Raw genomic sequence first — 72,089 nt, 5'->3', positions numbered from 1 at the left:
CAACGAAAATCAATTCTAGCCGCCGCAGAGTCCAGAACCACCAGATCCAATCTAGACACCATTACGGAGGGGTTCACCACTTCCATTGGTGCCTCTCCGATGATGCTTGAGTAGTCTCTTGTAAACCTCCGGGTCCGTAGTTAGTAGCTAGATGGCTTCCTCTCTCTCGTTTGATTCTCAATACAATGGTCTCTTGGAGATCCATATGATGTAATTCTTTTGCGGTGTGTTTGTTGGGATCCGATAAATTTGAGTTTATGATCAGATCTATCTCTTTTTATCCATGAAAGTTATTTGAGTTTCTTTGATCTCTTATATGCATGATTGATTATAGCCTCGTGTTTCTTCTCCGATATTTGGGTTTTGTTTGGCCAACTTGATCTATTTATATTGCAATGGGAAGAGGTGCTTTGTGATGGTTTCGATCTTATGGTGCTTGATCCTAGTGACAGAAGGGGAACCGACACGTATGTATCGTTGCCACTAAGGATAACAAGATGGGGTCTATTTCTACATAAATAGATCTTGTCTACATCATATCATCGTTCTTATTGCATTACTCCGTTTCTCCATGAACTTAATACACTAGATGCATGCTGGATAGCGGTCGATGTGTGGAGTAATAGTAGTAGATGCAGGCAGGAGTCGGTCTACTAATCTTGGACGTGATGCCTATGTAATGATCATTGTCTGGATATCGTCATGATTATTTGAAGTTCTATCAATTGCCCAACAGTAATTTGTTCACCCACCGTTTGCTATTTTTCTCGAGAGAAGCCACTAGTGAAACCTACGGCCCCCGGGTCTCTTCTTTAATATATTTGCCTTTGCGATCTATTTTCCTTTGCTTTTATTTTCAGATCTATTGAACCAAAAAATACAAAAATACCTTGTTGAAATTTATTTTATTTGGCGTTCGATCTATCAATTATTACAACTCTCTCACGTCCGTTTGCCAATTTCTGGCGCCGTTACCCGAAAGGGATTGACAACCCATTTTACACGTCGGGTTGCGAGTATTTGTTATTTGTGTGTAGGTGTTGTTTTACATAGTGTTGCTTGGTTCTCCTACTGGTTTGATAACCTTGGTCTCATCACTGAGGGAAATACCTACCGTTGTTGTGTTGCATCATCCCTTCCTCTTTGGGGAAATACCGACGTAGTTCTAGCAGACATCACTATCCTACAAAACTCTGCACTTGGAGGCCCAATAGAGTCTACAAGAATAAAGTTGCATAGTGGACATCAGTACCTACCAACTTTCAACTATCCAGGGGGTGTTTTTATAAATAATTTAGGACTGGACATAAGGCACCAAGACGTGATCCGGAACATGGAGTTTGTTGGTTTTTTAATTTTTGAAAATGCAAAAAGAACTTAAAAGGAATGAGACTTGGCATGGTACCCTCACAGGGCACCTATAGGCTGTGGTACAAATTTTGAGGAAGTGTCACAAAAGTTGTGAGATACACCGCTTAGAAACTGGAACATCTCCAAGGAAAAATCATGGTTTCCAGAGGGAACGGGCTCGATTTGAAGGCGACGTGGTCACCATGATGAAAACAGGGCACAAAGCAAGTAAATAAAAGACCAAGTTAAAGGGAGAGGAAGGGGTAATCGCCCCGTTTCAGCTCTGGCCATTGCATGCCATGCTAGGTAGTCTCAAGTCATTGAAAGCATACATGGTCCACGTCTCTTATTAGTTGATTTGTTTGTTCATGGCAAGAAACAAGGAAGGAGGTGGGAGTTAATGCACCGCTCTAAGAATTTTGGGATTATTTGGTTTTCATAATGTGCCTAATGCATAGGTACGGAGGGAGTGCTAACTATCGTTGCTTCATGTGCTGGCCTTAAGTTTCCTTGTTCTACACTCTAGTCACACTATTACATGATTCATGTAAAAGTTTGGCATTTTGGGGATCTGTTTAGTATACTTAAGTCATTAAGTGTATTTCTAGGCATTTAATAGGATAATTAAATTTTGATCCGCAAAATAGGGTTGAAAAATCATATTTTTATTCTTCAGCGAGTGTTTAGGCCTTATACAAGAAAAGGAAGGGAATCGGAAACATCAGGGTGCCAGGACTCGAACCCGGCCATGGAGGTTATTAGTTTTCTAATTCCGAAAAATGCATTGAATTCTGAAAAACATGAAACCTGACATGGTGTTTCTATAGGATCCCTAGAGGATGTGGTCAAAATTTATAAGGCTTCATAGAAGTTATGACATATACCTCTGGGAAATCGAACCATCCCCGAGAAACAGACATGGTTTTGAAAAGAAATGAGTCGGATTTGAAGACAAGATGTTTATTGCGTTCTCGTTTGACCTTGAGTTCAAGAGTCTAATGATGAGATGAAAACTACAAAGCATAAGAGCATCTACAACCGCGGACACCAAAAACCTAGGCCCTAAAACCCCCACGGACGTGCCAAGGCGCGTCCGCGAGCAGTGACTGGGCAGACCTCAAATTTCCTTCTCTCCATCTGAATACCTCATTTTTCAAACCTTAAATCCATACAAAGCATGAAAAATAAAAACCTACGTACTACTAGATCAACTAAACCTAGACTACACTACTCTTTGATGTCGTCGGAGATGTCGACGATCTCAGTGTTGGGCTCTAGGTACATGGCTAGCAGCCGCAACTCCGGCTCCCGTGGCTCTTGCCGCTCCTCCTCCGCCTCCGCCTCCAGATCGTCGAAAAGCTCGTCGATCTCCACACTCCACTGGATGAGAAAGCGTCGGTTGGCTTCCACCTTCGCCTCCAACTGAATGGAGGCGAGGATGGCCGCCTGCTATGCCGCCTAGGACAACTCGTACTCCATCGGCGCCTCAAACATCCTGAAGCCCGAAGCAAGGGCATCGAATCCACGTCAGCCTCCTTTGCCACGTCCTCTTGTGCATCCTCCAAGGTCGTGTCGGCCTCCTCCTCCTTCTGCTCCTCCCCCTCCGCCTCCGCATCGGCCTCCTCCCCCCTCCCTCTAACCAGTTCGGAGGCAAGCCGGCTGCGATCCGCGCTTCATGCCTATCCCAGATCTCCTTGAGCTATTGGAGGCGCCGCTCTGGCATTAGCACGGCGTAGGTGATCACCCCTCTGTCGGGCTATGGCTCTCGGCGGATGGAGAAAGGGAGGGAAGTGGATGTGGCCCGGGCTGGCAGCACGGAGAGGGAGGGGCGCTACTAGGGAAAAGCCTAGCAGTAGCGCAGGGTGCCGTGCTACTAATACGACGCTATAGCTAAAGGTTAGCAGTAGCGTTGGTCTACACATGCTACTACTATACTTACTTAGTAGTAGCGCATTTTGTAGAAAGCACTGCTGGTAAATACTAGTAGTGCGCCTCTATGCCCGCGCTACTACTATTATTGCATATTCTAATTTTTTTTCATTTTATATCGTATTCATACATCATTATACAAGTTTTCATACAGTAGCAATTTAGAGATTGTTTTTACATCATAATGAGTTATTACATCACTGGGTGAAAGAACTGTGGGTTAGTTTCTAGTGGATGGATCCATCCACTTGAAACTAATCTGCGGTTCTTTCACCCAATGATATAATAAATCATCGTCATCATATCATTAACAACTTATCATCATAATACATCATTGTCATATAACAACTCCTCATGATCATCATTTTCGTTAATGAGACATCATATAGCAAGTTGGTCACTAGTCATAATCACAACTCCTCATCATCATCAACTCTAACACATTGTAGAACATAATAACACATTGTACCTAGGACCTACCCCTCTCTCATAGGACCTACTACCCTCTCTTAGGTAAAATAGCATAAAACAAGATAGGCCATGACTCTCCATTATGGAGAATGGGGATTATCATGTCTCCAATTCTTGCACTTAGCACAATGTTGCTTCCAAGTAGCTCCCTACGATTGACCATACATTTTTTCCAATCTTTGGTTGTCATGTCTCCATCGGTTTTAGAAATCCGGTATGAATAGCAGTGATGCGTAGGATGACCTGGCCGTAAGCTCATAACATCAAGATGACCTTTCGGAAGCATCAGATGAGGCACACAATCCTTTGGGATTTTCTGTTGAAAAACGTAGTAATAACTTCATAGTTAGCAATGTAGTTTAGTTTTAGAAGAATTTATGCAAAAGATGCATGGATGTCGTAATAGTAAAAAATCTTAGCATGCCATCTCCATGGATGTTACCATAGTTCAACACGTGCACTAGTGGCACGTATTGACCATAATGTGCAGGAGTTTGATAATAGATACTGTAATTCTCAAGATCATTAATAAATGAGATCAGATGATTTTTCTCCTGATAAGTTAATTCTAAGCCATCGGTGTAGTAGGTTATGTCTACCATCTTCCGCACATTCTTTGAAGAATGAAAATAAGCTATCAATGGAAATAAGCTGTCGACTATTTTGAAATAAACAATATAAATTACTTAATAACTATGTTTGAGAAACTCACATAGCGGTAGAATTGGAAGCGTATCAACAAGGACCCAAATGTCCATATTGTCTTTGTCGATGTCAGGATCACCAAGATCCAAGGTGACAAGCATACACTCATGAAAATCATACGTCTTGCAAAGTGCTTCCCAATTCGTGCAACCAAAATGGGATACGCTATCAGAATTGTATAGATTTACAACAATGTCCATACCATGATGGGTCCTTAGGTGAATTATCTTTGTTTCCATATTTTCATGATCTTTAAAATTCATCCTCTCCAAGACATAGCGTCTTGCATGGCATGGGATAAGCTAGTCAAATTGTAAAAGACAAAAATGGCACGTTGAAGAAGCAGAAGTCGTGCTTAATTACGAAAAAACACTTGTCATCGTTGTGTACCGTTTTAACATCGAAGATCTCCTGAAGCTTAATGCTGAAGCGCCGACCTTCTACCAGGTGAGGCCTATCGCACAGACCCCGGTCGTCGCCGCACAAGTCGCACTCCGCCGGGAGACTTTCGTCATCCGACGACGACATTGACGACATTTCCTATGTTCATAATTTAAAGATTAAACTTGTATAATTAAATATATGTACTACAAAAACTAAATTAGATCATTATTATTCATCACGGGTTGACTATCGGTTTGTCGGGATTCTCCTTCCCCGGCAGACTTAAAGTCAACTCGAAATGTCATTTAATTCTCTTTCTAGCAAATCCGGGGCACTCGATATTTTCTTCATATTCTAGCACAAGTCATGCTTAAATTCACGGAAAAATCCGGCATGACCTTTGCTAAAATAGGACATATCAAGCGCCTGAAATTTGCCGGAATGGTAATGAATCAACACTCCAGCAAAACATAGGCCACTCGGATTTTCCTTGCGATACAAAGATGTCCCTTCTCTCATATATCCGAATGAATTATCATAAGCATTCGCACATGAGCATAAACTGGTGCTCATTGCATTTCAATGGTTCAATATTGACAAAAAAATTCAATATATCGTATAACCCGAACATTTCATTTGGTTAAGAAGCACAACTAAATACCCTACTTCTACTCTATTCAACACCGAGGAGTAGAGAAGGAGGAAGTGGACTTTTAGCTCACTGACTCGGGTGTAGAGGAAGTAGCTAGAGGTAGCTTGGATGACGATCACTCCAAGGAGACACGACTCTACAAAGCCTGCATATTCCACCGAGTGAAAATTTTAGATCATCAAATCTCATATAGCATTCTTTGATGACAAAGTGATAATGACATAAAAATAATTAAATTTTCCAATACATTTCTATATTGAAAAACAAAATTACAAAAAAAATCTATACCTATTCACTAGTTTTCTATCCTATTCAAAAAACTTCTTTATATTCAAAAAACCTATTCACTAGTTTTATATTACTAAAATTTTCTATACAATTTTTTATATTACTAAAATTACAAACTATTTCTATACCTAATTATATTACTAAAATTTTCTATTACTAAAACTATTTCTATACCTAATTACAAACTTGTAGAGGAAGGGAGGAGGGAGGATGGCAGGAGGGAGGGAGGGAGGAGAGAGGGAGGAGGCCGAGATGGCGGCATATGGAGGGGGGGAAGGAGGGAGGAGGGGCGGCGTATGGAGGTGGGGCAGTGACTGGAGGGGGAGAAGGGAGGAGGGAGAAGGGCCGCCGGAGGGAGGAGAGAGGAAGGAGGAGGTGGTGGTGGGAGGAGGGAGGAGAGAGGAGGGCGGACGGAGGAAGGAGGTCTTGCAGTGTTCATGGTTGAAGCATATATAGATTTGCAGAGGTCGGGTTATCCTCTTAATTATTCAAAAAAGAAGAAGAGGAAGCCAGCGCCCATCAGATCTGGCCTCTTTAGATCCACCCAGGCAGTTAGCAACCCATCAGATCCGCCCCCATTGTCGCCGACGTGCCCCACCATGTCGAAGCCAGCCACTATAGCTTGAGGAGTAGGGGAGCGGATATGGCTAGGGTTGTCGTCACCGTCCGACTTAAATAGCCGGAATTAGGCCCTCGGACAGCGAGCCGAAGCAATGCCACGCGGCGTTCACACGCCTCAAAGAAGACGCCCGTCGAAATATTGGGTTTCAGAGTGATTTTGTGTGCGACCCCAACATCATCCAATGTAGTGGACACGCCTGAGCATGCCTAGGTCATCACATATTCGCCCCGAATATGAGCTGGATACGAGGGATGCCGGTCAGGCCGGGTATTTAAGGCCAGTTTGAGAAACCCGAGTGGGTTGGGTTTTGTTTTACCAGACCGTCCGTCGGGGCGTTTGATAACGGTTTGAAGTGTCCGGTTGTAGATGCTCTAAACTTGCTGGACTTTCCCATATGCATAATAGTGCTCTGATCATTAGTAACCAACCCATCAAGTTTCTTGCAATCAACGTGCAAGGGAATAGGAGTGGTAGGGGAGTACCATTTGCGCGGCTTAGGCGCACTGTGCATCTGAGATTTGGCCACCATGGGGTTGGCAGCGTCTGCGTGACAGAAAACAACACTGCCTCAAAAAGCAAATTAACGTACCCTGTCACAGCGAACGAGCTGGTGCGGTGCGTGGTCCTGGATCCCTAGGCCAGGCCGCCGCTGAACCCCCTACTCCTTACACATCTGATCATCTTAAGTGTCAAGCACACACACATATACAGTCACACACAGTAGCTACTACTCTATACTACCAGTACTACTAGTGAGAGGTACCCTTTGTCCTCACGCATGCACTAGTACTCAACCCAATGCAATGGGCAGATGAGGATCCATTAACTCAAGTTTGTCCAAAGGCCCCGGCCAAACCCAATGCAAGTTTGCCCAAAAGTCATCATGTTGCCATTTCTGTGCACTTTCTTCCAAGCACCCTGCAAATGACCTCCATATGCAGATCAAATCCAGGTTAGAGAATTTTTTTTGCATGTACTCCCTCCGGTCCTTTTTAGTTCGCATATATGATTTGTCTAAAGTCAAGTCTCGTAAAGTTTGATCAACTTTATAGAAAAAAATATCAATATTCATAATATGAAATCAGTATCAATAGATGTGTCATGACTTAAATTTTCATATTGTATAACTTTAGCATAGTAGATGTTGATATTTTTTCATATAAATAAGGTCAAACTTTATGAAGTTTGACTTCAGACAATTCTTATATGGAGAGTAAAAAGGACCGGAGGGAGTATGATATATGTTGATTGTGTTGTGTGTTGATAAAGGCGCTGATTTACATTCTCTTAAAAGTTGCAAGTTTGTTAGGAAAAATATGATGTGACCATTCGCTGGGTTTCCCTAGGCCCATAATGGCTAAACATGTTTGATGTATAGAGCATGCACAATGCACTTGCCTAGATCATGCTCATAGAATGATTTTTTGCCAACAATGGGCTAGCTCTCGTGGTAATTGAAGTATTTGCAGGCTCTCTTCGGCGGGTTTTTTCTCTCCGAGCTACCCAGATCGGGGTTGTCGATGTCTTCTGGTGCACTGGTCTAAACTGATGACTTCCGAGTCAATGCTTCTACAAGCTCCTGGATTTAAACAAGTTTGCTCTATCAAGACGAAGGTCCAAAGGCGACCACAAGCTTTGCTCACGGCGTGTCGTCGTTGGATGCAGGTGGAAGAGGACTTAGGCACCCCCAAGAATTTGGATCTGTTTTTTTTTTCTATAACGATGAGTTTATAAAAGACATGTGATCTTGATGTATGGCCTTAAGCCTTTATGCATAAAAAACAAATGATTGGTGCTTGCAAAAGTGTTGGAGGTCCTTCGACTTTGCTTTGGCGATTGAGTGCAATTAAACACTTTGATAACCTCCACCTTTCAACACTTATATTATGCATAAGGGCCTTGCATTGTTCATGGTTGAAGCATATATAGATTTGCAGAGGTCAGGTTATCCTCTTATTCGAAAAAGAAGAAGAGGAAGCCAGCGCCCATCAGATCTGGCCTCTTTGGATCCACCCAGGCAGTCAGCAACCCATCGGATCCGCCCCCATTGTCGCCGACGTGCCCCCCCATGTCGAAGCCAGCCACTATAGCTTGAGAAGTATAGATTTTTTTTCTCTTTTGTTATGATTGGTGTGGGAATATCTAGATTTGGGGGATTGCTAATGTGAAAAACAAATGTGATATGTTGCTGAAGCCACCCTATTTTGCACCCCAAAAATACAAAATATAAACGATAATGTTACCCAGCTGACGTTCGTTGGGAGAGGGGTGGCAAGAGAACGCCATTTGATGACAGTTTCAGTTGTGAAGAAAAATCGAACGACGGCAGTTTTAAAACAAGAAATGCCTTCTCTGAACGTTGGTGTCTTGCTCTTGGAAACTGCATATAGGAGCGGGATGGGGGGAGGGTTGCGGGCGGCGTCGATATTGACCCCAGCTTGAAACTCCAAAAGTCAACCCTAATTGGCTATAGGCAGTAGCATATACTATGGAGTTAGTGCTGCACTGCCGACAACCCTAATTAGCTTAGCTAGGCCGGCCCGTGCTGCACTGCATGAGATCGACCAATTGACTTTTTCCCGGCTGGCTGGCGGGCGGACGGGCGGCGCTGGCAGCTGGCCGGCCGGCAATCCACGCAGAGACCGTACAAGCTGATAGCTGAGCTGAGCTTCCAAGGGGCTGTTGGCATTAACTCGTCGCTGCGTCTGCGTGCGACTGCGAGAGCAATTGCTTTCCAGTTCGGGCGCTACATCGCCGCTAGCCTTTGGCCGTCCTAGGCGCCTCTGCCTCTGCCCCTGCACTCCCCTTGCTCGCTCCCGTGACTGTCCTCCGCCCAGGGACACCATGGCCTGAAAACATGGCCACCTTCGGGAAAAACGGATTGCACCCAAGTGTGCTGCCAATCTGCCATCACATGGACTGCACGCACGCATGGCAAGGGAACCAGTGACGCTGCAAGATGATACGTTGCGCCCACGCTCGTGTACTGAGATGTTTATCTTCGGACTTCAATGAAACACACGTGAAATATCAGGAACGAAACAGACGCAGCATGTCGTGCAGGCTGTGGCTGTTCCGTCACTTTATTGTTCAGATCCAATAACGTCCTAATTTGTAGGACTTCATTTTTTTTTAAAAAGAAAAAGTGAAGAGTGTGGCAACGTAATCAAATGTTGGTATGTACTACTATCTCTGTAAACTAATATAAGACGTTTTAGATCACTATTGTAGAGTGATCTAAAACGTCTTATATTACTTTACATAGGGAGTATTTTAGTTTAAATTGTCCAAATTAAATCTAGAACGTTTCAGAGTTAAATTGGGATATGAGACGAGGCAATGAAAATACGTTTGCTATAGGCTTCCCATGTCCACATTCGCAAAAAGAAAAAAAACTCATGTCCAAACTGGTTTGCTTTAGTTTTCTTGGGATACTTTTTTTAAACCCGCACCATATATCAATGGACAAATGTTTATATACACATTGTATAAGATAGATCTCGCACATGAGTGAACATCACCGAGCAACATACCATAAACTTTAACTCTCCTTGCAATAAAGAAACTTATCCCTAGAACAAGGTTTAGCAATCTCATGCATCACCTTATTCACGTTCCTCTCAATCTTGAAGAAGGTGGAATTTTCTAACTAATTGATAACCTCACCCCCCCCCCCCCCCCCCCCACCCCCCACCCCCAAAAAAACATGTTTCTACTCAAGTCAAGAAGAGCGTACGTCTTTAGAAAAACTTGTGAACAAGAAGACAATTAGTTCAGTTCTCCAAATAACAAAAAACAGAACCAGGGCCCAGTTCGATTCGCCCGTTCACGCAGGAAAAAAATGGTTGGTTCATTCAGTTCTTCTGTAGAACCTTCGTTCTGTTCTTCGACAGGTCAGTTCCATGTTTCTATTATTTACATTTGGAGCATTTGAGAAAATGTTCCAATAGTTTTAAAACTATATTGAGAAAATGTTGGTGACATGTCAAAATTGGTTCACGCAAAAACTAAATTTGTACATATCATTCAAAAAAAATGTCCGTGACATTTTAGAAATGTTTGCACATTAAGAGTATGTTCACGATTATATTAAGAAATTTATGAAATGTAAAAAATAAAATAAAAATCGTTCGCATAGTTTTGGAAGAATGAATTGTACCATCAACAAATGTTCATGAATTAAAAAATGTTGGTAACACTTAAAAATATTGCATACTTTTAAAAATGTTCATGGTATTATGAAAGTTCAATGTGCATTTAAAAAATTTACTGTTTATTTTAAATTATTCAATGTGCATTTCATAAAATATCCACCATGTATTCAGATAAAAATGTTTAACTAGCTTGGTAGGGTATAGGTCGCACGAATGCAAGCATGAAATTAAAAAAATATAGGTAGCACATTTAAAATGTTTGCACATTTTGAAAACATGTTCCTGGCATTTATGAAAAAGTTCAATGTGTATTTTAAAAATGTTCACCATGTATTTAAAAATGTTCTATGTGCATCTGATAAAATATTCAACATGTATTTCGATAAAAATGATTAACTAACTAGCTCGGGTATGGGGTAGCTTAGCTAGGCCGCACACACACACGCATGAAATTACAAAAATGTAGGTAACACTTTTAAAATGGTTGCACATTTTGAAAACATGTTCTTGGCATATATGAAAAAGTTCAATGTGTATTAAAAAATGTTCACCGTGTATTTATAAAATTTTCAACATGTAATTGGGTAAAAATGTTAGTGTATTTGGAAAATGTTCAATGTATTTAAAAAATTCTTATACCTGTGTATGAAAAATCTTCAACTTGCATGTAAAAAATTCAACATGGATTTAAAAAAGGGGGAAATAAAAGCAAATAGGAAAATAAGGAAAAAAACTGGAAAAAGGATTAAAAAACTTAGAAAAATAGACAATGAAAAATCCGGTCAAAACCTTCCTAAACTGATGGAATGTTCCGGAACCGCTCCAAGGAAGCTTTCGAAAACCAGGGATGAGAGGTTTGTATGTAAGTCTCGCAGTAAGCTGGACATAGTTCTTGTGAGTCAGGCGGACGAGCCGACTGCTACTAGCTTGCAGCTCGCCTTGCATTGCGTGAGCGCCGAATAGGATTATTGCGAGTAGATAGTGCGTCGCCTGAAAGAGTTACCCTTAGTCGACCGGCCTAAACGCACGGTTTTGGGAAGGTTATATACACCAGTTTAATTTTTTTTGAGTAATTTTGGTTTTTGTCTTTCTGGTGGTTTTCAGCGGTTTCTTTTTCTTTCACATTCCTTCTAGGTTTTCATTTTTTATTTTCGTTGATTTCTCATTTGAGAAAAATGTTCTCTACTTTTAAAAAAAGTTTTGAAGAAATGTTCGTGGCATGGCAACATTTGTTCTGATAATTCCAAAAAAAATGTTCATGACATTTTAAAAATGTTCAAACATTTAATAATAAGTTCACATTTTTTTAAATGCCCATGAAATGTAAAAAAAAAAAGTTTATAACAATGTTTTCTACCATCAACAAATGGGCATGAAACTAAAAAAATGTTGATAACAATTAAAACAATTGCATATTTTTTTAAATGTCCATTGTATTATGAAAAGTTCAATGTGCATTTTTAAAAATAGCCGTTTATTTAAAAAAATTCAATGTGCATTTCATAAAATATTCACCATGTATTCAGATAAAAATGTTAACTAGCTAGGTAGGGTATAGGTGGCACGCACGCAAGCATGAAATTAAAAAAAAATCTAGGTAACACTTTTAAAATGTTTGCATGTTTTGAAAACATGTTCCTGGCATTTCTGAAAAAGTTCAATTTGTATTTTAAAAATGCTCGCCGTGTATTTAAAAACTTTCTATATGCATCTGTTAAAATATTCGACATGTATTTACATAAAAATGATTAACTAGCTAAGTAGGGTATAGGGTCGCTTTCCTAGGCCGCACGTACGCACGCATGAAATTGGAAAAAAATGTAGGTAACAATATTAAAATGTTTGCACATTTTGAAACCATGTTCTTGGCATACATGAAAAAGTTCAATGTGTATTTAAAATATGTTTGTGGTTTATTTATAAAATTTTCAACATGTATTTGGATAAAAAATATAGGGTATTTGGGAAATGTTCAACGTGTATTTAAAAAAATCTTATACCTGTGTATGAAAAATCTTCAACTTGCATGTAAAAAAATCGACATGGATTTTAAAAGGGAAAAAATAAAAAAATAGGGAAATAAGGAAAATAAAATTGGAAAAAAGGATTAAAATACTTAGAAAATAGACAAAGAAAGATCCGGTCAAAACCTTCTGAAATAGGCGGAACGTTCCAGAACCGCTCCAAGGATTCTTTTGAAAACCAGAGATGAGAGAAGTGTATGTAAGTCTCGCAATAAGCAAGACATAGTTCTTGCGAGTCAGGCGGACGAGCCGACTGCTACTAGCCCGCAGCTCGCTTTGCATTTCATGAGCGCCGAATAGGCTTATTGCGACGTAGAAGATAGTGTGTCGCCTCAAGGGGTTACCCTTAGTGGACAGGCCTAAACGTATGTTCTGAGTAACAATGTTCTGAGTAATTTTAGTTTTTTATTTTCCTATCGGTTTTCTGTGGTTTCCTTTTCTTTCACTTTTCTTCTAGGTTTTTCATTCTCGATTTTCATTGATTTTTCATTTGAGAAAAATGTTCCTATACATTTTAATATTGTTTTGAAGAAATGTTCGTGGCATGGCAACATTTGTTCAGATAATTCAAAAAAATGTCCGTGACATATTAAAATGTTCACACATTTAATAATATGTTCATGATTTTTTAAATTCCGTTGAAATGTAAAAAAATGTTTATAATAATTTATTGACGTTATTTTAAAAAAAACATTGTACCATATAATTCTTTATGAAATTAAAAACTGTTTTAACGCTTCAAAAAAGTTTAACGGCGGATTAAGCCCCCGGGTTCACCATTGCGCCATTTTTACATAAAGGTCCCTGTAGTTTTTAGGAATCAACCCGCCGTCCCTATTTAAGTGGATCTGAAAAAACGTTTTGGTTTTGTAAACTAACCCCTGCATTTGTAGAAATTGCGTCCACACTCCTTTGTGCATCTTATCCAGTAGCAGGAGATGGTGGAAGGGGAAAGACTTCGGCTGGGCTCCTCGGCGAGCACGGCTGCGCCCGCCTCCACTCCCTTTCCAGCCGTGGCAGAGGACGAGAAGGTGAGGGACGGCGCTCGCGGCCCGCCTCCACTCCCTTTCCAGCCGTGTCGGAGGACGAGAAGGTGAGGGGCGGCGCCCGCGGCCCTGGTCTAGGACGAGGTGAGCGGCTCGGCTGGAGGGCGTCAGGGCGGGCATGTTGTCACTCGAGCGGGCGGACGAACGAGAGGCAGATGGTGGCGGCAGGTCCGGCCGGAACAACAACGTCGGCTAGAGTTGGAGTCCCGCGAGGAGGGGTCTGCAGGCGGCGGAGCCGGCGCATCGGTGTTCGCTCTTGCAGAGCCGCTCGGCGCCATGGCTGCTCCGACAACGAGAACGGAGAGAGGTGAAGTGAGGGAGAACAGAGAAGGAGGGAGGAGGCGCGTCGGAGGTCCTGCCGGCGGCGGCTCGGCTTGCAGGCGCGCGGGGGTAAGCAGGTGGCTCTGGATCGAGCCCTTGCTTGCTCCTGAGTATTTTTTTTACCCCGGCTGCACGACCAGCAGGCGCGCAGGCACAGCTGGCTTGGGATCGAGCCCTTGCTTGCTCGGGAGATTTTTCTTTTTTTGACCCCTTTCTCGATGTTTTTGTATATCTGGAGGTTTGAAGCTTTGAGCCCTTGCTCGGTCGTGAGGGGGAGCACCCAAAAGCACATATACGTACTGGGCCACACAAAATTTCTTTCATGGGAAGGCATGCGAGTGCGTCTCTAGGAACAAGCGAAGCTACCTCACGGAGACCATTCGTTTAGTTATTCAATAGTCCCATATCGTTTATTTATACTTCATCCGACCACGTTACATATGCCTATGATTTCAAGTCAATAAGCACCTTAAGAATCAACAAAAGTCCGAGGTGTTGGACCCGGTTTGCTCATAGAAAAGAAAAATAAGAAAAGGAGTAAATTCTTGAGCCCAAGAAGGAAACGAGTTAAGAAGGATTGAAGGAAAGGAGTGAATTCTGCTCTTATCTGAGGGCAAGAAAGGGGGGAAATCTGCCCAAGAAGGAAAGGAATTAAAATATGGAATAAATTTCCCCTTGAAGGAAATAGAAAGTTCCGATGTCCTAGCCCAGGAAGAAAAGAAACTAAAATCAAAAGAAGAAAATGTTTAGAAGGAAAGAAATTATTCGCTGTTATGAATGTGCACGGTGAACCTCTTGCAATAAAGGTTTGATTTTTGGCTCCTGTCTGTATTATTTTTTTGACAAAGTAAGGAGTACATGAATTACAAGCATGTGCAAACGTGGGTCTAAAGTTTTTTTTCTCGATTTTCCACCTTCTTAAATTTGACCGTGGTAGCTACAACATGGCATGCTAGAATATAATGACCAATCTCACTACCTTGAGAACGGTCCTGTTTATCGTAAAATAGATATACATGTCACCACCTTCGACATGATACGCACATATACAAAGATAAAAAGTGACAACACGGATGCCCCACTGGAGATGTGCGAGAGGCTGTTTATCCCGTTGCAACGCACGGGCAATTTCTATATCTATATCTATATCTATACCTACTATTAAAGTGAGGTGATATTCTTAGTTTCACGTCAATGCAGACGCCAATGAGTAATCAGATCCATTCCACTCCACTTCTTCAGATAGCAGTCGATCCTGGATCGTCCTCGCTTTCAAACTCCGTAAATGAATGAAACTCCTTCCCTGGTCCATTGCTCGGGTGTGATACAAAACACGGATTGAGTCTCCGGGTTCACCGTCGCAGCATTTTTACATAAAGGTCCTTGTAGTTTTAGGAATCAACCCGCCGTCTCTATTTAAGTGGATCTGAAAAAACGTTTCGGTTTTGTAAACTAACCCCTGCATTTGTAAAAGTGACAACACGGATGGCCCACTGGAGATGTGTGAGAGGTTGTTTATCCCGTTGCAACGCACGGGCAATCTCTATATCTATATCTATATCTATATCTATACGAGTAGGGCGTTTTGGTGACCGAGCACCATGGAGCCCTTTATTTTTGAAAAATTCAAAATTCAAACTTTTTGACTTCAAAAAATTCTGAAAATAAATATGCAACTATACACGGATGAAATGTATGTGCATGTAAAAATTCAAGATGAAATACTTCGAAATGCGACCTACACAAAAAAGACAAATTTCTGAACTTTGAGGATGAATAGCAACATGTGTTAAAAAGCCTCAGATTTGTCTTTTTTGCACAGCCTTCATTTCAACGTATTTCGTCCTAAAAATTTACACACATGTGTGTTATGCCTCCATGTATATCTGTAATTTTTTTTCAGATTTTTTTGAATTGTAAAAATATGAATTTTCATGAATTTTGTGTTTTTCAAAAACCGGCCTCCATGGAGGCCGAGCTCCAAAAGGCATTTTCGTATCTATACCTACTATTAAAGTGAGGTGATATTCTTAGTTTCGCCCCGCTTCGTTTGGTCCCGCTTTAATTAATTTCACGTACGGTATTTGGTTGATCAGGAGAAAAATAAAATTGCCGATGGGAGGGTTCGATCTCATAACCTGTCAACCGGGCACGCACAGTTTGTCCAACTGACCCAGCTAGAGATATGAGTAGATTTTCTTTCTCCCGTTGCAACGCACGGGCCTTTTTGCTAGTCCTAAAAAAACGATAGCAGTTTTGAGCAGGTGGCTCCATGTCAGCCGGTATCGTCAACGTGGCGTCCACATCACCTTTCCTTCTTCTCCGTGCCGTCGTTCTCCTGCGTGTCTGCCTCCTCCCATCCTCTTCGCCCCGGCTCCATCGCCGGCCATGGCACATGGAGTCAGCGGCGAGGCGTGTCCTTGTCCCCAGCGGAGACCACTTCAGGGACGCGGTGCAGTCGCGGGACGCGTCTCCACCGAGAAGCCTGAGCGCTGAGCTCTACCGTAAGTAACAACGGATCACAACGCATTCCCTTGGGTTGCTTACCCTTCGATCCTGAGCACCCTGTCTATTTTAATCACAAAATCTCGGTTCTCGATGCTTCAAACTGAGCGTAGGATCAGCAGGCAGAGGGTTCTGAATTCTGATGGATCAGTGTCGCCCGGAACGCGTTCGACAGAATGCCCCAACCAAAACGTGGGTATCTATCCACCGGCCTGCCGGGAAATTGCGGTGACGAAAGAGCCTGCTGCCCACCGACAACGACACTGTGATGTACTGGCCAAATCTTGTCGATGGAAGAAGACCAATGCATTCATCCCACCGGCACATGCTCGGTAATGTAGCGGCAATTCAATAGTGTCCCCTTGAATATTTTCTTCCTCTTCATTGTTTTGAAAGTTTTCTTTGTTCCAGTTGTCTGGGGAAATACCCTTTGGCTCCTGCATGTAGATACACCCTATATGGGGATTTTTTTTTAAAATAATTAAACAAAAAGTCAAAATAGTTTAAAAGTATTTTTAGATTAAACTTGACTTACTTGCACACTAGTATATAATTTTTCACCACTATAAACAAGATACTTGCTAGATTAGTACGTGCCACATCCTCAACCATAGCCTTAAATCTTTATTGGTTTCCGTCTAAAGTGGTATTTTCCTGGACACTCAAGGCCACATCAGCTGGAAAACGACGCTGCGTACAGTCGTAAATAGCAACCAAGGACAAGAGCAAGAGACGCTAGCTAGATCTAAACTATTGACCATTTTGGCAGCGAATCTTCTTGCAAAAGTATAAAAGGTTAGATCAGTACGTGCCCCATCATCGACCACAGCCTTAGTCTTTTGTTGCTTTTCGCCTAAAGTGGTATTTTCCCGGACACTCAACGGAAGACCAATAGAACATTCATCCCACGTGGGCTCAGTAATCTACTGGCAATGCACTGGCATTTCCTTCAATATTTCTTCCTCCCCATTGGGTTCATCGCATTATTTGTTTCAGTTGTTTGTGGACTTGTTATAAACAATACAGTACTAAATTAGTAGGTGCCCCGTCATCAACCGTTGCCTTAATCTTTTACTAGTTTGCATCTAAAGTGGTATATTCCCAGATACTCGAGGCCACATCAGCTTGAAAACAATGCTATGGTTGTAAAATGTAAATAGCAACCAAGACAAAAGCAAGAGACGCTAAGATAGATGTAAACTATTGACAGTTTCGATGGTGAATCTTCTTGGAAAGATAAAAGATTCCATCTTTTCAGGTCTTGAAAGGGACAAGGACGGCGCTTAGTGGGTCTGCTACAAACAATAGTAATATTCAAGCTTCCTGTAAGGTTACTTTAGAAATATATGCACACTGCACACCACAGGATTGGTTTGGAAGTGTCCACTAACCAAAGATATAAACGTTCCGTGGCCCTCATAGCATACTCATGAGTCATCACCCAACAACTCCATTACTCAAGCAAAGGTTTGTATAGCCAGCTCCATCTAGGCAACCATGTTAGAGGGTGTAATCTGGTTGCTAATCCTGAAGCTTGGGGATGCCCTGGCAAATGAAGCAGCTGTTCTAGGGAGGTCGTTTCTCGTCGAAGCATCTGCTCTGCAAGGCCTGTTTGGTGAGATACGGAAAATGAAGGAGGAGCTGGAGAGCATGCAGGCCTTCTTCCGAACTGTCGAGCGGTTCAAGGATGCAGACGAGACAACGGTTGCATTCGTGAAGCAGATCAGGGGCCTTGCCTTTAACATCGAGGATGTTATTGACGAGTTCACCTTCAAGCTGGGGGAGGACCATGAGGGGATGTTTCTGCTTAAAGCAATTAGGAGGGTCAGACAGATCAAGACATGGTACCGGCTAGCCAACAATTTGCGTGATATCAAAGCCAACCTCAAGAGTGCTGCAGAGAGAAGGCGCAGGTATGACCTCAAGGGTGTTGAGAGGGATGCAAAACTGACAAGAATAGGCAGCTTAAGCATTAGACCTGCAGAGTCTGTACATTTTAAAAGGGCAGATGATCTTGTGGGGATTGCGGAGAACAGAGACTTGCTGAAGAAATGGATGAAAGATGAGGAGCAGCGACACATGATCATCACTGTTTGGGGCATGGGAGGTGTTGGTAAGACAACACTTGTTGCGCATGTCTACAACGCCATCAAGACTGACTTTGACACCTGTGCTTGGATCACCGTGTCTCATAGCTATGAGGCTAATGATCTGCTAAGACAGATTGTTGAAGAGTTCCGGAAGAATGACAGGAAGAAGGAATTTCCGAAGGATGTTGATGTCACAGATTACAGAAGCCTAGTGGAGACAATCCGCCGTTACCTAGAGAAGAAAAGGTATGTTCTTGTCCTAGATGATGTTTGGAGTGTGAATGTTTGGTTTGACAGCAAAGATGCATTTTTTGGTGGCAAACTTGGTCGGATAATTTTCACATCAAGGATATATGAGGTCGCACTGCTTGCTTCTGAAGCCCAGATGATTAACCTGCAACCCTTGCAAAATCACTATGCATGGGATCTGTTCTGTAAAGAGGCATTTTGGAAGAATGAAAACAGAGACTGTCCACCAGAATTGCAATATTGGGCAAACAAGTTTGTGGAGAAATGCAATGGCTTGCCGATCGCTATTGTGTGCATTGGGCGTCTTCTGTCATTCAAGAGCGCAACTTTTCTGGAGTGGGAGAATGTATACAAAACTCTTGAGCTTCAATTTACAAACAATTGCATCCTGGATATGAACATAATCCTGAAGGTTAGTTTGGAAGACTTGCCACACAACATGAAGAACTGCTTTCTTTACTGCTGCATGTTCCCAGAGAATCATGTGATGCAAAGGAAGTGGCTGGGACGGCTTTGGGTCGCAGAAGGATTTATTGAGGCTAGTGAGCATAAAACACTGGAGGAGGTCGCAGAGGATTACCTGACCGAACTCATCAATCGGTGTCTGCTGGTGGAGGTTAAGAGGAATGAATCAGGATATGTTGATGATTTCCAGATGCATGACATCCTTCGTGTGTTGGCCCTCTCCAAGGCACGCGAAGAGAATTTTTGCATAGTCCTCGATTACTCAAGGACTAATCTTATTGGGAAAGCACGCCGTTTATCAATCCAAAGAGGGGATATTGCACACCTTGCAGAGTCTGTGCCACATCTCCGCTCCTTGCTTATTTTCCAGAATTCGCTGACTTTTGGCTCACTCCGTTCATTCTCAAGGTCTGTTCAGTTAATGTCTGTCTTGAACCTGCAAGATAGTTCAATTGAGTCTCTGCCAAATGAGGTGTTTGACTTGTTCAACCTGCGTTATCTGGGCCTTAGACGGACTAAAATTGCTAATATCTCACGGCTGATTGGAAGGCTACAGAATCTGCTTGTGTTGGATGCTTGGAAAAGCCAAATCACCAACCTTCCAGTGGAAATCACAAGGCTCACTAAGTTGACCCATCTTATTGTCACCGTGAAGCCACAGATACCGGCTATGCAGTTCGTTCCTTCTATTGGCGTGCCAGCACCTATTGGCATGTGGTCTTTGGCAAGCCTGCAGACATTATTGCTGGTGGAATCCAGCTCTGAAATGGTCCGTTACCTTGGAGCTCTGGTTCGGTTGAGATCATTCCGCATCAGTAGAGTCCAAGGTCGCCATTGTGAAAAGCTCTTCATGGCCATCACCAATATGGTCCATCTCACCCGGCTCGGTATCCATGCGGATGATGACCAGGAGGTTCTGCAGCTCGACGCACTCAACCCACCTCCGTTACTCCAGAAGCTTTTCCTGCTAGGGACGTTAGAGAAAGAGTCACTGCCCCGGTTCTTCTTATCGATCAGCAAACTGAAAAGCCTCACCATCCTACGGCTCGTCTGGTCAAAGCTCGAGGAGGACATGTTCTGCTACCTCGAGGAGCTGCAGCAGCTGGTGAAGCTTCAGCTTTATGATGCATTTGATGGCAACAGGATGCACTTCCGAGCAACGTCGTTTCAGAAGCTTCGGGTGCTGAAGATCTGGGGAGCTCCACGTCTCAGCCACATGACGATAAGAAGTGGGGCGATGCCCAGCTTGGTTGATCTGAAGCTCCTGCTCTGTCCGGAGTTGAAGTCGTTGCCGTGCGGGATCGAACACGTGACCACGCTTGAAGAGCTGACCTTGGATTCTACAGCGGAAGAGCTTGTGGACAGGGTTCGCCGGAAGAAAGAGGACAACATATCTCATGTTCAGAGAGTTTACGTCGGTTTCGTCAGGAACCGCGAGCTCGCTGCAGAGAGGATTCAGTAGTAGATGCAGCTCCATCTAGGCCAGTTATTGTTTTTTCTCTACTCTAAGTCAGCTGATGTAACTTGAATCCTTCTGTTTCTATCCACACCGTGGCCTTATTTTTGTGCACTTTGAAGTCTTCTTGTATCAATGTAACGTGTTGTGCTGTCATACATATGATTGAACCAAAGTTATATCATTCTCAATCCTAGGCTTCCTTCTCTTACAGACTGTTCCTTTGTATTTTAGTCTTAGCAAGATAATCAGTTGTCATTCATGTGGGATAAATGGCTTATTCAATCATCTCAGCAGAACTGTGCTATATCATAACAGGAAATAGCCCTCAGCAAAAAAAAAACAACAGGAAATAGAAATGCTATTTGCGATGTGTATGCCCCTATTAGGAGTTTCTCTATGCATTTCCATTATTTAGATTCAGTAGAATGATTTCTTCCATAATTGTGTATGTTAAGGTGTTGTGCTGTTTTCAGTGGTTGAGCTCTACTCATCCTGAGAAAATTATTCTGTAACATAGTTCTTTAATCCAAAGTGTGAGGAACTTGGTCTGTCCCGTGGGAGCTTCCCTTTTTGAATACCTAGAATTATGTTGTTCTTCCCCCACTCCAACATGGTTTGCTTATGTCTGAACTTTTTCTTTAGAAGGGCGTCTAAGCAGTATGTAGATTCAAATGACATGTGGATTCATGGGCAGAAGTATATCACTGTAGTTTGGGCTTTAGAGGGAGATGCTCTGGTTGCCGTAGATTTGTGTATAACTTATTTCCCTACCAATATACACAACATGATTTTCTGCAACAATGTTGCTTCTGTCAACGTTGGTTCCCAACACTGGATAACTACGGTTTGGAACAAGGCCAGACAGCACGAAGTTTAACTTGTAGCCTCAACCGCTGTCGGTGTTAATTATGAGAGATATTAGCAGGCAATAGGTTATCCGAAACTGAAGATGCACCCAACTGCATACAGTTCCTTACATCTTTGAGCCATAGTAGAGCTGCTAGCCTATTGTTCGGACTGAATTTCACACCAACGTTGGGTATCTCATCATAGATCAGTGTTTGAGAAGCTAAAAAAAATCATGATCCTGGTTTAGTTCTACTAGCATTTAGCATGAGAAAAGGAAAATAGAAGAAGGATTCAATAGAGCTACCCTGCAAGTAACTTAGACACATAAAGCATATTTCAATAATCAAATTAGGTAGGCCTCCTGCCTGCCGCCCTGCCCCTCGTCTCTGCCATCTTATCTCGCTCTCCAGATCCACCAAGTTATTACCATCCTCTTGCTAGGTAAGGTTGTGCTGCTCTGGTCATCTACTGCTTGTATTTTTACTGGCTGGTTGGTTATATTGCCCGGAGTGATAATGATGGTCATAGTCTGCAGTTACAAGGATTTATTAAGGTCAATTTCTGCTGCTACTGCCTACTACCCCCTATGTTCCTTTCTGTACACATGGACAGTATATACTTTGTTAACAAACAGTCTGACTGACTGCTGATTTGCTTGACTTACAAAACCATGTTGCTAACATGCTGGATTGAGGATACGGTTGTTCGAATCTTTGGAATTTTTGAAAAGCCACTTAATACGCTATCAACTGTTGTTGCTCTAGTGCTATTGCACAGTCTACTAGGATGATTTTACATTACATTTTTCTGACATGGAGCAAAGAAAATAGCTCTGATAATAAACAAATGCTTCGTTGTGCAGAGGTATTTTTTTTAGTAATTCTTGGAATTTAGCATGATGCGTTCCTGCAAATTGTTGCTCGACGTATCTGAATAGTACTGATGCACTTCTAATTAGAGATGTTTTTCCTGATGCTGTATGAATCTATATTGTTCTGCTTCCTGATCGCATACTGTCAAGTATGTCCGTTTGCTGTTACTGGACTATGCTTTGCGGTGCAGTCTGAATTTTTGTCAGTAGGTTTACCTCAAGCATGAACTAATGTTTCCTGTACGTGTACAGTTTTTTAGAATGGAAAAACAATTACACTGATTGATTTTTCAAACTCTCTACAACTTGCTGTGGTGCTATTATCGCAGAACACCATGGTTCTGCTTTTATTTGATACAGTTCTAAAGCAACATAGCTCTGAGAACAATTACTAGCCGATACATAAATTTATTATTATGCAACACTGTACTGTATTTCTCCAGCTGAGGCTTCTCTTTCTGGTCCTTGCTCCCCTATAAACTTGAGGTATGCATCTCTGATTGCATGTATCTCCGCCGCTGCATTTCTCGTCAGTGCTCGGTCTCGGGGCTGTTGCTTTGAGCAAGATATGCCAAGTCTGAAGACTGAAACCAAACACTCCTGCATTCCAGTAATTGTAGTTTCATCTTGTTGTCCGCTGTGGAGCCACATCGTTGGGTCAGCTATCTCCAGAGTTCTATCTGGAACAGCATCGTCGGCAAACTTATGCAGATCCAATGAATCTCCGAACGTGCCTTCTGTTGGGCTCCTTCCCGTAAACATCTCAAGCAGCAATATGCCAAGGCTATAAATATCACCGGTTGTTGAGACCGTAGAGCCTTCTCCGTACTCTGCAATTATGCAAAACTTTGTGGCTAGCATGCCATCGAGTGAAAAGTAAAATATAAAATTAGAAGAGTTTAAGTTACCTGGAGCAACATAGCCTATGGAACCTCTAATTCCAGTTGAGCTATATGAAGTTTGCATCCCCTCACTTGTATTTTCTTGAAGGATCCTTGATATGCCAAAGTCTCCAACTCGTGCGCTCATGTCTTCAGCAAGAAGAATGTTGCTTGGCTTAAGATCGCAATGGATTACCAATGGCTGACAGTAGTTGTGCAGATATTCTACTGCGTCCACAATATCGACAGCAATGCCAAGCCTCTGGGCAAGGCTAAGCGTGTTGTTTGTAGTGGGCTCTTGAGATTTTGGATGAAGCCAACTATCCAAGTTACCATTGGGCATGAACTCAAAAACCAATGCCTTGAACTCTTGACCTTGGTGGTTGACACTCGAACAAGAAGTAACGATCTTGATGAGACAACGGTGTCGTATCCTTCTCATGGCCTCACATTCAGCCTCAAAACTCTTGGAATACCTAGATTGACCAAGGTTAAACACCTTGACAGCCAATGTTCTGTCTTCAGTGTCCAGAACACACTTATAAACCGCACCATAACTTCCTCTCCCAAGCAAGTTGACTTCTGAAAATCCATTAGTTCCTCTCAGTAATGCACGATAGGGAATTCTCTTGTAATGGTCATCATCAACTGAATTTTGTGCTGATGTCTTCTGGCTTGGTTTGAGCTTCTTGCGAAATATCCAAGCAAGAAGAATAACTGAAAGTGAGAACAAGATTGCTCCAGTTGTTGCTAAAGAAATCACAAGAGACTTCGGCGCATTTTTCTTGTTCTTGCTTATGGAGCATGGAGCCAAATGAAGTTGAGGTGTACCACCACACAAGTTGACATTCCCAGCCACTGCTAAGTAAGTGATGTTTCTGAAAACACCTTCATTTGGAACCCCACCTTGCAAATTATTGAAGGATACATCCAGTTTGGATAATGCTGTCAAATTCTCTAGAACTACTGGGATTGACCCTGACAAATTGTTGTGCGCTAGGTACAGTCCCTGCAGGTTGCCAATGCTACCAAGGGCCTCAGGAATATTACCAGAGAACTTATTCATGGTCAGGTTCAGTATACCGAGCCCCTTTATATCTGCCAGTGACGGAGGTATGCTTCCCTCTAGCGAATTGTTGTCTAAGAATAGCCATTCCAACACTACGCAATTCTGTATACTGTCAGGTATCTTGCCAGACAACTGATTTCCTGATAGAACCAGATGGTTAAGATTTGACAAACTACCAACTTCATAAGAAAGGGGTCCAGAAAGGGAGTTGTATGACAAGTCCAGATAGTAAGAAAGGCCAGGTAATTTGAAGATCTCTCTGGGTATTGAGCCGTTAAGACGGTTCATTGAGAAATCCAGTTCAAAGAGGTTTTTCAGCTGCCCCAGGCTTGCCGGAATTGGCCCCTCCAAGTTGCCAAGGTATGCTTTAAGCTTATTCAACTGTGACAGGTTTCCTAGCGATGGCGGTATGAGGCCAGACAAGCTATTATTATACAATGATAGCACGTTCAAGTTCTGTAGCTTGCCGATGCTCTTTGGAATCACTCCGGACATGTAAGTGTTTGCTATCACCAGTATTTTCAGACCAACCAAGTTGCCGATATCTGCAGGTATGCTCCCAGAGATCCTATTATCCTGCAAGTATAGCCGCTGGAGAGTGGTTGTGAGGTTCACAACTGAACCCGGTAGCTGTCCCCCAAAAGAATTGTTGCTGAGTACCAATACCTGCAGCAGGCTGCAGTTTGACAAAGAAGCGACGAACTCCCACCCCTTACTATCATTAGCTTGGAGCCTATTGTCAGACACGTGCAGGTATTGAAGCACTCCGAGCCTCCCTAATGCGGGAGGCACATGCCCGCTAAATCCATTTCCCCAGGCAATAAGCGACATGAGATGAGACATATTGGATAGTGATGAAGGGAGGACTCCAGTGAATTGGTTAGAAGGTAAGCTTAGAACTTTCAGCTTGGGGAGCTTGCTTCCGATATTGTTTGGGAGGCCTCCGTGAAGCGTATTGAACGCCACCACAAAGAATTCCAACGACGACCAGTTGTAGAGAGAAGGTGGAATCATACCAGAGAGGCTGTTTTGGGCGAGACTGAATTTCCGCATGCTCTGGAAGAAGCTTCCGAACCTCGACGGGATCGAGCCGGTGAGCTGGTTGCTGCCTAGATCAAGGTACCATAGATGGGACAGATTGGCCAGTGACGCAGGAACAGGGCCCGTGAACATGTTGCTGCTCAGCGAGATCACTGCCAGAGACGCCAGCTTCTCCCCGAGCTCAGGCGGGATGCGCCCGCCAAGCTTGTTGTTGTCCAGCACCACCTCGGTCATGCTGACGCAGGAGCTCAGGTTCACCGGGAACGTGCCGGAGAAGGAGTTGCCGTCCAAGTGGAGCCTCTGCAGGCGGTGGAGGCGGCCGAGGCTCGCCGGGATGCCACCGCGGAGCGAGTTGGAGTTCAGGTTGAGCGTCCGCAGGAACGTGAGGTTCCCGATGGCCGGGGAGAGCGCTCCGGCGAGCCCGGCGCCGTCCAGTCTGAGCGCAACCACCCGCGCCGGCCTCCGGCGGCTGCACGTCACGCCTTCCCAGCCGCAGAAACCGGCGCTGCTGTTCCAGGAGGCCAGCGAGCCGCCGGCGTCGCTGACCTCCGCTTTGAAAGCAAGCAACGCGGCCTCATCGCCACTCGCGGTCGCCATGGCGGCCAGGAATGAGCATACCAGCAAACCCATGCCCCCCTTCGCCATTGCCATGCTCCCCTCTTGGTTTGGTTGGCAAGTACAGTAGTAGCAGAAGCAGCCTCGTTGCTCCGTTACTATAATGCAGCATGCCCTTCTGGTCTTCGCGTGATTGACTGTCCTGAGTGCTGCGCTAACTGTATGTAATGTATGCAGGCTTTGTCCTCTTTTGACGACTTGGGAACGACTGATCCCAAAAGGAACTTGGGTCAGCAGTCAGCAGCGTCCAGGTTTTCTCTAACTGGATGCAAGAATATGGAGATTGAGTCGCACCATCCCAAAAGGCATCACCACTATGGTTATCTGATCCGAGAAAATTCTATTGCAGTAGCTAGCTAGCTCATCGGTCAGAGTTGGACACAAGTTGTTCGGTGCTTTAACTTGACAGTGACAAGATTTTCCATGTGTTTGACGAATGTGGCCAGAGAAAACTGAGCCAGGGAGGAGAAAGTTGATTATGCTTCTTTTTTTTTAATGCGGAACCCAGATGATCATATTTTTCAGATAAACTTCAGCAACTGCACAGGCTCCAGCCATATCTACCGCTGAAACTTTTGGGGTTTCTTATTTTAAACACCATAATTTTCAGATAAACAGCATCCTCCTTCTTGCCCTAGACTGAAGCTACGGCGATCCATCAGTAGAACATTGAAATTCATTGCTCAGAGTTGCTCAATGTAACCGGCCCATCAGAGAATTGCCATTCTTTTAGCACAAGGCTGGCTGACAGTTAACTGTATTCAAGCATTATATGGCCGACATGAATTATGCACTTGTGGCAATGCTGATCGACGCCGGAGGAATTATGCACTTGTAACTGGCAAACAAACTACCAGTTCTCTGTTTCCTCCATTAGCACTTATTTTGCTTCATTCACAGCTTGCTTGTCCAGGTTTAATGTAAGTCTCACTCTGAATTATATTGTTCTTCCTCCACTCCAACATTGTGTTCACTTATGTGTGAACCTTTTTCTTTTCTTCTGCGAGGACAACTATGTCTGAACTTCAGTGACAGAAGATCATGCTAGAATGGCAGAAGGGTGCTTCAACCTGAATGCATGTGGATTCATTGGACCATTCATGGTCAGTCAGAAGAATGTTCCTTCTCTGAACATTGGTTCCCAGCGCAGGAAGGTTAACCTGAAACTTCAATAGGTTATTTTTAGAAAACACTCCAGCTTTTTCGTATTGTACTCTCCCATTTTGTATAAATACAGGATAATCAGAAACGGAAGATGCGTACAGTTCTTTAACATCTTCGAGCTGTATCACAGCAAAGCTGTTAGCTTATTGTTCGGATTGAATTTTGCATCATCATTGAGTATCTTATCATAAATCAAGTGTTTTTTTTTGAGGGAAATGCCATATCATAAATCAAGTGTTTTTTTTAGGGAAATGCCATATCATAAATCAAGTGTTTGAGAAGGTTGAAAGAACAAAAATAATGATTCTGGTTTATCTGTACTAGCATTTCACATGAGAAAAGGGAACATTCTCAGTAATCCAGTTTGAGCGATGAAACGCTTTGCATAACGTGAGCCCGTAAGAAGTAGGAGAAGTTGCGCCAAGGAGAAAGTGGATTCTTCTGGGTTTTTTAATGCAAAAAATAACCCAGATAGCCATATTTTCAGATAATTTTTAGCAGTTGCCCATGCTCCAGCCATATCTATCACTGAAAATTTTGGAAAATTTTGAAACAAAAATCCAAAGGGGTCCAATTTTATAAAGAGTCACCAGTCAAGGATTTGGTTACCAGTACCAAAAAAAAAAAGAGGGGACATGTTGATCTAGTAACCGTCGGTAACCAGGAAATACCATTTTCTTATTGCTAAAATCTTCAGACTTCAAAATAATGTGTGGCATTTTTGTCAAAAAATAAGGAAATCTTGGCAAATTCGTCAAGTCCATTACCAAAACCATGGTAGCATTGTATACCCGTGTGCAAAATGGCGAGCCTTTGGTAAGCTGCAAATACTGATGCTTCAGCACTAGAGATACCACAAGTCATGTACACTCTTTCTGAAAATTTACAACCCATTTTCAAGGATTTTTGTACAACTTTAAGGGCGTCGGGGCGTGATGATTTCGCCGTGATTTCCTACCCATCTACTTACTTACAAGCAACCGCTGATAAATTATATAATTATATAGTTCTGCGAAAAATGATTAGCACTTTCGCCATCTTGTCTGTGGAGTGTATTTGTTGATCTAATTACTAGCAGGAGGTCCTTGCAGGACCGGAGGATGTCCTGAGGACTTCAGAACCAAGGTCACGTATCTTTTGCAGCATCAAGGCCTTCTCCCGCTCCAGCTGCTGTATGTACAAATCCTGCTCGTCCTGGACGCTCTCCACCTCCGTCAGGGCCAACGACAGCGCCTCCGCATCGCCGCCGTCGTCCACCAAGCCCGAGCATTTCTTCAGGCTGTCTCTCATCTGCAGAGTTTCAAAGGATGTTCATCACACGGGACATATAAGCAGTGATGGATGTCACAGAGGAGAATTAATGTTGGCAGGAGTGAACGGCAAGCATGGATTTATGCATTGGCTCACCTGTGCTGATATCTTGTGTCCTTTGCCGAGGGCGGACGCATCTGTCAGCAGGCTGGTTTTCTTTTCCGAGTTCGCGACTCTCCGGGTGATCTTCACATGGATTTCTCCGCTCCGCACTCCTTGCAGCGGTATCCATTTGTCGGCGGGTTGATTCGGAGAAAGCATGCTGTATTCAACGGTGCAGTTGCCTATGCTGGCGGTTGGAAGGACCGCGTTATGGTCCTTGACATGCAGGATCATGGGCTCTCCGGTTTCCGCAAACTCAAATGTCTGGTTCCAGTTTGGAGCCAGCGTCTTGTAAATGACCTGCATAGAAAGAATTATTCAGCTCAAATTGGTTCCCGCACCTAGCATCTGCAAGTAAAAGACTTTGACTTATTCTGGAGCCTCAGATATCTATACTCCTATATAGTATAGGAGTAGCAAGTCATATGAACCGTTGGATCTTCCTAATCGGACGGCTCAAATTAAATGGCTTGTGTTACCGGTATACGTGGCTGCATATGAACCGCTGGATATGTCAATCTAATGGCCTACATTGCAGGGATTCGCTGGGCCATTTCTCTGTGCTGCCAGTCTGCCACTCTCAGATGTAGTAGTACTTTCTAGGATGTGCATGTGACTCTCCTTGCGTTCTTTGTAGCCAAGTCACTATCCAGAAATTTCCATTTCCAGCAGACTCCGGTGATGCATGCAGGTGTAGAGTAGAGTGGCACGAGAAGTACTAGCAGTAGCAACTAGCAAGTACGCATCATGACGAGAGAGAGAGAGAGAAAGCATGTGATGGTGTAGCCTGGGTAAAGGCACACAAGCTAAAACAGATTAAAAAAAGTGGCAAACGGTGAAAATGTAATATATGTACATTTAAATAGCTTTTACTTTCTCTTATAAATTTATTTTACAAATATTTATTACCCTTGTTTTCTTAGTTTTTATCAATAATTCTGTGAAAAAACTCTGATCTGCAAAACAGACAGAATTAATGTTTAAATTATTATTTTATTTCTAACGATAAATAACTTGCAAACAATACTCTCTCCGTTGCTCAATCTAATATTTCCTCTGCCATAGTAAGTATCGCAGTTTTGAACTGAAGTTAAACTTAAACTTTATTAAGACAAATTTGAGGACGAACCTGGTATCCTTTTTCTTATGGTATTCTATATTGTGTAAATTCGGTATTACACATATATATTTAGTAAATCATGCAAAGTTTTATAATTAATAATTAATTAGTTCAAATCATGATACTACTTAACTTCTTTTGTGAAATACTCCCTTTGTCCCAGAATATAAGAACGTTTTTGACACTATGCTACTGTTAAAAACGTTCTTATATTTTGGGACGGAGGGAGTATGATACTACTTAAAATTACCCACATGTATGTGTGTTAATAACTATCTCTACACGTGCATGGCACGTGCCATTTACTAGTAGAAATGGTGGCAAAGACATGATTGCAAGAGTTAGCATTATACTCCCTGACGTTCTCACGTGAGCTCTTCCACTATGCTCACTGCTAAGCACAGACTGCTATGCTTACAGGATTTGGATAATCATTATTAATGACACACTATCAAATAATTATTCATGGCAGGTACTGCTACATTAGTGTGTGTGCACAGTTTATGCCTTCACCATGGTACTGAGCTTATTTTCTCTGTTTTAAAACTGCTCGGAAATTCAGTATGACTCGCGCTGTATCTACTGGGACAGATTCCATGTAAGAGAAATGTAATGGAACTCTTGACTGATGAAAAATGTCAATAGAACTAATCACCAGACCTTGGTTCGCTTCTTCTTGTTCCCATATTGCACCCTGACATAAGGATCACTAGTTCCTCTAAGATCAGCAGCAACAAGATCCCTGGCTTCAATTATTACTAGCTCGATCCAGCCAGCTTCAACTTTACTGCTTGATCTCTGTAAAAAAAAGAAGCACAATTCACACCCAAGAGGCACAAATAAGTTGACAAAATGGAGACTATGAGGTTACCTGACTTTAACAGAAATCAAGGATACACACACAACTAGCAGTGGAGGGTTTCATGGGTACTACTAAGATAACTGTACAGAACATCACAATTTAATAGTTCTAGTAGGATCCTTAGCAAAATGTACTGGTGGTTGGTGCTCTTTCACAATCAAGAAATTCAATGCTTAGGAATGCACACCTTCAGACTGTCGTTGTGATCATTTGGTATTGCCTCTATTTCGAGCCTGATCTCTCCTGAATCTACTTTTTCAAGTGGTACCCACACATCTCGGCTAGCACCATCTAGAAGTCCCTCCAGATTTACTCTTGCGCTGCCAATGCTATCATCACTGAATGTATCTAAATTATAGCATTTGACCTTCAGATATTCACCACCACCAATCTCATCAAATTCAAACTTGTCATTCCAAACTGGTTGGGCCGTACGGGAGAGTGTCTTTGTTCTGTATAGAGCCTAGTGAAATAATCTGATATTAGAATACAAAATTATCTAAGCTGAATATATTATTTTTGTTAGTGAAACCAAATTTGAGCAAGGTAGCAAAACCTTTCCATACTGGAGTTTCACATAAGGATCGCATTTCCCAGATTTACTGTTTACTGCAAGGGCCCTACCCTCCACTACTTTGACTCTGAGCTTCCTTCCTGTCCTTGACTGAAGCTTCGGTGATCCATCAATGGAACATTGGAATTCATTGCTCAGAGAGTTACTCAATGTAACCGACCCATCAGAGAATTGCCATTCTTTTAGCACAAGACTGACAGTTAACTGCAAACAAAAGGATTTGGAACGGTTTGCAGTGCAATCAATAAATATAAAGCAGTTCAAATATGTAACTATATACATATAGTAAGGATAACCTCCAACACATATGGCATAATTGGCAAAGCAGACAGACTAATATACTTTCTTTAGTTAGCTTATATGAAAATTAGCCAGCAGATATGAATCCATGTATTAGAAGTTACAATCTTATATCAGGTCTAAAAACAAATAGGCCATATATTATGTGAAAAGAACTGATGATGGACAGATAGTTACTAAAGAATAAACGAAAATAAATAGGCTAGTTACCTCGCCTGTGATATCCTCCTCAAATGGAACCACCATTCCAACTTCTTTCCCACAATGCTCAGCATGCCTTGCAACCACACCATCATTATGTCCTATAGCCCAGAATATTGTCGAACCATCTAAAACATACTTGACCTGTTCAAATCGATTCCTTAGTGTCCTTGTTATGCAGGAAGAACCTCAAACGTCTAAAGTGATGAAAAACATGGTGAAAGAAGAAACTTGACACCCTACCTTTATCTCGCAGCTTGTCAGGTAATTATACTTGACACCATCGGAATCCAGTTCATACAGAAGAAACTTGACAACACCTGTCTCTCCATGCAGTACCATGTTAAATGTGCTATTCCATGTAGGATTTGGACCCTCACAAGTAGTTGTTTTTCTCGTCAAAGTGCCGACTTCTACCTCAATAAATGTATGTGCCCTCCTGTTAAGAGGAATCCCAGGTGTAGTGTTTCCACTTGAGCTTTGGTTGTTCCCTAACTCATTAGTTCTGCTCTTTCTGCCAAGATTACTAGCTGAAACAACAGTAACAGAAAGAACACCACCAACTGCTTGTTTCTTCAGATCTACTGGTGGCAAAGAAAAGCAGAGACGGCGAGGCTCAACCATTGTCTTGGCTATTGTTTCAGTCAAAAGCTTTACCTGAATGGATTTAAGAAGCATGCATTAGATATGTCAACTGAATTTGGCTTCTAAATGTCAGTACACAATGGCCGCCGCCATTACCCTAAGAAGATGCAAAGATATCAAGGACTGAATTAAATGGTCCACACAGACCCACCAGCCATGTTGAGACACCCGGTAACTCCATACCAGGAACTGTTTGGCTTCCACCACTTCCAAATGCTACACCTATCCTGACTTCTGGAGTAGATTCAAAAGAATAGAGGACAGCTTCGCCATCAAGAATGGGACTCAGTAGAAGCTGCAACAATGTGATTTGAATCAGAGATAGTAGCAGAACTCAATCCTGCACAGCGCAGTACGCTGATGCAGCTCGGGAGAGTCGATTGTTATCAATTCAGATCTGTTAATAAACATAGAATGTCCCCCCCCCCCCTGCCAATTGCAAATTAGTTGGACCAAGTCTATAGAAAATTATAGTCCCTCCTTCCCACAAAATGGATCCCGTAAGTTTTTTCTTAAGTCAACAAACTCCAAACTTAAAAAAGTCCGACATAAGACAAAACTTTAAGGACTTAATCTTTTAGGAAGGAGGGAGTATAAACATCTACAACACCAAATTAGTTCATCATATCCATCATAAAATATATTTCCATAATATATACTTGATTTGTAGATATTAGCACATTTTCCCATAGACTTAGTCAAATCTAGAGTTTGAACTAGGACAAAACTAGAACTTCAATTAATTTGGAACAGAGGGAGTAGTCAAGACAAAAAAATGTAACGGTATAACCATTGGGGCAAAGAAAATCAATGTACGGAAAATTCACTAAGCCTCGCAAAAAAGTGCTTCCTGTGAAATAACACAAGACACCATGTCCTTGCTGTGACACGCTTGTAATCTAAACTGCATGCTAACGCTTTTTTCCTTTGTCAACCACTCATAATTAAATGGCTCTTGCAAAACACATTTTTCGTAGTCAGTCTCTTGACATTATTAAAAAAAGTTTGAAACATGTCACTTTCAAATTAGATATAATGGTTAGATAGAGTATAACCAATGGAGAGAGCACAGAAGACATACATCTCCCTTGATGTGGATGCTGTTTATAACAATGCGAGCAGTGCCCATCAGAGGTTTTGCTAATTTCGCCATAAACATCACACTCATCTCTTTGCTGTGCCAATCAAAACCCAAGGACATGACTTGCTGCATATTCAAAAATAAACAAATTATAGTGTTAAGTTGTGTCTTAAATAAACTATATGGATTGTACAAGTCTTTCAGATAGCACACAATACAGAATATGGACAACTACCTGTTCACCTGAAGTCATCCAGCGCATACCCTGCTCTCCCAAGGTAGGTGGGCAAGAACCGAGTGAGAATTCCTGTAATTCTATTTTATCCTGGGGATGTAAGACCAAAGTTTTAGCACTGCAACCACAATAGCAAACAAAGAAGGAAAATGAATTAAGGGGAACTTACAATCAGTTTTGGTTTTCGATTCTTTAAGCGTCTCTGCAAAGTTGTAGACTCAGGTCAGCTACTTATAAACAAAAAACTGTAGAAACCAGTAAGCAACATATCTTGCAATGCATATTGACTACCTCAAATTAACAGAACCAAAGGGAATTTTGTAATTAAATTTGATTTGTAGACAATCAACTTCCATGGATCAAAGCATATAGTACAATCTAATTTGATTTGCCAAAACCTTTTGAACTACCGACTGCTAAGTTGCATCCAAGCAAAAAAATATAATATCAAGATATGGTGCAGAAGCTGACCTCGACGGTAGATTGAAACTTCTTTGATAGTTTCGGTTCCATGTAGTTTGGCCAAACTTCAATCAAAAGTTTGTTCAACCACTCGCAAGGCTCTATCGGTGTGGTAGGCTACAACAGAGGTAAAATGAGTATTGACTGTATATCCATAAATAAACAGAAACATAAATAAAGCAAGGGAACGTCACATACTGTTGTGTTCAGTATAAGGTGCTTCCATCTTTTGTTCAAATCTTCTACAGCCATCTTTCGTTTAAACCTCCCATACTGCATCAGTGATATAAAAGTGTAAGGACTAAGAAGACAAACAAACCATCAGGGGCCCAGATAAAATGCTGTTTGTGCTGTCAATCTCACATTCCAAATCATCATTAACACTTAACGAAATAAAACATATCAGAATGTCTGAATAAATAAAAAGGTATAGTTCACACTCTGTTTCTCTTTCAGAAAGTACAAAAGTATCATGTGAACGCCCAAGACCAGACACTATATCCCTACGAATCTATTCATGATCTGAACAAAACACAGGGGAAAGAAACAACAGCTACCTGAATGGTCGCCCAGACGGCGGCCGCGAGGGGCACCCAGTTGGAGAAGGGCACGACCCAGCGCTCGACGAACCACGCGAAGAGGCCGAGCGGGATGAGGAAGGGGAGCAGGGGCTGCTCCACCATGACCTGGTTAAAGAAGTCGAGCGCATCCTTGGCGTGCAGCTTCTTGAGCCCCTTCTTCGGCATCTCTGCTGCCCCCTTGGCCCTGCGGCTTCAGGAACAAGCCACTCCACTCTTGTAGGATTCCACACAACACAAGCACACACACCTTGGCGCGGTGACTGACAGACAGAGATGGCTTTGTGTGGTGCTTTACGCCTTTGTTTCCACTGGTCTCTGTCTTGCTCCTACGCCCATCTCATCTTTTTGCACGCACCACACACAACTTTCTCAGGCACACTACCTGTCGTCCGTCCACCTGCAATTCAGCACGAGTTAATGCCTGGCCGCATCATGAAGAGGCACCACCGTGAGATGATTAGGTCCTAGAACTGCTATTGGCTACTAGTATTGCTCCCACTTGTGGGATCTTTCAGTTCCACCTGTCCTTTCTCTCCCGATCCCCCATCTACTAGTGTATAGAGAGAATAATACAGTCCCTGAATTGAAATTCGTGCCTCGTACCGGCAATTATCATGGAGAAATTGACCTACTGCTATTTGGCTATGGGCTATGGCAATTGCTCTGCTCCCCCCACTTGTGAGATCTTTCAGTTTCACCCGTCCTTTTCCCCTTGTAGAATAAATAAAATTCATGGCGCGTGCTAGGCAATTATGATGGGGAAATTGACCCAGATGAGCCTGCCTACCCAGGTCAATGGCCGAATCACGAGCCGTCTAGAACCGCGGAAAAGTAGAGGGGAGGGGGGAAGTCTATGGCACAGTGTCTTGGTCAGAATTGGGCAGCATCGCAATCTGGCGCTGGGGAGTCGGGAATTGGGTGCGAATCGTCGGCGGGGAGACTTGCATGAATGCGAGGAGGAGGAGGAGCGAAAGAGAAGAGAAGGAACCAACCTGGCGCCGGCCGCCGGACGCCGCGCCGTGGACCGACTGCCGGCCGGCCGGCAGGCAACCGCCCCCCCCCCGAACACGCGGCTTCCTCCTCCGATTGAAAGGAAACCTCGGCCGATGTCCCGGGCGGAGCCGCCGGGGCAATAATAAGGATCGCCGGGCCCGGCGGCGAGTATGGCAAGTTTCGGGGCCGGTTGGGGTCGGGATCGATCGGGTTCCCTTGCTTTCCTTTGGATTGGAGCGCTGGCTCGCTCGCTGTCCGTGGGTTGGGTTGGGTTGGTATTTTGGAAGCTTCGGGTGGGGGGAGCGGAGGAGGAGCGGAATGCGTCCGTCAAATTTGGGAGGCTCCTCTCCTCTGCACCGCTCTGCCTTGGTGCGGGAGGGAAATGAAGAGAAGAGGGGCAGTTGAATCAACCGCACCGCACTCCGCTCCGCTGCGGAGTCTGAGTCTGACAGGCAGCACGAGGGAGGGCGCGTCCAGTTTCGCTTTCGTGCACACCCCGAAAGGACGACGACGACGACGACGGTGTGCGTCGCGCTCGGATCGGAAACCGCCAGAACATAATGACGAGATTCCGTTTGGGCTGGGCGGGTCGGGTGGGCGGCGGTCGACGTCCGTCGATCTGCCCCTCCACGGCGACGCGTGCCGCTCGGTTGGCGTTGGCTTCGCGCGCGCTCACGCCGGCTGCGGGTACAATGCCCGGTCACCGCTTATTTTCGTCCGCCAGCCTTAGGGCATTTCCCGCGCCTCAGGAAGGCCTCCCAAGCGTTTTTTTTTTTCGCCGGCATCAAAAAACGGCCCAGTCGCGTTCTCAGGAGCCCGATTTTCGCCGGCCTGGGCCGAAAACAGCGCCAGCGGATCCAGGTCGAACCCGGCGCGCTGGGGGGCGCCGGGGCGAACTGTTTTGGCGCGAAAAAGCCGCGGGCCAGCCGCGTCGGGGACACGACGACTCGTCTTCCCCCAACTGCCTCGGTTCCCGCGGGGAATCAATGGCTGATTCCTCACGGACGGCGCGTCTCGGGACGGCGCGCCGACGCCTCCCCTCCCTTGCACGCGTACACACGAGCGCGGAGCGGCTATAAAAGCCGGCGGTTCTCGCCGGTGCCCACACCAGACTCGCCCCTCGCCGCCGCCCAGCCCCTCTCACTCCGTCTCCGTCTTCCTCTCCCGAGCGCCACCGGCAGCCCTTCTCTCTCCCTCTCTACCACCGCCGAGCCCGTCGCCATGGCAGAGCGCTTCCCCGAAGACGAGGCGGCGGCGAACGGCTTCGGCCGGCGTTCGCTCCGCGAACAGGAGTCCTGACTCCTGTTCCAGGAGAACATCCCAGCGCCGCCGGACATGCGCGTCGGGCCGACGGGGTGGCGGCTCAGCGACGGGGGAGTGCCCGTTCCCCCGTTACCCGACGCCGTGGCGAAGCCCACGTACTTCGCCGAGGAGGTCGAGGTCGCGCGCGCCTCCCTGACCGACGACGAGTGCTCCCTCCCCCAGTACGCCGCCGGCAATCACGCGGCTTGGGCGGCGTACTTCCAGCGCCGCCAGCAGCAGCGCCTGGCCTCCACCAACGACGCGCCGGTGGTCGGCGGCGTGAAGAACAGCGTGGGGCGCCACCTGTGGTGGGGCGTCCCGGGCCGCACGCTGGAGGGCGTGCTGACGCCCCTCGACGACGGCAACACCCCGCCGTTGACCTATCCTGCGACGGGGGCCGCCCCGTCGCAACACCGACGCATGGGCGCCAAGGAGGTTCGCCCCCTCCTCGTCTTCCTCCTCTCGCTCATCTTCCCACTCCTCCGGTTCTCCGGCGCTTCTCGGCGTCAAGGCCGAGCTCGCGGCGGAGACGCCAATCGATCGGCGCACTCGCAGCGTCGGCATCGTCATCAACGAGGGCGGCCGGCGCGCCCCCTCCTCGTCGGCTCCTCCGCGCTTCGTCAAGCCGAAGATGGAGCCGGGGCTGGCGTCGGTGAAGACGGAGCCGGGGCTGGCGCCGGTGGAGGCGGAGTTCGACGACGACGACGCGGTCCTAGAATGGGTGCGCCAGGACTCCATTGCGATGGAGAAGGCGCGCCGGGAGAAGGAGAAGGAACGCCAGTGCGCCGCCCTGCGCCGCTTCGAGGAGCGTCAACGCGGCCGCGTTGAAGACGGGGTTGTCGTCTTATGCGACAGCGACAACGACGACGACGCGCCGCCGCCAGTCCGCCATGGTGACGCCGGGCAGGGGTCCAGCAGGGGCGCCCGCGTCAAGGAGGAGAAGGCCGACGACGACGATGGCAGCGACGGCGGCGACGACTTCAGCCCTTTTATTTTTTAGATTAGGTTAATGTAATAAAAATGCGCGAATTTCATCGAAATTTGTCATGTTTGGCTGAAATTTAACTAGTTTTTATCATAACTTCGTCGAACGGTCCTTTTTTTTAAAATACGCGCCTGGGGCGGCCTTGGGGGCCGACGGCTGGGGACCGACTCGCTCCAGGGCCATTTTTTGCGCTGGCTCATCCCCAGGCGGCGCTTTTAGACGCCCCTTAGGGGGCCAACGGCTGGAGATGCCCTTACGGCCAGTTCCAACCCACGGCCCAAGCCAAGGTCCGTTCTGTCCGGATTTCGTTTGTTTGGGTATAATAGCAAATGAAGCAACATCCAGCCATTTTCCCGAATGCGTCCATGGTGCATCCAACATCCGGTCGCATCTTGTTCGTTTCCCTATGACTATGCAAATAACCAAATAATGCAAATAAATCAAACATTGCAATTCCTTTTACAAAATATAAAACAGTTCCACGTCCAAATAAAAACACAATCAAATAGTTGTTTTACAACCCAATCAAAATTGTTTTGAATAGATGAAAAGTAAAAATAAACCGGTACATCTACTAGTTGCCACTGTGAGTCCAGATGTATTTGACCAAGACATCTTAGAGCTGCATATGAGTATACCAATCACGTATTTCGTGATGAAATTGGGCAAACTGTTCAAAGATTGCCGGTTCTTGGTGCTCAGGCTCAAAATCTTCGCCCTGAAAATTGAACCCTTGGTCGTAGATGCTATCACCATGCTCATCTTCCAAAAGCACGCTTATGCATGATCAACACAAGCAGTCATCACCTCTCAAAACTTTTGGGTGCTCCATGTTAGTGCAGGGTTTCAAACGATACCCCATCGAGATTGAAGCACGCTCCGCATCCTTCCTGGCATTCTCTTGCATTTGGGCAAATTTTTGTCGCTTCTCTCCTTGTGGATTGGGTATTGTCTTAACAAGAGTTGACCACTGAGGATAGATACCATCAGCTAGGTAGTATCCCTTGTTGTAATGGTGGTCATTGATATCAAAGTTGACCTCTGGGGAGTGGCCTTCTGCAAGCCTTGTAAACACTGGAGAACACTGAAGCACATTTGTTAGGGCATATTTTATCATTGGTAGTTTTGGTGATTGATGACAGTGCGATTTGCAGACTAACTATGTGCATTGAGTTTTAGAGATTATTAGATGGTTTGAGACGGTTTGTTTGCCCTCGGTGATTAAGAGTGAAGACGATTATTTTTCCAGCGATTTCTTTTTGGTGGATTTGAGTCATAGGAAATCTATACTATCAAGAGGGGGTCCGCATTTGGAAAGGTTAGGTTGAAAATCAACACGTACACATTCATCTTTGCACCCTCCTTCCTTCCCGGCAATGTGGATCACCATCTATCTTTTGCTTGGGCTTATTAGAAGCACACAAGCGGTAGTACCGTGTTGGGGAGCGGCAGTACTGCTCCAGCGGTACTACCGCACTCTAGTACTTTAGACACTGCCGCTTGTTTTAGGCATTCTGTAAAATGAGCGGTAGTAAGACGGTACTCCCAAGTGATAGTACCGCTCGCGCGGTTTCACCGAACTCTATGCGGTACTGCCGGCTTCTACCTCCGCCCGGAGTACCGCTTAGCTTTGGGCTTCTGTAACCCATTTTCGCTCCAGAGGAAGTAGAGCGGTAGTACCACCCTGTGTGGTATTGCCGCACTACCTACCTCTACTACTGCGGTTTCACCTCTGTGTGCAACACTAAGTGGAAGTACCACTGGCGGGAGTGGTAGTACCGCTCTAGCGGCACTACCGTGTCCTTGATTGTGTCAGTTGCATGATGTGACTGGAATTACCATGTGCAGCGGTAGTACCATTCCCCCGAGCGGTAATACCGCTTGTGCATGACTTGTGGGCAGAAAACGGTTGGATTTTGTTCCCTCACTATATAAGAAGGTCTTCTTCCCCAAGAAGACTTACCTCTTTTCCCCCCAAGCTCCATTGTTGCCCTTAAGCTCATTTTTTCCCGATCTCTCTCCCTAGCCAACAAAACTTGTTGATTCTCTAGGGTTTGCTTGAGGGGGCCCCGATCTACACTTCCATCGAGAGAAATTTTATTCCTCCCACTAATCCCTTGTTGATCTTGTTACTCTTGTGTGTTTGGGCACCCTAGACGGAAGAGGTCACCTTGGAGGGACAATCCATTGTGGTGAAGCTTCGTGGTGGTATTGGGAGTCTCCAATTAAGTTGTGAAGAGAGCTCCAACCTTGTTTGTAAAGGTCCGGTTGCCGCCTTCAAGGGAACCACTAGTAGAATCACGACATCTTGCATTGTGCGAGGGCGTGAGGAGAATACGGTGGCCCTAGTGGCTTGTTGGGGAGCATTGTGCCTCTACACTGCTCCAACGAAGACGTACTTCCCCCTAAAGGGAAGGAACTTCGGTAATACATCCTCGTCTCCATCGACTCCACTTGTGGTTATCTCTCACCATTAGTTACTTTGTGCAAGCTATTATTGTATTGTATCTCTTGCTTGCTTGTGTTGTGAGCGTCATATAGATTGTTCACCTAGTTGCATATGTAGACAACCTATTTGTTTCTAAACCTTTTTAAGAAAAGCTAAAAAGTGGCAATAGCCTATTCACCCCCCCACCCCCGCCCCCTCTAGTCAACCATCGATCCTTTTCAAGGTTGATATCATTGTGAGAACCAACCATGTCGAAGAAAGAATGCCATATCCACAAACCTTGTGAAGCCACCGCTTCTGGTATGACAGTGGCACCTTTCACGTGACACTCATATTGCCCCTGCCAAGCAAATGGACAGTTCTTTCACTTTCAGTGCATACAATCTATACTAGCAAGCATGCCCGGAAAGCACCTATCGACATTGATCACCAACAACATCTCTGTATCAGCGGTAGTTGTCTCTCTCAGGTACTCAGGGCCAAACACTGCCACCGCAATCTTGCATAAACTATACATCGATAGAAGACATGTGGACTCACTCATACGCACGTACTCACAACAAGATCACCTGGAATTTCATATGCAAGCATGCGAATAACCAAAGTGCATTTCTGGTAAGAGGAGAAGCCAAGCTTGCCAAGGGCATCCTCTTTGCACTCAAAGGATCAGTCATATCCTACCACTCCCTCTCAAATACAATTGAACACATGTCTCCTCATACGGAAGCGGCGGCCGAATCGGTGTGGTTTGAAGAGCAAGGTATTCTCAAAGTAATCGACAAAGAGTAGGGTGTGGCCACTCTCCCTATTGCGGTTCAAGGCCGGAGCATGACCCATGATTGATCCCCTGAACCGAGGCCGCTACCTAGCATTAGCAGTGTGGTCATTCACGACCAATGCAGCCACCACAAGGTCTTCGTCATCTGATGAACAAATGAAGTTATGAAAAAAATACTCACCCCACTATCCATGGTATCTTATGAGAAAAGTGTTCAACACCTTGCGGTCGTGGTGGAGACGCGGCCGGGAAGAACATCTCAAGCTCCCCTCACAAGCAGCAGGCAAGGTTGAAGTTGGTGGGCGGCATCCTGCGTCTATGCAGCGCCTGCCTGAAGGTGTTGGGGTCGATGGGCGTCGGCGACGGCCGTAGCTTCTCTCCCACCGGTTGCATCAACAAAGATCCACGGACGCCGGCAAAAAGTCCTACGAAACGCATGCGTGGAGTAGGCTATGGCACGGGGTGGTCGTGGTTTGGGCGGCCTGGTAGGAAAGCAAGGAAGGCGGATGGGAAAATGCACCGGCGCTGATGGATGGCGGCGGCGATGGCGCCGGGGGGGGGCGGAGGGAAGGGCAGGGGAAGAGAAAATGGGCGTCTTTGTCCCCGACGGGCGGGCCAGGGAGGACAAGGGGCGTGCGCGTCCCGCCTGTCCGTGCGCTGTCCATTTTGGCGCAAAAGCGACCCAAATTTGGGCCGGGAATGGTTTGAAAGCGGATGAAAACAAACGTTTGTCCGTTTGCTCCCACGCGTTGGACCATGTTTTCTGTCCGTACGTTTACCCCCAAACGGACGCGGCCGGACCATTTGGGGTCATGCGATGGAGTTGGCCGAAGGGACATTTCTTTTAGGCGGCTTAAAATATAAGCTGCTTCTCCCGAGCTTAAAAAATAAATCTATGCCACACTGTGCAACACAAAATATCTGCGTACTACGTTATACATTTTTAAACCTACCTTAGTAGTTCTTGTATACGTCGGAGAGGTCGACGACCTCCGTGTCGACAGTGCCGGATGGACCGGCCTCGTCGTTGGCGGGAGCCCGCAACTCTGGCTCCTTGTTGGTGTCCAGGTCTGCGAAAACTTGCTCCAGCTCCGCGTCCGCCTGATGGAGGTAGTGCAGTTTTACCGCGACCTCAAGCTCCGACCAAATGGAGTCGAGGATGGTCTGTTGCCTTGCCGCCTTCTCCGTTTGGGCCACCTCAAACACGGCCAGCGTGTCGCCTATGCCGAATTCGGCAACATGATGTGCTGGAACCGCCTCACCTTCCTTCTCCTCCTCATCATCCATCTCCGTGTCTGACGTCTCCTGCTCCTCCTCCGGAAAGTCCGGAGGCAAGTGGTTGCAATGTGAGCAGCGCGTCCTGCCTGGTTCTCTGATAGGAGCTCCAAACGGCACTACAGAGTAAGCATGGCGTAGGTGATGATCTGGCAGTGCACCATGGCTACTGCCGGACAACGAGCTTTGAGTAGATAGGGAGTGGTGGCGTGGTCGGGAGGAAGATGGTGGAAATGGGACTGCCTAGAGTTAAGGGTCGTCGGCGGCCCGTCGAAGCGGCGTTCTCACCGAACTGTTGGTTTCCCACGTGTGTCCGCCTGGGTTCCGCATATCAGTCTGGCATGGCAAACGTGTCCAGGCCTCTTATATCCACCCCGGAGACGAGTTGGTCAACCCGTACCTATAGGGCCGGTTTGAGGAGCCCGGCTAGGTCACGATTTTATGACCGGACACTGATCAGGCCGTCCACCCAAACATATAGAAGACATTTGAGAAGCCGATTGTAGATGCCCTCAGGTCACGGAAATGGCCTGAAATGGACGACCGGACGTGACGAGATAGACACTTTTAGCCATCCAGCAGGGCTCATCAAATATGTCCAAACTGGTCCAGATGTCTGAAATCGCATGGGAGCTATATGAAATTCTGGTCAGTTCGTCCAACCCACTGTGAGTTGGATAATGTCTCCCACTCTCCTTTTCGTTCGTCTGGTCCATTGTAAGTCACAGCTCACAGTTAAGAAACAAGGGATACCGCGTCAAAAAAGGATACGCTGAAGGGTCTCCGACCTGGAGCTGTACACGGACATTTGAGGTGGTCCGTCTTATGATTTCCATTGAAGATGCCTTTATATACTCTCTCCGGTCCTTTTTACTTCGTGTTTCGTCAAGTCAAACATTGCAAAGTTTGATCAAATTTATATTAAAAAATACCAACATCTACAATACCAAATGTATAGCTATGAAACTACATTTTATAATGAATCCAACAATATTGATTTAGCATTATGAAGATTGATACCTTTTTTATATGTTTGATTAAAGTAGAGATACTTTGATTTTGTATAAAACTTATAGGCAGACTAAAAAGGACCGGAGGCACTGCACAAAAGGCATGCACGCTGCGAACCATAGCAACCATGAATGAAGAAGAAATTGACTTGTGCGAGCTCTCTCCAACCAAAGTCTAACTCCTCAATCACGTGGCCTCGCATAGACCACCGAAAAGCAGAGGAAGAAGAGGCCTGGCCTACGGCACAGACCGAAGTCACGACGGTATCCGATCCGGAACAGTCAACGAATTGAACTAGGCAAAAAAAAATAAAAAATTAGAGCAACTCCAATGGGACGTCGTCCGTCCGCGTCCGTTTGGGTCGGCGCGTTGGCGATTTGCATCGGCGCGGACACGGGACGGACGCGCGCGCGCCTACTCCTTTCCTCGGGCCCGCCGGTCGGTGGCAGCCACCAACATTCCCTCCATTTTCCAAAAACGCTCCCGCCCGCGCGCGCCTCCGCCCCCTAACCAGCCATGGAGGACGCAATCGGCCTCGACCTCGACCTCGACGCCGCTGCCCAATATGCCGCGCTCAAGGCACGTAGGGGGAAGGGCGCCGTGGAGGATGTGGGGGAGGGCGAGCCGGCACGGCCGCGGGGGAAGACAAACTCTAAGAAGGAGGACAAGCGAGATGCGATCACCAACGCCTTTCAAGGACTCAAGGAAGGAGGAGCGCCGACGTTTCAAGGCGGAGCAAACGGATACTTTCATGAAGATCCAAAGAAGGAGGCTTGATCTTAACGCCGAGAAGCAAGCCAAGATGTTCGAGCTCGAGGCGGAGAAGTAAGCCAAGATGCTAAAGATCGAGGCCGCCAACGCCAAGACAAAGGCGAAAGAAGTGGCTCTTGCAAGCATGATGACCGGGGTGGAGATCATGAAGGTGGATCTCAACACCTTGTCGCCAAGAAAGAGGCTGTGGTTCCAGAAGATGCAGGCCGGCATGCTCAAGTTCGAGGACGAGTGATCTATGGCGTCGAGGGCCATCTTTTTGTATGCCGGCAGGTGTGCCGGCATGACCACGAGAGCCGCGATGGCGTGGTCGAACTCAAGTCCCACCATTTTTTGTGTGCTGGCATGTGTGCCGGCCGGCTGGCGAGTGCGCCAGCATGAACTGTGGTATTTTCTGAAGTCGGCATTGTATGCCGGCGCTGCCATGGTGCCGGCATGAGGCATGGTCGCTGGCACGATCAGCCGCAGACCTTTTTTATTTAAAAGTTGAATGCGGACATGAAATGGATCGGCGTGTTGGGCGCATTGCCGATCCAAATGCAAAACTGAATGGATGCCCGGTGGACGGCCTAATCAAACGGACAAAAAACGGACAAATGCGACGTTCGTTTGGGTCGCCCCATTGAAATTGCTCTTTATTGCTTGTAAAAAGTAGAGTAAAATGCATTGACGGTAATTGAACTTGCGTCGGTAGCTCATTTTGGTCATCGTACTTAAAAATATGGTCAATACGGTCACTATATATGACTGTTGGTGATTATACGGTCACTGCCTCATCGTATGGCTTTGTATTTTTTTCAAGTGACTGGTCAAACAATCCAAATGGTGCCTCATCAACTCAGGTCCCACATGTCAATGGGATATAAAGAAATAAACAAAATAAACTAAAATTATGTTTTTTAGGCGAATCGACACAGGGACCTCTTGGTCCAACCCAGACGCGCTAGCAAATTGAGCGCGCGCGGAAACCTTTGTGATGCAAAATTGGATCAACCTCTTATTATTTACTGTATTTAGTATTACTAGTACAAAGCACGGACAGCACACTCCCAGCACGCATGCACGTGCGCCCACAACACACAGGTGCAAGAACGCGCGCGCACACACCATACACCGACACACGCGATTACACTCCTATGCATGCACATCACTTCTCGGTGTCTTGCTGATGGCGCAGCGGTCGACGGCCCCGGCGTCGACGCCGAGCGCGCGTGGTCGTGGGCTTACGTATCTCGCCTGTCGGGCGGCGGCTGCAGCCGAGCTGGTCGAAGGTAGACGTCGACGAGAGCGGATGCATGGATGATGCTCGGTGCGTCAAGACTCGCCCGACGTGTGTGCGCGTGTACTAGTGTGAGTATTGTGCTGGGTGTTCGTTGTGTGCATGCCTGCTGACTGCTGTGTGCTAGCGCGTGCGTGCGTACAATGTGTTCACGTCCTGTGTGCGTCGTGGGTAATTTATACGGAGTATTAAGTATCAACCAATTTTTTTACACAAAAAGGTTGTGCGCTCAACCGGCTAGTTTACGTGGTCGGCGGCGGCGAGCGAGAGATCCATGCTAACGTCCACAATTTTAGTTTAACCCACTCACATGCGGCGATTCACATAGGCAGAGAATACGATTTTTTTACCCCACTGACATACTGCCCCCGCACAGGCAGTGAGAGAACGCGAGTTGATGTGGCGCCACTTAGACTGTTTGACCGGTCAACCAGAAAAAATACGAAGCCATACAGTGAGGTAGTGACCGTATAATCACCAACAATCGTACATAGTAACCGTATTGACCGTATTCTTAAGTACGACGATCAAAGTGAGCTATCGACGCAAGTTCAATGACCGCTAGTGCATTTTACTCTAAAAAGTACTCCCTCCATTTCACAATGTAGTGCTTCCTCTATCCACGTGTTTTAACTTTGACCGTAAATTTAACTATCAAGACCGATTGCGGCGGGGGCAAAAGTTATATCAGTGAATTCGTATTCGAAAGAAGTTTTTAATTATGTAACTTTTTCTCCCGCCGCAGTCGGTCTCGTTCGTTAAATTTATGGTCAAAATTTGACCTCGGAAAACGTAAACACACTATATTTTAAAATGGAGGGAGTATATACACGCAAGATCGGGACAGATGACTGCGCGGACAGATAAGCTCGCCAGGAACGAACCAGTCTGAAGCCACGGCGCAGTCCCCGTTCGCTTCGGTCCAGAATCGAGAAGGCAACGACGACGACCAAGTCTGCTCCCGCGCGTCGCGGTCGGATCGGAACCAGCACGGGTAACGGCGAATAGTACCAGCTAGTGCTCGACAAATTCCGTTTAGGTGGCCGTCGCCGTCGATCGGCCTGTCAATCCGTCATGCCGACGGACGGGCGGTTGCGGCTGACATGGTTTGCGTCCGTGTACACGGGTTCGTAGGCGAACGGCGCGGCTCTGTTTTTTCACTACAGAGCACGGCAACAAAGTTTTCTTCTCTCACCACCCTCCAGTGGAAGCAAGCAACACGAAGCCAAGTTTAGTGCGATGTCTGTTTGGTATTTGATTCGGACATTTGGCACCCCTTCATTAAGGGATAGGAGTAGTGACAAGTGTGTTGCCAAGATGATGACTTTAATCTAACTGATGTATTACTTTGTAAGATCTTTGTGAATAATTAATAAAAATGGTTGCATGTCGTCTAGATGCAAAGGTCAGGGATATATAATCTTTTTTCTAAAAAAACAGTTGCTCAGAGAAGATGTAAGATACGTTTAACCAGTTTAAATTGTTGTGACAACTTTAAGTCTTGTTGGATAGATTGGCATTTAATCAGAAGACCAAATACCCACCTTATTCTCCTTTAGTTAAGATCACTTAGACCTTGCCCGATCCCTTGATTACACATATCTTCTAGGTTATTACTTTTTTCCCATGTCATTTCATTATTCTTTCATTATTATTTTTGAAAATATTGTAAACACATATATTCCAAAAGAAAGAAAAAAGAACTATATCTGTAAATCATGAGTTTGCAAACATGTTAACTTAATTCAAACAATGTTGATAACATTAAACAAACTGTTTGTGACATTTTAAAAATGTTCATGTCATTAAAAATGTATTTGACATTTTTACAAAATGTTTACACAATGTAAAAGAATTGCGTAATTTATAAAAAAAACTACCATTCAAAAACATGAAACTTACATTTTTTAAAATGTTCAGGCGTTTCATAAATATGTTCATGACACTTTTAAGATATGTTTATACAATCTACAAAAATGATTGCTTAGTGTAAATAAAAAATCAATGCATATTTGAAAAGTGTGTATAACATTTTGGAAAAATGTCCAAAATCATGTGTTTGAAAAGGTGTTAATTGTGTATTCATAAAATGTATAAAAAAATTATTTACATGTAAACAACAATGTACAATGTGTGCAAAAAATAAATAATATTTGAAAAACCATGTATTTTCAAAATGTTAAACGTATATAAAAAAGTTCTTGATGTATATGAAAAACATACAGTGCACACAAAAATTCAGATATAATTGACAAAGGGGAAAGAAAATAATAAGAAAAAGAGGAAAAGATATTCACGAAACATGTATTCAAAAAATGTACATCATGTATTTGAAAAATGTTTATCATATATTTTAAAAAGTTCCAAACATGTATTTAAAAAAATTCAACATATTTTCAATATTAAAAACATGAATTCTTAAAAATGTACATTGTGTCTCTGAAAAATGGTCGATGTCTATCAATAAAATGTACTACGTCTAAACTAGAAGTGTACATTGTGTAAAAGTAGACATGTGTAGAAAACAAACACACACAAAATGGTGAGGAAATGCCAAAGACGAAAGAAACCAATTAAAGAAAGAAAGAAAAAAACGAAGAAAACAAGCAAAAACCAGCGAAGAATCGAAGAAAACCACGAAAAACCGGCGAACAAATGAACTAGAACATAAAGACGAAAAAGCAGTAAAGAAACAAAGTAAAACAGGGAAAATCAAACTAAACGCGAAAACAGTAGTCCGACAAATTAACGAGTGAAAGTTCTTGTTCGCTCACATTGTACATCACTATTTATAAGCTCCAGTAGCCCCACCTGATGAGGAAATGGGCTTTCTTTCCCACAACCGCATGGTGCCCCATCTCCACAATGGCATATAGATGCAAGATGGTGCCAAACGGATACGTAACGATGGCATTCGGGTTCTCAACCGAGATCATTTTGCTTCACTCAGTAGTCTCAGATGAGTAAACAAAGGTGAACATGGTCTTTTCCTACCACGTTGGAGCCCACGAAAGATAAGAGGAAGGGACCGTCATGGTAGCCTAGGTGGTCGCAACAGTTCTTGGCACAGAGGACCGCGGCCATCCAGGTTATCTCCTCTCCATCACAAAGTGTCTTAAATAGCTTGGAGTCGGTGGACATCACTCGTTGGTTGTCGTTGATGGGGTCCCAAACGATGAAATATGTATCCTTCTCCCGGGTTGTGTAGAAGAGGACGCGGCCATGGCGGGAGTCGACCGCATCCTAGTCTCCGTGCTCGCAAATGAGTGGGCAGAAAGCTTTGGTGGGAACAAATTGAGCAACGTCGTGGCTCTCGTAGGATTTGTTGCGGAGGTAGACCAAGATCGGGGGCGTCCCGTGGAAGGCCTGGTAGCCGCTAAAAAAGCAGGGTAAGAGATGATCTCAAGTAAGGTGGCAGACGATTGAGGCGTGGACGAGGCTCGTCGGGTCATCTGACTGGATGCGGAACAAAATCTCGCGGATAGCGTCGTTGATCAGCGAGTGGAGGCTGAGTTGCGGTGGAGGTGGATTCATGGCGGGTGGTTGGGGCGAGTTGCCCTATCGCTCTATCAGCATTAGTGGCAAAGGGGCGGAGGTTGGAAGCATTGTGGTGTCGCGGCAGCATGGAGTAGCAGTACGCCACCCGTTGAGCCAAAAGGGGCGCCACGCCGCTGCGTGCCGTCGAACGAACAGGCTACCAGTGGGGACTACACTTAAAAATATACATTGTGTAAAAGTAGACATATGTCGGAAACACACACAAAAAACTGATGAAGAAACGCCAAAACACAACAAAGAAAAACCAAAGAAATCCATAAAAAATCAGTGAAGAAGCAAAGAAAACCATGAAAACCACAGAAAATAGGTGAAGAAATGAACTAAAACAGAAAGATGGAAAATAGTAATGAAACAAAGTAAAACAGGAAAACCCGAAGAAAACGCAAAATACCTTAGCCCTACCAATTAATAAGTGAAATTTCTTGCTCGCCCACATTGTACATCACTAGTTTCATGCTATAGTAGCCCCACTTTATGGGGATATACACTTTCTTTCCCCCAACCGCAGTGTGCCCCGTCTCCTCAATGGCATACATATGCAAGATGGTTTCAAACGGATACGTAACGACGGTACTTTGGTTCTCAAACGATATCATTTCGCTCCAGTCGGTTGTCTCGGATGGGTAAACGGAGGCAAACATGGTCTTCTCTACCACGTTTGGAGCCGACGAAAGCCACGAGGATGGGACCGCCATGGTAGCCCAGGGGTCGCAACAGTCCTTGGCGCAGAGGTCCGTGACCATCCAGGTTATGTCCTATTCTGCAGAAAGTATCTTCAATATCTTGGAGTAGGTGGAACTCACCCGCTGGTTGTCATGATGGGGTCCCAAACAATGAAATCTGTATCCTTCCCAGGCGTGTAGAAGAGGACGCGGGCATGGCGGGTTTCGACCGCATCCCAGTCTTCGTTCTCGCAAACGAGTGTGCATAAGGCTTTGTTGGGAACGAATTGAGCGACGTCGTTGCTTTCATAGGATTTGTTGTGGAGGTAGCCCTAGACCGTGGGCGTCCCATGGAAGGCCCGATAGTCGTGAAAAAAGGCATGGTCAAAGATAATCTCGAGCAAGGTGGTGCAGACGGCAAAGGCGTGGACGAGGCTGTTGGGGAACGCGGTAATTTCAAAAAAATTCCTACGCACACGCAAGATCTATCATGGTGATGCATAGCAACGAGAGGGAAGAGTGTTCTCTACGTACCCTCGTAGACCGTAAGCGGAAGCGTTATGAAAACGTGGTTTATGTAGTCGTATGTCTTCACGATCCGACCGATCCTAGTACCGAAAGTACGGCGCCTCCGCGATCGTGAAGACGTACTTTCGGTACTTGGATCGCGGAGGTGCCGTACTTTCGTTACTAGGATCGGTGATGTCCCACGAACTCTCGATCCAGCTGAGAGTCGAGGGAGAACTTCGTCAGCATGACGGCGTTATGACGATGATGATGAAGCTACCGGCGCAGGGCTTTGCCTAAGCACGACGACGATATGACCGAGGTGGATTATGGTGGAGGGGGCACCGCACACGGCTAAGACAATAATCAACTTTTGTGTCTATGGGGTGCCCCCTCCCCGTATATAAAGGAGTGGAGGAGGGGGGAGGGACGACCCTCTATGGAGCGCCCTAGGGGAGTCCTACTCCCACCGGGAGTAGGATTCCCCCCTTCCAAGTAGTAGGAGTAGGAGAGAAGGAAGGGGAGGAGAGAGGGAAGGAAAGGGGGGGCCCACCCAATTCGGATTGGGCTAGGGGCGCGCCTCCCACCTTTTCCCTTCCTCTCCTCTATTCCAATAAGGCCCAATAAGGCCCATATACTCCCCGGGGGGTTCCGGTAACCTCCCGGTACTCTGGAAAATGCCCGAACTCATCCGGAACCATTCCGATGTCCAAACATAGGCTTCCAATATATCGATCTTTACGTCTCGACCATTTGAAGACTCCTCGTCGTTTTCGTGATCATATCCGGGACTCCGAACTACCTTCGGTACATCAAAACACATAAACTCATAACACCGATCGTCACCGAACGTTAAGCGTGCGGACCCTACGGGTTCGAGAACTATGTAGACATGACCGAGACTCATCTCCGGTCAATAACCAATAGCGGAACCAGGATGCTCATATTGGTTCCTACATATTCTACGAAGATCTTTATCGGTCAAACAGCACAACAACATACGTTGTTCCCTTTGTCATCGGTATGTTACTTGCCCGAGATTCGATCGTCGGTATCTCAATACCTAGTTCAATCTCGTTACCGGCAAGTCTCTTTACTCGTTCCATAATGCATCATACGCAAATAACTCATTATTCACATTGCTTGCAAGGCTTATAGTGATGTGCATTACCGAGAGGGCCTAGAGATACCTCTTCGATACTCGGAGTGACAAATCCTAATCTCGATCTATGCCAACTCAACAAACACCATCAGAGACACCTGTAGAGCATCTTTATAGTCACCTAGTTACGTTGTGACGTTTGATAGCACACTAAGTGTTCCTTCGGTATTCAGGAGTTGCATGACTCATAGTCATAGGAAGAACATGTATAAGTTATGGAGAAAGCAATAGCAACAAACTAAACGATCATCATGCTAAGCTAACGGATGAGTCAAGTCAATCACATCATTATCTAATGATGCGATCCCGTTAATCAAATGACAACTCATGTCTATGGTCAGGAAACATAACCATCATTGATTCAACGAGCTAGTCAAGTAGAGGCATACTAGTGACACTCTGTCTGTCTATGTATTCACACATGCACTAAGTTTCCGGTTAATACAATTCTAGCATGAATAATAAACATTTATCACGATATAAGGAAATATAAATAACAACTTTATTATTCCTCTAGGGCATATTTCCTCCAGTCTCCCACTTGCACTAGAGTCAATAATCTAGATTACATTGTAATGATTCTAACACCCATGGAGTCTTGGTGCTGATCATGTCTTGCTCGTAAGAGAGGCTTAGTCAACGGGTCTGCAACATTCAGATTCGTATGTATCTTGCAAATCTCCATGTATCCCTCCTTGACTTGATCGCGGATGGAATTGAAGCATCTCTTGACGTGCTTGGTTCTCTTGTGAAATCTGGATTCCTTTGCCAAGGCAATTGCACTAGTGTTGTCACAAAATATTTTCATTGGACCCGATGCACTAGATAATACACCTAGATCGGATATGAACTCCTTCATCCAGACTCCTTCATTTGCTGCTTCCGAAGCAGCTATGTACTCCGCTTCACACGTAGATCCCGCCACGACGCTCTGCTTGGAATTGCACCAACTGACAGCTCCACCATTTAATAAAAATTCGTATCCGGTTTGTGACTTAGAGTCATCCGGATCAGTGTCAAAGCTTGCATCGACATAACCGTTGACGACGAGCTCTTTGTCACCTCCATAAACGAGAAACATATCCTTAGTCCTTTTCAGGTATTTCAGGACGTTCTTTACCGTACCATTGTCCAGTGATCCACTCCTGGATTACTTTGGTACCTCCCTGCTAAACTAATAGCAAGGCACACATCAGGTCTGGTACACATCATTGCATACATGATAGAACCTATGGCTGAAGCATATGGAATGACTTTCATTTTCTCTCTATCTTCTGCAGTGGTCGGGCATTGAGTCTGACTCTAACTTCACACCTTGTAACACAGGCAAGAACCCTTTCTTTGCTTGATCCATTTTGAACTTCTTCAAAACTTTATCAAGGTATGTGCTTTGTGAAAGTCCAATTAAGCGTCTTGATCTATCTCTATAGATCTTGATGCCCAATATATAAGCAACTTCACCGAGGTCTTTCATTGAAAAATTCTTATTCAAGTATCCTTTTATGCTATTCAGAAATTCAGTATCATTTCCGATCAACAATATGTCATCTACATATAATATCAGAAATGCTACAGAGCTCCCACTCACTTTCTTGTAAATACAAGCTTCTCCAAAAGTCTGTATAAAACCATATGCTTTGATCACACTATCAAAGCGTATATTCCAACTCCGAGAGGCTTGCACCAGTCCATAAATGGATAGTTGGAGCTTGCACACTTTGTTAGCACCTTTTGGATCGACAAAACCTTCTGGTTGCATCATGTACAACTCTTCTTTAAGATATCCACTAAGGAATGCACTTTTGACATCCATTTGCCAAATTTCATAATCATAAAATGCGGCAATTGCTAACATGATTTGGACGGACTTAAGCATCGCTACGGGTGAGAAGGTCTCATCGTAGTCAACTCCTTGAACTAGTCGAAAACCTTTTGCAACAAGTCGAGCTTTGTAGACAGTAACATTACCGTCAGCGTCGGTCTTCTTCTTGAAGATCCCTTTATTCCCTATGGCATGCCGATCATCGGGAAAGTCAACCAAAGTCCATACTTTGTTCTCATACATGGATGCCATCTCAGATTTCATGGACTCAAGCCATTTTGCGGAATCTGGGCTCATCATCGCTTCCTCATAGTTCGTAGGTTCGTCATGGTCAAGTAACATGACCTCCAGAATAGGATTACCATACCATTCTGGTGCGGATCTTACTCTGGTTGACCTACGAGGTTCGGTAGTAACTTGATCAGAAGCTTCATAATCATCATCATTAGCTTCCTCACTTACTGGTGTAGGAATCACTAGAACTGATTTCAGTGATGAACTACTTTCCAATAAGGGAGCAGGTACAATTACCTCATCACGTTCTACTTTCCTCCCACTCACTTCTTTCGAGAGAAACTCCTTCTCTAGAAAGGATCAATTCTTAGCAACGAATATCTTGCCTTCGGATATGTGATAGAAGGTGTACCCAACAGTCTCTTTTGGTATCCTATGAAGACACATTTCTCCAATTTGGGTTCGAGCTTATCAGGTTGAAGCTTTTTCACATAAGCATCGCAGCCCCAAACTTTAAGAAATGACAACTTGGATTTCTTGCCAAACCATAGTTCATAAGGTGTCGTCTCAACGGATTTAGATGGTGCCCTATTTAACGTGAATGCAGTCGTCTCTAAAGCATAACCCCAAAACGATAGCGGTAAATCAGTAAGAGACAGCATAGATCACACCATATCTAGTAAAGTACGATTACGACGTTCGGACACACCATTACGCTGTGGTGTTCCGGGTGGCGTGAGTTGCGAAACTATTCCGCATTGTTTCAAATGAAGACCAAACTCGTAACTCAAATATTCTCCTCCACGATCAGATCGTAGAAACTTTATTTTCTTGTTACGATGATTTTGCACTTCACTCTGAAATTCTTTGAACTTCTCAAATGTTTCAGACTTATGTTTCATTAAGTAGATATACCCATATCTGCTCAAATCATCTATGAAGGTGAGAAAATAACGATATCCGCCGCGAGCCTCAATGTTCATTGGCCCACATACATCAGTATGTATGATTTCCAATAACTCTTTTGCTCGCTCCATTGTTCTAGAGAACGGATTTTTAGTCATCTTGCCCATGAGGCATGGTTCGCAAGTACCAAGTGATTCATAATCAAGTGATTCCAGAAGTCCATCAGAATGTAGTTTCTTCATGCGCTTTACACCAATATGACCCAAACGGCAGTGCCACAAATAAGTTGCACTATCATTATCAACTTTGCTTCTTTTGGCTTCAATACTATGAAGTGTATCACTACTATCAAGATTTAGTAAAAATAGACCACTCATAAAGGGTGCATGACCATAAAAGATATTAATCATATAAATAGAACAACCATTATTCTCTGATTTAAATGAATAACCGTCTCACATCAAACAAGATCCAGATATAATGTTCATGCTCAAAGCTGGCACCAAATAACAATTATCTAGGTCTAAAACTAATCCCGAAGGTAGATGTAGAGGTAGCGTGCCAACGGTGATCACATCGACTTTGGAACCATTTCCCGCGCGCATCGTCACCTCATCCCTAGCCAATCTTCGCTTAATCCGTAGCCCCTGTTTTGAGTTGCAAATATTAGCAACGGAATCAGTATCAAATACCCAGGCGCTACTGCGAGCATTAGTAAGGTACACATCAATAACATGTATATCAAATATACCTTTCACTTTGCCATCCTTCTTCTCCGCCAAATACTTGGGGCAGTTCCGCTTCCAGTGACCAGTCCCTTTGCAGTAGAAGCACTCAGTTTCAGGCCTAGGTCCAGACTTGGGTTTCTTCACTTGAGCAGCAACTGGTTTGCTGTTCTTCTTGAAGTTCCCCTTCTTCCCTTTACCCTTTTTTCTTGAAACTAGTGGTCTTGTTGACCATCAACACTTGATGCTCTTTCTTGATTTCTACCTCCGCAGCCTTTAGCATTGCGAAGAGCTCGAGAATAGTCTTATCCATCCCTTGCATATTACAGTTCATCACGAAGCTCTTGTAGCTTGGTGGCGGTGATTGAAGAACTCTGTCAATGACACTATCATCAGGAAGATTAACTCCCAGCTGAGTCAAGTGGTTGTGGTACCCAGACATTCTGAGTATATGTTCACTGACAGAACTATTCTCCTCCATTTTGCAGCTGTAGAACTTATTGGAGACTTCATATCTCTCAATCCGGGCATTTTCTTGAAATATTAACTTCAACTCCTGGAACATCTCATATGCTCCATGACCTTCAAAACGTCATTGAAGTCCCGGTTCTAAGCCGTAAAGCATGGCACACTGAACTATCGAGTAGTCATCAGCTTTGCTCTGCCAGGTGTTCACAAAATCTGGCATTGCTCCTGCAGCGGGTTTGTCACCTAGCGGTGCTTCTAGGACGTAATTCTTCTGTGCAGCAATGAGGATAATCCTCAAGTTACGGACCCAGTCTGTGTAGTTGCTACCATCATGTTTCAACTTAGCTTTCTCTAGGAACACATTAAAATTCAACGGAACAACAACACGGGCCATCTATCTACAACAACATAGACATGCAAAATACTATCAGGTACTAAGTTCATGATAAATTAAAGTTCAATTAATCAAATTACTTAAGAACTCCCACTTAGATAGACATCTCTCTAATCATCTAAGTGATCACGTGATCCATATCAACTAAACCATGTCCGATCATCACATGAGATGGAGTAGTTTTCAATGGTGAACATCACTATGTTGGTCATATCTACTATATGATTCATGCTCGACCTTTCGGTCTCAGTGTTCCGAGGCCATATCTGCATATGCTAGGCTCGTCAAGTTTAACCCGAGTATTCTGCGTGTGCAAAACTGGCTCGCACCCATTGTATGTGAACGCAGAGCTTATCACACCCGATCATCACGTGGTGTCTCGGCACGACGAATTGTAGCAAACGGTGCATACTCAGGGAGAACATTTGTACCTTGAAATTTAGTGAGAGATCATCTTATAATGCTACCGCCGAACTAAGCAAAATAAGATGCATAAAGGATAAACATCACATGCAATCAATATAAGTGATATGATATGGTCATCATCATCTTGTGCCTTTGATCTCCATCTCCAAAGCACCATCATGATCACCATCGTCACCAGCTTGACACCTTGATCTCCATCGAAGCATCGTTGTCGTCTCGCCAACTATTGCTGCTACGACTATCGCTACCGCTTAGTGATAAAGTGAAGCAATTACATGGCAGTTGCATTTCATACAATAAAGCGACAACCATATGGCTCCTGCCAGTTGCTGATAACTCTGTTACAAAAAATATGATCATCTCATACAATAAAATTTAGCATCATGCCTTGACCATATCACATCACAACATGCCCTGCAAGAACAATTTAGACGTCCTCTACTTTGTTGTTGCAAGTTTTACGTGGCTGCTATGGGCTGAGCAAGAGCCATTCTTACCTACGCATCAAAAACCACAACGCGGTATAGTGATTGCTTTTGATCTTCAGAAAGAACCATATTCATTGAATTCGATTCAACTAAAGTTGGAGAAACTGACACCAACTAGCCACCTGTGTGCGAAGCACGTCGGTAGAACCAGTCTCGCGTAAGCGTACGCGTAATGTCGGTCTGGGCCGCTTCATCCAACAATACCGTTGAATCAAGAATCAACTAGTGACGGCAAGCAATATGTATATACCCACGCCCACAACTCCTTTGTGTTCTACTCGTGCATATAACATCTACGCATAGACCTGGCTCTGATGCCACTGTTGGGGAACACGGTAATTTAAAAAAAAATCCTACGCACACGCAAGATCTATCATGGTGATGCATAGCAACGATCGGGAAGAGTGTTGTCCACGTACCCTCATAGAACGTAAGAAGAAGCGTTATGACAACGCGGTTGATGTAGTCGTACATCTTCACGATCTGACCGATCCTAGTAACGAAAGTACGACACCTCCGTGATCTACACACGTTCAACTCGGTGACGTCCCACGAACTCTTGATCCAGCTGAGTGGTGAGGGAGAGCTTCATCAGCATGACGGCATGATGACGGTGATGATGAAGCTACCGGCGCAGGGCTTAGCCTAAGCACTACGACAATATGACCGAGGTGGATTATGATGGAGGGGGGCACTGCACACGGCTAAGACAATGATCAACTTTTGTGTCTATTGGGTGCCCCCCTCCCCCGTGTATAAAGGAGTGGAGGGGGGAGGGCCGGCCCTCTATGGCGCGCCCTAGGGGAGTCCTACTCCCATCGGGAGTAGGATTCCCCCCTTCCAAGTAGTAGGAATAGGAGAAAAGGAAGGGGAGGAGAGAGGGAAGGAAAGGGGGGCGGCCCCACCCAACTCGGATTGGGCTAGGGGGCGCCTCCCACCTTTTCCCTTGCTCTCCTCTATTCCACTAAGGCCCAATAAGGCCCATATACTCCCCGGGGGGGTTCCGGTAACCTCCCGGTACTCCGGAAAATGCCCGAACTCATCCGGAACCATTTCGATGTCCAAATATAGGCTTCCAATATATCGATCTTTACATCTCGACCATTTCAAGACTCCTCGTCATGTCCGTGATCATATCCGGGACTCCGAACTACCTTTGGTACATCAAAACACATAAACTTATAATATTGATCGTCGCCAAATGTTAAGCGTGCGGACCCTACGGGTTCGAGAACTATGTAGACATGACCGAGACTCATCTCCGGTCAATAACCAATAGCGGAACCTGGATGTTCATATTGGTTCCTACATATTCTACAAAGATCTTTATCGTTCAAACTGCACAACAACATACGTTGTTCTCTTTGTCATCAGTATGTTACTTGCCCGAGATTCGATCGTCGGTATCTCAATACCTAGGTCAATCTCGTTACCGGCAAGTCCCTTTACTCGTTCCGTAATGCATCATCCCGCAACTAACTCATTAGTCACATTTCTTGCAAGGCTTATAGTGATGTGCATTACCAAGAGGGCCCAGAGATACCTCTCCGATACTCGGAGTGACAAATCCTAATCTCGATCTATGCCAACTCAACAAACACCATCAGAGACACCTGTAGAGCATCTTTATAGTCACCCAGTTACGTTGTGATGTTTGATAGCACACTAAGTGTTCCTCCTGTATTCGGGAGTTGCATGATCTCATAGTCATAGGAACATGTATAAGTTATGGAGAAAGCAATAGCAACAAACTAAAGGATCATCGTGCTAAGCTAACAGATGGGTCAAGTCAATCACATCATTCTCTAATGATGTTATCCAGTTAATCAAATGACAACCCATGTCTATGGTCAGGAAACATAACCATCATTGATTCAACGAGCTAATCAAGTAGATGCATACTAGTGACACTCTGTTTGTCTATGTATTCACACATGTAATAAGTTTCCGGTTAATACAATTCTAGCATGAATAATAAACATTTATCATGATATAAGGAAATATAAATAACAACTTTATTATTGCCTCTAGGGCATATTTCGTTCTCAGGCTTGTCGGATTATCCGATGGGATGCGGAACAAAATCTCGCGGATAATGTCATCGATCAACGAGTGGAGGCCGAGTTGCTGTGGAGGCTGATCCGTTGTGGGTGGTTGGAGATGAGTCATCCTATGGCTCTACCAGCATTAGAGGCGGAGGAGGCTGGAACTAGAAGCAGCGGCACCGCGGCAACATGGGGGAGTCATGCGCCGGCCATTGAGCCAAAAGGGGCGCCGACACCGCTACATGCCGTCGAACAAACAAGATGCGAGTGTGGACTTCACATAAAAATGTACATTGTGTAGAAGTAGACATGTGTGGAAAAACACACAAAGATACCGGTGAAGAAATGCCAACAAACAACAAATAAAAACTGAAGAGAACCATAAAAAAATCAGTGAAGAATCAAAGAAAACCATGAAGACCACGGAAAACCGGTGAACAAGTGAACTATAACATAAAGACGAAACCGGTAAACAAATGAAGTAAAACAAGAAATGCCGAAGAAAGGCATAAAATTGTAATCCTGCAAATTAACAAGTGAAAGTTCTTGCTCGCCCACATTGTACATCACTATTTTCATGCTTCAGTAGCCACACTTGACGAGAAAGAGACTTCATTTCCTGCAACCGCAGTGTGCCCAGTCTACTCAATAGCGCACAGATGCAAAATGGTGCCAAACGAATAAGTAATGATGGCATTTGGGTTTTCAACTAAGATCATTTCGCTCCACTCGGTAGTCACGGATGAGTAAACAGAGGCAAAGATGGTCTTTTCTACCATGTTGAAGCCGACAAAAGCCACAAGGAAGGGATCATCATGGCAGCCCAGGTGGTAGCAGTAGTACTTGGCGCAGAGGACCATGACCATCCAGGTTATTTCTTTTCCAGCACGGAGTGTCTTCAATAGCTTTGATTCGGTGGAAATAACCCATTGGTTGTCGGTAATGGGGTTCCGAACGATGAAATATGTATCCTACTCCCTGGGCGTGTATAAGAGGACGCGACCATGGCGGGAGTCGACTGCATCCTAATCTCGGTGCTCGCAAACAAGTGGGTGGTAGGTTCCGATGAGAAGGAATTGAGCGACGTTGTGTCTCTCATAGGATTTGTTGTGGAGATAGCACAAGATCAGGGGTGTCCCGTGGAAGGCTCGGTAGTCACGGAAAAAAGCGGGGTCGGATATGATCTCAAGCAAGGTGGTGCAGACGACGGAGGTGTGTACGGGGCTCGTTGGGTCATCTGACGAGATGCGGAACAAAATCTCATGGATAACATCATCGATCAGCGGGTGGAGGCTGAGTTGCGGTGGAGGGGGATTCATTGCGGGTTGTTGGGGGCGAGTCGCCCTATCGCTCTATCAGCATAAGCGGCTGAGGCTGGAAGCAGTGTGGCACCACGGCAGCATGGGGGAAGTTGTGCACCGTCTATCGAGCCGAAAGGGGAGCCACCGCTGCAGCATGCCGTCAAACGAACAGGCAACCAAAGGGGATCACACTTAAAATTGTGTAAAAATAGACATGTGTGGGAAACACACACAAAGAAACTGGTCAAGAAAGCCGACAACCAACAAAGAAAAACCAAAGGAAACCATGAAAAATAAGCAAAGAAAATCATGAAAACCATGGAAAACCGGTAAAGAAATGAACTAAAATAGAAAGTTGAAAAACCAGTAATGAAACAAAGTAAAAAAAGGAAAAACCAAAGAAAACACACAAAACCATGGTCCTACAAATGAACTAGTGAAAGCCCACATTATACATCACTATTTTCATGCCGCGGTAGCCCTACTTGATCAGGAAATAGACTTCCTTTCCCCAACCATGGTGTGCCCCCATCTCCTCAATGACATACAGATGCAAGATGGTGCCAAACGAATATGTAACAACGACACTCTGATTCTCAACCGAGATCATTTCGCCCCACTCGGTAGTCTCAGATGAGTAAACGGAGGTGAACATGGTCTTTTGTACCACGCTGGAGCCAAACAAAGCCACGAGGAAGGGACCGTTAACCCATGTGATCGCAATAGTCCGTGGCGCAGAGGTCCGCGACCATCCAGGTTATCTCCTCACAAGCACAAAGAATCTTCAATAGCTTGGAGTCAGTCGAAATCACCTGCCAGTGGTCAGTGATGGGGTCCAAACGATGAAACCCGTATCCTTCTCCCCAGGCCTATAGAAGAGAATGCGTACATGGCGGGAGTCGACCACATCTGAGTCTCGGTGCTCGCAAACGAGTGGGCAGAAGGCTATAAGTGCAATATCCCTAGGTGGTTTTGGTAATTCATAACAACATATAGCTCATTGAGCTAATACTATTCCAAGATTAATATTTCAGGAAAAGCTCAATGAATGGCATGGCATGGATGAGGAAAGTGGACCCCTCAAAATACTAAGGACAAAAAGATTGGCTCAAGCTCAAAGCTCAAGACTCTACATTTTATATTTTAGTGATCCAAGATCACATTGAGTCTATAGGAAAAGCCAATACTATCAAGGAGGGATGAGGTGTTGCTTGATGAGGTTCTTGCTTCATAGTGCTTAGTGATATGCTCCAAAACCCTCAACTACCTTCCCACATCCACATATGACCTAAACCAGAAGTCAAACTTGGCCCCACCGATTCTTTCTATCCGGCGCCACCGAGTTCAGATGTCATAGCCACTGCCACAAACCCTAGGCAAATCGGTCTCATCGATAGGGATCTCGGTCACACCGAGATGGGGTTGTAATCTCTATGTTTCCCTTTGTAAAGTTTCGGTCCTACCGAGATGAGCGATCGGTCCCACCAAGATTGCAATGTAAACTCTCTGTTTTCCTTTTGTAACATTTCGGTCCCACCGAAATGAGCGATCGGTCCCACCGAGTTTACCTGACCAACTCTTTGGTTAGCTTATTACCAAAATCGGTCCCACCGAGTTTGTGTAATCGGTCACACCGAGATTACGTTGTGCCCTAACCCTAACCATATCGGTCCTACCGAGTTGCATCTCAGTCCCATCGAAAATCCTAACGGTCACTAGGTTTGCTAAATCGGTCCGACCGAGTTTCTCAATTCGGTCTCACCGAGATTGGTAAATTGTGTGTAACGGTTAGTTTTTGTGTGGAGGCTATATATACCCCTCCACCCACTATTCATTCGTGGAGAGAGCCATTAGAACGTACATGCACTTCCAATACACATTTTCTGAGAGAGAACCACCTACTCATGTGTTGAGGCCAAGATATTCCATTCCCACCATATGAATCTTGATCTCTAGCCTTCCCCAAGTTGCTTTCCACTCAAATCTTCTTTCCACCAAATCCATATCCTGTGAGAGAGAGTTGAGTGTTGGGGAGACTATCATTTGAAGCACAAGAGCAAGGAGTTCATCATCAACACACCATTTGTTACTTCTTGGAGAGTGGTGTCTCCTAGATTGGCTAGGTGACACTTGGGAGCCTCCGACAAAGATTGTGGAGTTGAACCAAGGAGTTTGTAAGGGCAAGGAGATCGCCTACTTCGTGAAGATCTACCGCTAGTGAGGCAAGTCCTTCGTGGGCGATGGCCATGATGGGATAGACAAGGTTGCTTCTTCGTGGACCCTTCGTGGGTGGAACCCTCCGTGGACTCGCGCAACCGTTACCCTTCGTGGGTTGAAGTCTCCATCAACATGGATGTACGATAGCACCACCTATCGGAACCACGACAAAAACATCCGTGTCTCAAATTGCGTTTGAATTCTCCAAACCCTTCCCTTTACATTCTTGCAAGTTGCATGCTTTACTTTCCGCTGCTCATAGACTCTTTGCATGCTTGCTTGAATTGTGTTAAGATTGCTTGACTTGTGCTAAGATAGCTAAAATCTGCCAAAGACTAAAATTGGGAAAATGATAGATTTTTATTTGGTCAAGTAGTCTAATCACCCCCCCTCTAGACATACTTTCGATCCTACAAAGGCTCCAGTGGTAAAGAATTGAGAGACATCGTTGCTCTCGTAGGATTTGTTATTGAGGCCGCCCAAGATCATGGGCGTCCCGTGGAAGGCCATGTAGTTGCGAAAAAAGGTAGGGTCAGAGATGATCTCTAGCAAGGTGGTGCAGAAGATGAAGGTGTGGACGAGGATCGTCGGGCCATCCAATAGGATGCAGGACAAAATCTCACAGATAACGTTGTCGATCAGCAAGTGGAGGCTGAGTTGCAGTGGAGGTGGATTCATTCTTGGTGGTTGGGGGAAAGTCGCCCAATCACTCTATAAGCATGAGCGACGGCGCAGCGGAGGCTGAAAGTAGTGCAGCACCACAGCAACATGGGGGAGTCATTCGCCAGCCGTTGAGCCAAGAGTGGCGCCGCTGCCACTACGTGTCGTCGAACAAATAGACTGCGAGTGTGGACTTCACATAAAAATGTACATTCTGTAAAGGTAGACATGTGTAGAAACACACACACAAAGATACCGGTGAAGAAACACAAAAACCAACAAACAAAAAATGAAGAGAACCAGAAAAAATCACGAAGAAGCGAAGATAACCATGAAGACCATGGAAACCTGGTGAACAAGTGAACTAAAACAGAAAGATGAAAATCGGAAAACAAACAAAGTAAAATTGAAAAAAAAAGAAAACGTGAAAAATTGTAATCTTGTAAATTAACGAGTGAAAGTTCTTGCTCGTCCACACTGTACATCACTATTTTCATGCTCTAGTAGCCACACTTGATGGCAAAGAGAATTTTCTTTTTCCTGCAACCGCGGTGTGCCCCGTCTACTCAATGGCACACGGATGCAAAATGGTGTCAAACTGATAAGTAACAATGGCATTCGGGTTCTCAACCAAGATCATTTTGCTCCACCCGGTAGTCTCGGATGAGTACAAGGAGGTGAACACGGTCTTTTTCTACCACGTTGGAGCAGACGAAAGATAAGAGGAAGGGATCATCATGGTAGCCCAGGTAGTCTCAACAATCCTTGGCACAGAGGACCACAACCATCCAGGCTATCACCTCTCCACCACAAAGTATCTTAAATAGCTAGGAGTCAGTGGAAATCACCCACCAATTTTTGTTGATGGGGTCCCAAACGATGAAATCTGCATCCTTCTCCCGAGGTGTGTAGAAGAGGACGCGGCCATGGCGGGAGTCGACCGCATCCTAGTCGTCGGGCTCGCAAATGAGTGGGCAGAAAGCTCCGCTGGGAACAAATTGAGCAACGTCGTGGCTCTCGTAGGAATTGATGTGGAGGTATCCCAAGATTGGGGGCGTCCCGTGGAAGGTCCGGTAGTCACGAAAAAAAGCGGGGTAAGAGATGATCTCAAGCAAGGTGGCAGATAACGGAGGCATGGATGGGGCTCATCGGGTCATCCGACGAGATGCAGAACAAGATCTCGTGGATAGCATCGTCGATCAGCGAGTGGAGGCTGAGTTGCGGTGGAGGCGGATTCATGGCGGGGAGTTGGGGCCGAGTTGCCCTATCGTTCTATCAGCATTAGCGGCAAAGGGGCGGAGGTTGGAAGTAGTGTGGCATGGCGACAGCATGGACTAGCGGTGCACCACCCGTTGAGCCAAAAGGGGCGCCACGCCGCTGCATGTCGTCGAACGAACAGGCTACCAGTGGGGACTACACTTGAAAAATGTACATTGTGTAAAAGTAGACATATGTGGGAAACACACACAAAAAACTGATGAAGAAACACCAAAACACAACAAAGAAAACCATAAAAATCGGTGAAGAAGAAAAGAAAACCATGAAAACCATAGAAAAACGGTGAAGAAACGAACTAAAACAGAAAGATGGAAAATAGTAATGAAATAAAGTAAAACAGGAAAACCCAAAGAAAACGGAAAATACCTTAGCCCTACCAATTAATAAGTGAAATTTCTTGCTCGCCCACATTGGACATCACTATTTTCATGCTGTAGTAGCCCCACTTTATGGGGATATACACTTTCTTTCCCCCAACCGTAGTGTGCCCCGTCTCCAATGGCATACAAATGCAAGATGGTGTCAAACGGATACGTAACGACGCCACTCTGGTTCTCAACCGAGATCATTTCGCTCCACTCGGTTGTCTTGGATGAGTAAATGGAGGCAAACAAGGTCTTCTTTGCCACGTTGGAGCCCACGAAAGCCATGAGGATGGGACTGCCATGGTAGCCCAGGAGTCGCAATAGTCCTTGGCGAAGAGGTCCGTGACCATCCAAGTTATCTCCTCTCCTGCAGAAAGTATCTTCAATAGCTTGGAGTAGGTGGAACTCACCATCTAGTTGCCATGATGGGGTCCCAAACGATGAAATCTGTATCCTTCTACCCGGGCGTGTAGAAGAGGACGCGGGCATGGCGTGATTTGACCGCATCCCAGTCTTCGTCCTCGCAAACGAGTGTGCAAAAGGCTCTGGTGGGAAAGAATTAAGCGACGTCGTTGCTTTCATAGGATTTGTTGTGGAGTTAGCCCAAGACCGTGGGCGTCCCATGGAAGGCCTGGTAGTCATGAAAAAAGGCGCGGTCAAAGATAATCTCGAGCAAGGTGGTGTAGACGGCGAAGGCGTGGACAAGGCTTGTCGGACTATCCCATGGGATGCGGAACAAAATCTCGTGGATAACATCGTCGATCAACGAGTGGAGGCCGAGTTGAAGTGGAGGCAGATCCATTGTGGGTGGTTGGAGGCGAGTCCTTCTATCACTCTACCATAATTAGAGACGGAGGAGGTTGGAAGCAGTGCGGCACCGCGGCAACATGGGGGAGTTGTGCATCGGCCGTTGAGCCAAAAGGGGCGCCGACGCCGCTACATGCCGTCGAACAAACAGGAAGCGAGTGTGGACTTCACATAAAGATGTACATTGTGTAGAAGTAGACATGTGTAGAAAAACACACAAAGATATGTCAAAGAAAAGGCGAAAAATTGTAATCCTACAAATTAACGGGTGAAAGTTCTTGCTCACCCACATTGTACATCACTATTTTCATGCTCCAGTAGCCACACTTGACGGGAAAGAGACATTCTTTCCTGCAACCGCAGTGTGCCCTGATACGTCTCCGACGATCTATACTTTTTGATTGTTTCATGCTGTTATATTATCCATCTTGGATGTTTTATAATCGTTTTATACTATTTTTTGGTACTAACCTATTGATATAGTGCCAACTGCCAGTTGTTGTTTTCTGCATGTTTTTTACATCACAGGAAATCAATTCCAAACAGAGTCCAAATGCAACGAAACTTTACGAAGATTTTTTATGGACAAGAAGACACCTAATGGGCCAAGGCAGCGCCTGGGGGTGCTTCAAGGGGAGCACAACCCACCACGGCGCGCCAGGAGGCCCAGGCGCGCCCTGGTGGGTTGTGCCCACCTCGGGTGCCCCCCGGACCGCCTCTTTGCTCTATAAATACCCCAATATTCCAGAAACCCTAGAGGAGTTGACAAAAATCAATTCCAGTTGCCGCAGATTCCAGAACCATCATATCCAATCTAGACACCATCACGGAGGGGTTCACCACTTCCATTGGTGCCTCTCCGATGATGCGTGAGTAGTTCTTTATAAACCTTCGGGTCCGTAGTTAGATGCAAAGGCCGGGGGTATATCCCCTTTTTCTAAAAAAAACAATTGCTCAGAGAAGACATAAGATACGTTTAACCAGTTTAAATTGTTGTGACAACTTTAAGTTTTGTTGGATAGATTGGCATTTAATCAGAAGACCAAATATCCACCTTATTCTCCTAAGATCACTTAGACCTTGCCCGATCCCTTGATTACACATATCTTCTAGGTTATCACTTTTTTCCCATGTCATTTCATTATTTTTTTTGAAAATATTGTAAACACATATATTCCAAAAGAAAAAAAATAACTATCTCTGTAAATCATGAGTTTGCAAACAAGTTAACTTAATTCAAACAATGTTGATAACATTAAAAAAAACTGTTTCTGACATTTTAAAAATGTTCATGTCATTAAAAAATGTATTTGACATTTTTACAAAATGTTTACACAATGTAAAAGAATTGCGTAATTTATAAAAAACTACCATTCAAAAACATCAAACTTACATTTTTAAATGTTCAGGCGTTTCGTAAATATGACCATGACAATTTTAAGATATGTTTATACAATCTACAAAAAAATGATTGCTTAGTTTAAATAAAAAATCAATGCATATTTTGAAAAGTGTGTATAACATTTTGGAAAAATGTGCAAAAATCATGTGTTTGAAAAGGTGTTAATTGTGTATTCATAAAATGTATAAAAAATCATTTACATGTATACCAACAATGTACAATGTGTTCAAAAAATAAATAATATTTAAAAAATCATGTATTTTCAAAATGTTAAATGTGTATAAAAAAGTTCTTGATGTATATGAAAAAAATACGGTGTACAGGAAAATTCAGATATAATTGACAAAAGGGAAAGAAAAGAATAAGAAAAAGGAGGAAAAGATATTCACAAAATATGTATTCAAAAAAATGTACATCATGTATTTGAAAAATGTTTATCATATATTTAAAAAAGTTCCAAACATGTATTTAAAAAATCAACATATATTCAATATTAAAAACATGAATTCTTAAAAATGTACATTGTGTCTCTAAAAAATGGTCGACGTGTATCAATAAAATGTACTACTTCTAAACTAGAAGTGTGCATTGTGTTAAAGTAGACATGTGTAGAAAACAAACAGAGAAAAAACGGTGAGGAAATGCCAAAGATCAAAGAAACCCAATTTAAGAAAGAAAGAAAAAACGAAGAAAACAGGCAAAAACCGGCGAAGAAGCGAAGAAAACCATGAAAACCGGCGAAGAAATGAACTAAAACATAAAGACGAAAAGGCAGTAAAGAAACGAAGTAAAATAGGGAAAATCAAAGTAAACACGAAATCAGTAGTCCGGCAAATTAACGAGTGAAAGTTCTTGTTTGCTCACATTGTACATCACTATTTATAAGCTCCAGTAGCCCCACCTGATGAGGAAATGGACTTTTTTCCCCACAACCGCAGTGTGGCCCGTCTAACGATGGCATATAGATGCAAGATGGTGCCAAACGGATACGTAACGACGACATTCGGGTTCTCAACCGAGATCATTTTGCTCCACTAAATAGTCTCAGATGAGTAAACAAAGGTGAACAATGGTCTTTTCCTACCACTTTGGAGCCCACGAAAGATAAGAGGAAGGGACCGTCATGTTAGCCTAGGTGGTCGCAACAGTCCTTGGCACAGAGGACCGCGGCCATCCAGGTTATGTCCTGTCCATCACAAAGTATCTTAAATAGCTTGGAGTTGTTGGAAATCACTCGCTGGTTGTCGTTGCTGGGGTCCCAAACAATGAAATATGTATCCTTCTCCCGGGGTGTGTAGAAGAGGGCACGACCATGGCGGGAGTTGACCGCATCCTAGTCTTCGTGCTCGCAATTGAGTGGGCAGAAAGCTTCGGTGGGAACAAATTCAGCAACGTCGTGGCTCTCGTAGGATTTGTTGTGGAGGTAGCCCAAGACCGGGGCCGTCCCGTGGAAGGCCCGGTAGCCACAAAAAAAAGCGGGGTAAGAGATGATCTCAAGCAAGGTGGCACGGCGGAGGCGTGGACGGAGCTCGTCGGGTCATCTGACAGGATGCGGAACAAAATACGGCGGATAGCGTCGTTGATCAGCGAGTGGAGGCTGAGTTGCGGTGGAGGTGGATTCATGGCGGGGGGTTGGGGCGAGTTTCCCTATCACTCTATCAGCATTAGTGGCAAAGGGGCGGAGGTTGGAAGCAGTGTGGCTTCGCGGCGGCATGGAGTAGCGGTGCACCACCTGTTGAGCCGAAAGGGGCGCCACATCGCTGCGTGCCGTCGAACGAACAGGCTACCAGTGGGGACTACACTTGAAAATGTACATTGTGTAAAAGTAGACATATGTGGGAAACACACACAAAAAGCTGATGAAGAAACGCCAAAACACAACAAAGAAAAACCAAAGAAAGCCATAAAAAATCAGTGAAGAAGCAAAGAAAACCATGAAAACCACAGAAAATAGGTGAAGAAATGAACTAAAACAGAAAGATGGAAAATAGTAATGAAACAAAGTAAAACAGGAAAACCCGAAGAAAACGCAAAATACCTTAGCCCTACCAATTAATAAGTGAAATTTCTTGCTCGCCCACATTGTACATCACTAGTTTCATGCTATAGTAGCCCCACTTTATGGGGATATACACTTTCTTTCCCCCAACCGCAGTGCCCCGTCTCCTCAATGGCATACATATGCAAGATGGTTTCAAACGGATACGTAACAACGGTACTTTGGTTCTCAACCGAGATCATTTCGCTCTAGTCGGTTGTCTCGGATGGTTAAACAGAGGCAAACATGGTCTTCTCTACCACGTTGGAGCCGACGAAAGCCACGAGGATGGGACCGCCATGGTAGCCCAGGGGTCGCAACATTCCTTGGCGCAGAGGTCCGTGACCATCCAGGTTATCTCCTATCCTACAGAAAGTATCTTCAATAACTTGGAGTAGGTGGAACTCACTCGCTGGTTGTCATGATGGGGTCCCAAACAATGAAATCTGTATCCTTCTCCTCGGGCGTGTAGAAGAGGACGCGGGCATTGCGGGATTCAACCGCAACCCAGTCTTCGTTCTCACAAACAAGTGTGCATAAGGATCTGTTGGGAACAAATTGAGCGACGTCGTTGCTTTCATAGGATTTGTTGTGGAGGTAGCCCAAGACCGTGGGTGTCCCATGGAAAGCCCGATAGTCGTGAAAAAAGTCATAGTCAAAGATAATCTCGAGCAAGGTGGTGCTGACGGCAAAGGCGTGGATGAGGCTTGTCGGATTATCCGATGGGATGCGGAACAAAATCTTGCGGATAATGTCGTCGATCAATGAGTGGAGGCCGAGTTGTTGTCGAGGCAGATCCGTTGTGGGTGGTTGGAGGGGAGTCATCCTATCGCTCTACCAGCAGTAGAGGCGGAGGAGGTTGGAAGCAGTGCGGCACCACGGCAACATGGGGGAGTCGTGCGCCGGCCATTGAGCCAAAAGGGGCGCCGACGCCGCTACATGCTGTCGAACAAACATGATGCGAGTGTGGACTTCACATAAAAATGTACATTGTGTAGAAGTAGACATGTGTAGAAAAACACACAGAGATAACGGTGAAGAAATGCCAACAAACAACAAAGAAAAACTGAAGAGAACCATAAAAAATCAGTGAAGAATCAAAGGAAACCATGAAGACCACGGAAAACCAGTAAACAAGTGAAGTGCAACAGAAAGACGAAACGGGTAAACAAACGAAGTAAAACAAGAAATGCAGAAGAAAAGGTGTAAAATTGTAATCCTGCAAATTAACAAGTGAAAGTTCTTGCTCTCCCACATTGTACATCACTATTTTCATGCTTCAGTAGCCATACTTGACGGGAAAGATACTTTCTTTCCTTGAACCGCAATGTGCCTCGTCTACTCATTGGCACACAGATGCAAAATGGTGCCAAACGAATAAGTAATGACAGCATTCGGGTTTTCAACAAAGATCATTTCGCTCCACTCGGTAGTCACGAATGATTAAACGGTGGAGAAGATGGTCTTTTCTACCATGTTGGAGACGACAAAAGCCACAAGGAAGGGACCATCATGGCAGCCCAGGTGGTAGCAGTAGTACTTGGCGCAGAGGACCATGACCATCCAGGTTATTTCTTTTCCAGCACAGAGTGTCTACAATAGCTTTGATTCAGTGGAAATCGCCCGTTGGTTGTCAGTAATGGGGTTCCAAACGATGAAATATGTATCCTACTCGCTGGGCGTGTTGAAGAGGATGCGACCATGGCGGGAGTCGACCACATCCCAATCTCGGTGCTCGCAAACAAGTGGGCGGCAGGTTCCAGTGAGAAGGAATTGAGCGACGTTGTGGCTCTCATAGGATTTGTTGTGGAGGTAGCCCAAAATTGGGGGCGTCCTGTGGAAGGATCAGTAGTCACGGAAAAAAGCGGGGTTGGAGATGATCTCAAGCAAGGTGGTGCAGATGGCGGAGGTGTGTACGGGGCTTGTTGGGTCATGTGACGGGATGCGGAACAAAATCTCATGGATAACATCATCGATCAGCGGGTGGAGGCCGAGTTGCGATGGAGGGGGATTCATTGCGGGTTGTTGGGGGCGAGTCGCCCTATCGCTCTATTAGCATAAGCGGTGGAGGCTGGAAGCAGTGTGGCACCACAGTAGTATGGTGGGAGCTGTGCACTGTATGTCGAGCCGAAAGGGGAGCCACCGCCGCCGCGTGTCGTCAAACGAATAGGCAACCAAAGGGGATCACACTTAAAATTGTGTAAAAATAGACATGTGTGGGAAACACACACAAAGAAACTGGTGAAGAAATGCCGACACCCAACAAAGAAGAACCGAAGAAAACCATGAAAAATAAGCAAATAAAATCATGAAAACCATGGAAAACCGGTAAAGAAATGAACTAAAATAGAAAGTTGAAAAACCAGTAATGAAACAAAGTAAAAAAAGGAAAAACCAAAGAAAACACACAAAACCATGGTCCTACAAATGAACTAGTGAAAGCCCACATTATATACATCACTATTTTCATGCCGCGGTTGCCCTACTTGATCAGGAAATAGACTTTCTTTTCCCCAACCGTGGTGTGCCCCCATCTCCTCAATGACATACAGATGCAAGATGGTGCCAAACGAATATGTAACAACGACACTCTGATTCTCAACCGAGATCATTTCGCTCCACTCGGTTGTCTCGGATGAGTAAACGGAGGTGAACATGGTCTTTTCTACCACGTTGGAGCCACCGAAAGCCACGAGGAAGGGACCATCAGCCCAAGTGGTCGTAATAGTCCATGGCGCAGAGGTCCGCGACCATCCAGGTTATCTCCACACAAGCACAAAGAATCTTCAATAGCTTGGAGTCGGTGGAAATCACCCGCTTGTGGTCAGTGACGGGGTCCAAATAATGAAACCCGTATTGTTCTCCCTAGGCCTATAGAAGAGAATGCGTACATGGCAGGAGTCGACCACATCCGAGTCTCCCATGGTAAAGAATTGAGCAACGTCCTTGCTCTCGTATGATTTGTTATTGAGGCGGCCCAAGATCATGGGTGTCACGTGGAAGGCCATGTAGTCTTGAAAAAAGGCGGGGTCAGAGATGATATCCAGCAAGGTGGTGTAGAAGACGAAGGTGTGGATGAGGATCGTCGGGCCATCCGACAGGA

At 44.9% G+C, this 72,089-nt stretch overlaps 3 protein-coding genes across 4 annotated transcripts; 1 reads left to right on the top strand and 2 right to left on the bottom strand.

Annotated features, from left to right (window-relative positions):
• The first annotated feature begins 16,252 nt into the window (after positions 1-16,252).
• LOC125542536 (disease resistance protein RPM1-like) lies at positions 16,253-20,922 on the top strand. Of its 2 annotated transcripts, XM_048705606.1 has the most exons (3): positions 16,253-16,450; positions 16,565-16,783; positions 17,710-20,922. In XM_048705606.1, the coding sequence occupies exon 3, from the start codon at positions 17,949-17,951 to the stop codon at positions 20,715-20,717; it is 2,769 nt and encodes a 922-aa protein (XP_048561563.1). In that variant the 5' UTR covers positions 16,253-16,450; positions 16,565-16,783; positions 17,710-17,948; the 3' UTR covers positions 20,718-20,922. The 2 variants fall into 2 exon arrangements, with proteins under 2 accessions (XP_048561563.1, XP_048561564.1); XM_048705607.1 differs by having other exon boundaries at positions 16,253-16,783.
• Positions 20,923-21,039: 117 nt separating this feature from the next.
• LOC125542535 (receptor kinase-like protein Xa21) lies at positions 21,040-27,656 on the bottom strand. The gene is made up of 2 exons (XM_048705604.1): positions 23,343-27,656; positions 21,040-23,264 (listed from the first exon to the last, which is right to left on the bottom strand). Exons 1-2 carry the CDS (start codon positions 26,074-26,076, stop codon positions 22,849-22,851), a joined length of 3,150 nt encoding a protein of 1,049 aa, XP_048561561.1. The 5' UTR covers positions 26,077-27,656; the 3' UTR covers positions 21,040-22,848.
• Positions 27,657-28,049: 393 nt separating this feature from the next.
• LOC125542537 (synaptotagmin-4) lies at positions 28,050-36,089 on the bottom strand. Its single transcript, XM_048705608.1, has 15 exons — positions 35,671-36,089; positions 34,655-35,075; positions 34,296-34,370; positions 34,107-34,214; positions 33,805-33,837; positions 33,636-33,725; positions 33,401-33,526; positions 32,471-32,614; positions 31,918-32,331; positions 31,684-31,818; positions 31,156-31,377; positions 30,787-31,062; positions 30,398-30,535; positions 28,612-28,917; positions 28,050-28,494 (listed from the first exon to the last, which is right to left on the bottom strand). The coding sequence occupies exons 2-15, from the start codon at positions 34,841-34,843 to the stop codon at positions 28,276-28,278; spliced, it is 2,475 nt and encodes an 824-aa protein (XP_048561565.1). The 5' UTR covers positions 34,844-35,075; positions 35,671-36,089; the 3' UTR covers positions 28,050-28,275.
• Positions 36,090-72,089: the final 36,000 nt, after the last annotated feature.

This window comes from Triticum urartu, chromosome 3 (assembly GCF_003073215.2).
Source record: "Triticum urartu cultivar G1812 chromosome 3, Tu2.1, whole genome shotgun sequence".
Lineage (NCBI taxonomy): Eukaryota > Viridiplantae > Streptophyta > Magnoliopsida > Poales > Poaceae > Triticum > Triticum urartu.
This window is presented reverse-complemented; position numbering and strand designations above follow the sequence as displayed.

Excerpts from the sequence above, each read along its gene's own strand:
- LOC125542537 (XM_048705608.1), bottom strand. The coding sequence starts at position 34,843 with ATGCCGAAGAAGGGGCTCAAGAAGCTGCACGCCAAGGATGCGCTCGAC. Across the intron at positions 33,726-33,804 it reads ATCGAAAACCAAAACTGATT|GATAAAATAGAATTACAGGA; the intron begins GTAAGTTCCCCT and ends TTACATCCCCAG. Across the intron at positions 32,332-32,470 it reads CGGGTGTCTCAACATGGCTG|GTAAAGCTTTTGACTGAAAC; the intron begins GTGGGTCTGTGT and ends AAATCCATTCAG.
- LOC125542536 (XM_048705606.1), top strand. The coding sequence starts at position 17,949 with ATGTTAGAGGGTGTAATCTGGTTGCTAATCCTGAAGCTTGGGGATGCC.
- LOC125542535 (XM_048705604.1), bottom strand. The coding sequence starts at position 26,076 with ATGGCAATGGCGAAGGGGGGCATGGGTTTGCTGGTATGCTCATTCCTG. Across the intron at positions 23,265-23,342 it reads CATAGGCTATGTTGCTCCAG|AGTACGGAGAAGGCTCTACG; the intron begins GTAACTTAAACT and ends GCATAATTGCAG.